Raw genomic sequence first — 72,089 nt, forward strand, 5'->3', positions numbered from 1 at the left:
ACTGCTTGTAAGATGCCAAGCAATTGAATATAAAACAATTCATTAATTACTCAAACTGGTCATGTTTCAGCTCGTAGTTTATGAAATCCCAGGTAGGACATTACTATCCTATCAAGAACCAAACTACAGGAATATCTCAAACACTATTATATGACACATGTGAGACACTCATATACAAGTGTGGGCAAAGTTAAAATGGCACCTATAGATTGACAAATGTTACAGTCATTAGAGCCTCGGTACTATACATAAGTATGTAAGAAATATATCCTGGCAGTTATCCAGGTCTAAATATATAAAACCACAAAGAAACAATGGTATTGAAGACTGGAGACATTTAGGGTAACCGTTTCCTGCCCTTATATGACCCATTATACCCATTATGTAATTCCCAGACACGAACTAAGGCCTTTTTTTTCTTTAACTGTCTTCAAGCAGTAACCTTTCACTTGTCTAAAAAAATACTGGCATTGCTTTCCTTAAAAACATAAAACTTTAATATTCAGTAGTTTTTACTGAATAATGCACGTTAAAATTCTTTATAAAAGTATCCTTCATCTTCCATTAAGAAGCCACTATGTACATGAGGGGAGTGCTCTTCTTTAAAGGGGTTGTCCGGTCTAAATTGAAAAGTCTGCAGTCACTCTGTGACTATAGACTTATGAATCCCCCCAGTGTACGCACTGTGTGCTGCGGGGATTCGCTGGTTTCTGAGCTGGGACCAGCGGGTAAATATGTGTTATGCATACTCCTGGCCAGGACCCGTCTAGTGGGTGCGGCCTCGTTCCATACACTTGTATAGAGCGAGGCCGTGCCCACTAGACGGGCCGTGGTCGGGAGTATTCATACATAACAGTCCAGAAACCGGCGAATCCCCGCAGTGCACAGTGCCTGCGCTGGGTGGATTTACAAGTCTGCAGTCACACAGATATTTAGACCGGACAACCTCTTTAATGGCTATCCTGTCTACTACTGTGCCACTGCTTTGTCTCCTTGTGGTTGACTGAAAAGCAGCTTCCGGAAGATGTTGGCATAGAAAGGTCCATATACTTGCTTGTTGAAATTGACAATGTTTGCATACTGAAATCCGATGAACTCCATTTCCTTATGGACTGGTGTAAGACCCCCAGGAAGTATAGGAACTTGTTTGTATGGTTGAGGAAGACAGAGGAATGTGGTCAAGTACTCTTGGATCCGTTTTTCTGAAAAATAACAAATTTTAAAAAGGTGATAAGAGTGAACTAATTGCACGAATCTTAAACCACTTCTAATTGCTCTTAGGGGTATTTGGCAATTAGTCATTATGAGGTATAGGATTAGTCAAAATATGACTGCACTCTTCCAAAAACAGTGCCACATCTGCTAGCAGGTTGTGTGTGGTATTGCAGTTCAGCTACATCCACTCCAGAGACAAGCAGCTATAGCACACAGCCTGTTGCACTACTTTTCGAATAAGCAGTTTCCTACAAAGTTTACTAAATGTAATTGTTAAAATCTGCTCTTCTAACGTCAGATGTGTCACATTATGTGATAAGAAAAGGTACAGAATGATAAAATATCAATAGTGATAATGATGTGCCAAGAGTTACACCAAGTCTATGAGGATTGAGGAAAACTAAAAAAAAAAAAAGATCACAGGCAGGAGACTTCATTCTATACACACACATAGTGCAGATGATTGGCGCTGCCTGCACTAAGCTCAGAATCTTCCTCTTGGGTGGGAGAATTAAAAAACAATAAAATATATATTAAAAAGGAGGTTTTCTGCTCTGATTATTCAGACCACTTTCTCTTCCACAAAACCACATTAATTTTAAACTTTAGCAATATTATCTTTGAGCCCTGTAATAGGAGCGCTAGATACACAATAAAATTCAGATGAAGATTGCCTACAGGCAAGCAGCATTGTGTGATACATACCAATGAGGTTGTAGATAGGGTGGTTTTTCTCCGTCAGGCTGCAGATCTGCCCTTCCAGGATACTTTTGGCCTCAATGCTGAGTGCAGGCAATCCTCTGTCTGTCAGTGATTTGTTCATCTCGTATGATATTTTGGTACTCAGCGCAGTAAGAACCTCCTTTAAGTTAGAGTTTCTAAATACATTGGGAAAGTGGAGGAGGTTGGAATTGTTATTTTTAATAGTAATACAAAATCTTTTTATCCATTTCATTAATTTAGTATGAGGGAAGGCAATAATATGGCACTTACTTGGTTAGACCTTGAAGGAGAATAGCTGCGATTTCTTTCACTTGTTGAATAAATCCAGTAGTGCTTACAGGACCCAGGGCATTCTGGCTAATAAGACACACACAAGCCACAAGCTTAACTTCATGCAGCTTGTTCTTTAGGTCCACAATACGCAGGTCATCGGTGATGACTGTCTGGAAAGGAGAAAGCCAATATAACGACACCAGTCTGTATGCTTGTAGAAATGGAAGGCCTTCACAGAGCACTCAGTAGTTACCACCTACCTCTGGCACAACACTGTCGTAGTCCACATGCAGAAGTTTCACAAAACCACTGTTTAGCACCAAGGTAGGGCTCAGGTTGTCCACAGATACTCCATTTGCACCAGATGCGTTCTCCTGAGCTTTTGCCTCTACTGCATCTTTAAGAGCCTGCTCTATCCATTTGGTGGTATGACTCAGTGCATCTACAATTAAGATATATTAGAATAAGGTTATACAAGAAGCTAAAGTCACTATTCCGTAGAACCCAACTATATAATTGTTCTCTACCAAGTAGTGGTACCTCCAGCAACAAACTAATCGAGGTTGCAATACAAATCTATTACTACACAATTTTTCAATTGAATGTAAAGGAAATGTTGATGTCATATTGTAACCTATACATAGTATAATACTCTGTATCAAATTGACTATTTAATAAACATGTCATTTCAATACTTAATTTGAGTTGAATTAAAAATGTAATATATATTTTTTTGCTTAAAAACCATTTTATATTTATTTTAGTCTTCATTCATTTTTAGGGACCTCCAATAGACAGATTGATCAAACCCACAAGTACAAAAAAGTGGCCTTTGAAACCAAAGGACTCTTAAAAAGGGGTTGGCCACTTGATCTTCATTTTTACAAATGTGCTGCGGACAGAATTTTGTGGCATTTTCTAATATATAAATATCACAGATTCTCCTCCTATACTTGCTAGTAGTGCAGCCTCTTACAGACTGCACAGTTCTCATTTTTCCAAAAATGGCTGCTGGTGGAGGAGCACCTTGCCAGCAGTCCCTCTAATGGAAAAATAGCTTTCCCATGCAAGGTGTTTTTAACTGGAGGAGACAGATGGACTGATCTGGTCCCATGCGCCTGTGAGGAAAGCTATACAACAAGTAAATGAGAAAAGCCAGTAATGCTTCTACATTAGCAAGTGGCACAAAATCATGTCCAATACATCTGTTCAAATATAGATAGAAAGTGGCCAACCCCTTTTAGGATAATTAATAAAAGCAAACCAACGTTATGCTATAAAAGTTCATACAAACCAGGTGATTTTTCAAGTATTTCCTGGAATTTTACGCGCTCATATTCTGCCAACTGCCGTTGAAGCTGTGGTCTAATGTTGTGGATAGTATAATTCACCATATCCATTTTCATGAGGTCTAGTACATGGAAGACATCCCTGATTATGGAAAAATGAAAGAAGGCAAGAAATAAAAATGGGTAAATGGAGCAGGACAAGTACAATCTTCTGACATCAAGAACGAGACCTGATCTTGATGATTTCTTGGAAAGACAGGTACACTGTTCTGGCAGCATCTTACCTCCCGTAGAATTAAAGGATCAGACATTAGAAGTCCCAGATCCTTCTCTCTCACTATATCATCTGTCGGGAGAGTTAGGAGGCACCCCCAATACATATTAGACTGTTGGCTGACCCCTGCAGATATCAACGGGTGCGGAAGACTTTAGTCTAATGTGTATGGGAGCCTTAATATTAATCACTTAGAGAGGCCTATGCCAATTAGTCCTTCTCCAAGAATAAGAGAGCTGGCTCTCTAAAGCATAGTTACATAGTTTATAAGGCCGAAAAAAGACAAGCATCCATCCAGTTCAGCCTATTTCTTGTGCACTGCAGCTATTCCGCAGCGTTGATCCAGGGGAAGGCAAAAAAAAAAAACATGCGGTATAGGCCAATTTACATCATTGAGGAAAAAATTCACTTCCCGACACCAATCTGGATTAATTAACTATCACTAAGCATAAGATGTAATTTTATTGTTCTCAAGAAAGGCGTCCAGGCCTCTCTTGAACTCATTAAGTGAGTTGGACATCACCACTTCCTCTCCCAGAGAGTTCCAGAGTCTCACGGCTCTGACCGTAAAGAATCCCCTTCTATGCTGGTGCAGGAACCTCCTTTCCTCCAGACGCATAGTGTGCCCCCTCGTCTTTGTCACCATCCTTGGTATAAACAGGTCATGGGAGAGATCTCTGTACTGCCCCCTGATGTATTTATACATGTTTATGAGGTCTCCCCTAAGCCTTCTCTTTTCCAACGTAAATAGGCCTAATTTTGACAACCTCTCTGGGTATTCTAGTCCCTCCATTCCCTTTATTACCTTAGTCGCCCTCCTTTGTACCCTCTCTAGCTCCAAGTAGAATTAATGTATTTGTAATTTACATAGTAAATGGTACAAGCTTAGATTTAAAAGTGCTTGTCCCCTTTCAAGAATATGTGGTCCATTGGCTCAGTTGTTGTCCCTTTAAATTGTGAAGGGTGTAAAGATAAATGTTACAAATCCTAGTCAAATATAGAGACAAAACAGCCAGTGAACTTGCTTCACACAGACAGAAATACCATACCAGCCCTTCTGGCACTCCTTTTATAAACTGATGAGTGCAGTACTATTAATAACTGCACTAAAGCTTCCAGATTTGACCTTCAGGCAGCTGGAAAGTTCAGCTTGTAGATGTATGGAGTCACTAACCCAGAAGCAAACTCACTTTCCCTGTATCAGCACTGCAACTGGAATCACTGGAGGGAATTGTACAAAATTATCAGTGCATTTACAAAACATCTACTAAGATCCTATAAAAGAACATTACACACAAAATACACTTAATCACTTAATTAAAAGCAGCAGGGGTGCTGTCAGTGTTTCCTTTTTTGTTCTATTTATTCATTTTGAACACCAGTCAAATTTGTATTTGCATGCTCAATGCAGTTTTTACTTTTACGTAATACTTTTGTTCTAATTTTCACTAATAAAAGGGACTCTCCAGTATCAGAAATACATAGCTTGTTTCTTCCAAAAACAGCACCACACACACACACAAGTATAGGAGGAGCGCCTTGTATTGTAGCTCAGCTTTTGTTAAAGCGAATGTCAGCAGAGAATGACTGTCCAAATCAAGTACAGTTGCTCAGTGCACCTTTGGTGTGGCCAAACATCGAAGTGCACCTTTCCATCTACTTGTTTTCCCATCTATCTCCACCCTTCTCTGGCTCTGTAAAGCCAGAGCTGTCAAAGAAGAGGGGGGTGGAGGTAGAGGGAAAGTGCACATAAATGTAAGGCCACACCAAAGGTGCACCGAGCACCTTTACTTGGTTTAAACAGTCACTCAGTGCTGACAGTCCCCTTTAGGTGAATTAAGCAGCACTACAATAGCATACATAGCTTACAGAAATTGTTTCTGAACAGGTGTGAAACACTTGGAAGAATGAAGTCATGTTTTTCTGATCCTGGACAATCTTTAGCATAAAGACTGCAACTACAGAGACCACAGAATTAGGGCTCATTCAGACGTCAGTGATTTTTCATCAGTATCTGAATGCCAAAACCAAGAAGTTCTCCAAAACAAAAAAAATAGGTGTCAATCTTTCAATTATAGTTTTTCTGCATGTTTGACTCCTGGTTTTGGCATGCAAACACTGATGAAAAATCACTGATGTCCAGTGGCGTACCGCCAATGGCAGCAGGCCACGTCACTGCTATGGGGCCCCGAAGCAGTGGGGGAACGAGGAGGATAGGTGAGTATTGTATTGTCGGGTGCAGGGGATGGGAGGTTGCGGAGGAGCGGGGAACACGCAGTAGCCGGCTGCTACAGCTACCATGTGTGCCCACTGCTAAAGGGACATGAATATTCCCTCTTCTCCACTCCCATGGGCGTCACAGTTGGGGCATCATACTCTGTTGGGGGTCACCATACTTTGCCTTGGGAGTCTTAAGTGGGGTACAATAGGGTCATTATACTGTGCATGTGGAGGAATGCACCATGGATGTATCATACTGTGTTTGGGGGGGGGACTTTTATTGGCATCATACTTTATGGGGGCAATGAAAGGAATCTAGAACTTCAGCAGGAGGAAAATTACTATGTAAAAGCTGGAAAGTTGTGATATCTGCTCTTCTGTGACACAGACAAGTATTTATTTTTTGTGGGGGGGCCCAATTAGAGCTTCTGCTATGGGGCCCCATGATTTCTATGTACGCCCCTGCTGACGTCTGAATGAGCCTTTACGAGTACATGGCACACTGCAGCCACAGATCGTTAGTGATTGAAATGGTATGATAAGTAATTGTCCCTTGGTGCAGTTCACGCTTATCGGATTGCTTTGGATTTGCATCTGAGCTGCCTAAAAGGGTCTGTCCTATCTAGACATCCCTTTTAGTTACTGAAGACCAGATTGCAGTGTCTTCGCTAATTAATGCTTCTAACAATCAGCCATCATTATCGAAGGAAACTGAAGGCCGATATGGAATAGTACATTAGTGTGAATTCATATGATGTTCATACATACAAGTCATGTTTATAGGAACACCAAGACTGACCACGTTCAACTAAATTCTAATCAGGGTACTTGGTCATATCTAGAGTCTCCTCAGAACACAACAGGTAAAATGGATGCAAACGAGTACACGAGACAAGTAAAGCTACTAGAAGGGAACCTTCTGCAGAATCTAACCAGTGGGGCGACTGTCTAAACGTCACAAATGGTGTTGACCAAAGTCAGTGGTGTTACTTGGGATGTAAAAACACAATATTTGTAGTGGTTGGAAATATAAAGGAACATGCACTAACCTAAGCATGTGTACAATGTCTCCACTGGCCTTGAGCTTCTTAACATCATCATCTCTAACAGGCGCACATAACTTGGACATTATATTGATGATATAACTGCCAAGCTTTGGAATATCAACAGCGTTGTGTTCTGCCTGTTGTCTTATCAGGTCCACGTCTAGAACCTCACAGATTTGGGTGCGAAGTCTGTTTGTACCGGGAGTTAAGAAGGAAAGTAGAATCTGCAATACAGACGTTATTACATTTGTGCACATAGATCTCCATACACAACTAGAACACCTAAAAATCAACAGCTTATTCCCTTAAAGGGGTTTTCCCACAAACAAAAGTTTATTTTAAAGATTGTCTGTGTCTGACCGTGTACGGAACATACCACATCTCCTGGGCAGGGGAGGAAGCAAAAGACAATACAGACATTACAGCAGGGGAGCGCAGAGGATTCATTTTGTGAGGTAAAATATTGTTTAAAAACAGGCAGTGAAATATTTTACCTCAGATCTTTAAGTATTTTTTTTTTTTAAAGATCTGACTTTAAATGAACACGGCAATATCGTATATGCTTACTTTTATCATTTTTTTTACTTTATTTTTAAAATGGGAAGCGAAAAGGGGTGTAATTTACTGTATATTTGGCTTTTTTTCCACGGTATTTCTCTGTCCTTATGGGAGACAAACTTGTGATGTTTGATTGCTTGTTCAGTAATGAAATATATAGTGAAAATGTCTTCTATGAAGACTAGCCTGTGGCTGGGTTTCTCAGGTGTACTAAGGTGGTAGCAATGGGAGCCTTCAGCAGACCCGCTCTTCCCCCAACTGCAATGCCAAACCGTCGGCATCTGATGACCACACAGTTGGAAGGCAGATGGGCACCTGATTGGACCTTTACCATGCATGCAGCACTTAAATGTTACTGTCATAGATGGATAGACACTTAAGGGGTTAAAACAGCAATCAGAGCCAGCTCCGCTTGCTGCAGTTAGGAGGTATGTGCTGGCTGTATAACATAACTTGCACCTGCTGTGTGTGCACTGGGATCAGTTTGAGCCTACTGCATACTCCCGCTCCACAATGTAATAGTAAGTCATGGCATGGGAAAAAGTTAAATATATTTACCTCTTTTATTTCATCAAACAGCTTGATGGCATGATCATACTTGGGAGGATCTTCCTTAAGTTCTGATTCTAGGCGATCCCAGAAAGCTTTGTGGACAATCTGCTTTACCCTTTCTTCCAAACTGAAATATAAGAATAGTAAAGATTCATATACGTATTGCGCAGAAAGGTTTTCAATTAAAAATATTTATTTGGTTTCTGCAGCTTGCATGTATCACAGGAGGAAAGCTGAAGTCAGATAACATACTGAACAGCATAGGGCAGCTTGCAATGTATTGTAATACAAGCAAGCTGCAAATACGACATTTCCCTAGAGCTTTAAAGTGGTTGTATACCCCCAAATTTTTAGATTTTCACATGGTCTTTTATTGACCTGGTATATACATATCTATCCACGCACATCATCTGTGATGGCATAAAAGCCATTAACATTAATGTGAAGAACAGCATTGGATCTTCTATCTAAAGAGAAGAAAAACATTCTCTTATGAGCAGAACTGGAAATTCTATTTAGGGCTTGTTCAGACTGTACATGTGAAAAGCGAATTCTAATAGATCAGATCCTACATGGAACTTCTGTATTGCATCTGATTTTTATACACATTGCAATTGTTAACATAGAAAACTATTTGATAATATACACTTTAGAATATTGATGTATTAAAACAGAAGTCACACGGGAGTAAAATACGGACACTTGGATAACAATCGTCTTGCATTTTCTGGATGAAAATTGGATGATTTTTCGTATGCTTGTCTGACCCAGACTTTACACTTACAAAACTTGTTTGACTTGTCAGGTATAGGAAATACTGATCCCACCACATACACACAAACAGATTTAATGGCTAGCTCAACAGCTGTCAGATTATGGTACATGTCACAAATCCAGAGTTCCTGGGACAGTATACTATGCCTCACATGCAGCTGAAAAGGACATTTGAGAAAGGTGCCGACTGAAAGTTGATTAGCATTACTGGGAGAGTTGTTAGCAGCTGAAAAACAGAGCTCTTCTTAGAAATTAATTACTTTATAAGCTGCATGCCAGGCACTGGGTATTACCATGCCAAACTCTGGAAGCTGTATAGACCCTAATATGTTAACCGTTTATGGAAATACAAACTGTTAACCACTTCGCACCAGAGCCTGTTTTTGCCTTCGTGACCAGGCCAATTTTTTCAATTCTGACCACTGTCACTTTATGAGGTAATTACTCTGGAACGCTTCAACGTATTCCCCTGATTCTGAGACTGTTTTTTCATGACATATTGTACTTCATGATAGTGGTAAAATTTCTTCCATATAACTTGCGTTTATTTGTGAAAAAATCGGAAATTTGGCGAACATTTAGAAAATTTTGCAATTTTCAAACTTTGAATTTTCATGCCCTTAAATCAGAGCGATATGTCACACAAAAGAGTTAATAAATAACATTTCCCACATGTCTACGTTACATCAGCACAATTTTGGAACCAAAATTTTTTTTTGTTAGGGAGCTATAAGGGTTAAAAGTTGACCAGCGATTTCTCATTTTTCCAACAAAATTTACAAAAACATTTTTTTAGGGACCACATCATATTTGAAGTCACTTTGAGGGGTCTTTATGACAGAAAATACCCAAAAGTGACACCATTCTAAAAACTGCACCCCTCAAGGTGCTCAAAACCACATTCAAGAACTTTATTAACCCTTCAGGTGCTTCACAGGAATTTTTGGAATGTGGAAAAAAAAAATTAACATTTAACTTTTTTCACAAAAATGTTACTTTAGACCCAATTTTTTTTATTTTCACAGGGGTAACAGGAAAAAATGGACCCCAAATTTTTTTGTGCAATTTCTCTTGAGCGTGCTGATACCCCATATGTGAGGGAAAACCACTGTTTGGGCGCACTGCAGGGTTCGGAAGGGAAGGAGCGCCATTAGACTTTTTGAATGTAAAATTTGTCTGAATAATTAGCGGACACCATGTTGCGTTTGGAGAGCTCCTGATGTGCCTAAACAGTGGAAACCCCCCACAAGTGCCACCATTTTGGAAACTAGACCCCTTAGGGAACTTATCTAGATGTGTGGTGAGCACCTTGAACCCCAAGGTGCTTCACAGAAGTTTATAATATTGAGCTGTAAAAATAAAATTTTCACATTTTTCCCACAAAACCGTTTTTCATCCCTTAATTTTGCATTATCATAAGGGTAATAGGATAAATTGCACCATGAAATTTGTTGTGCAATTTCGCCTGAACACGCTGATACCCCATATGTGGAGGCAAATTACTGTTTGGGCGCATGGCAGGGTTTGAAAGGGAAGGAGCGCCATTTGACTTTTTGAATGTAAAATTTGTTTGAATAATTAGCAGACGCCATGTCGCATTTGGGGAGCCCCTAATGTGACTAAACAGTGGAAACCCCCCACAAGTGCCACCATTTTGGAAACTAGACCCCTTAGGGAACTTATCTAGATGTGTGGTGAGCACCTCGCACCCCCAGCTGCTTCACAGAAGTTTATAATATTGAGCCGTGAAAATAAAATTTTCACATTTTTCCCATAAAAAATGTTTTTCATCCCCTAATTTTGCATTATCATAAGGATAACCGGAGAAATTGCACCATGAAATTTGTTGTACAATTTCTCCTGAGTACGCCGATACCCCATATGTGGGGGAAAACCACTGCTTTGGTGTACGGCAGGGTTCGGAAGAGAAAGGAGCGCTATGTTGGCTGTGATAGTCAGCAGACACCATGTCACATTTGAAGAGTCGCTGACATGCCAAAACAGCAGAAACCTCCACAAATGACCCCATTTTGTAAACTACACCTCTCAAGGAATTCATCTAGGGAAGTAGTGAGTATTTTTTAATTTTTAAATTTATACCATTGGGCAGTGAAAAAATCATAATTATATTTTTACCACAAAAAAATGTTTTACCCTCAGATTTTACATTTTCACACAGGGCAATGGGTAAAAATGGTGCCGAAATGTGTCACACAATTTCTTCTAAAAGTGTCAATACCCCATATGTGGCTGTATCGTACCGCTTAGCCATACGGTGAGATCTGGGGGGGACGGAGTGCTATTTGACAATTGGAGAACAAATTATTGTAGAATAGGCATTTGGATTTGGGAGCACAAAATTTTCTGAATTTCTTTTGGGGGGGCAAGGGTCATTTTGCTTTTCCAGAGCCTTTCTGCTACCAGTAACTTGGAAGTCCCTTATATTTTTAACAGATGACGGACCTGAGTGGGGACTAGCTTTTTTTGAGGACTGAGTTGAAGCTTTTATTGGGAACATTTTACGTAACATTTATCCGGCGCTCTAGGCTGAGCACTTACATCGGGGTTTCCATCTAAATTTCCAAGTGATGTAATTCAGATGAAACCCCTGCAGGATCCATTCACTGTAATGAGGCAGCAGAGTTACTCTGGACACCGTCTGGCCTCTGTGTAGCGGTGTCCTTTTTTTCAGAAGTGCACAAAACTGTGGCCAACCGCACTTTTATGCACGCCTAAAACAAATGACACCGTGGGATCCCAGGCTAGACGGCGTCCACAGTGGCCTATATCTGTCTCATTACAGGGAATCTTCCGTCATGGGTTCCGGCTGAATCATGTATTTCAGAGATTTACACGGAAACTCTGGTGTAAGTGCTCAGCGCAGAGCACAGGATAAATGTGGGCAGAGCCTTACTGGGATCTTTGGGGACATAATAAACAAATCAGTAGCAGGTGAAGAATTGGTTTTATTTATTTTTTACGCCGTTCCTAGTGTGATATAACTGATTAGATTACTTTATTCTTCGGGTCGGTGTGATTACAGAGATACCAGATTGATATCGGGTTTTTATGACTGACAGCTGTCACACACTAAAAGACGCTTTTTTTGCAAAATCTAGTTTTTGCATCACCATATTTTGAGAGCTATAATTTTTCCATATTTCGGCCGACAGAGTCATGTGACGGCTTGTTTTTTGCGGGACGAGTTGACATTTTTATTGGTACCATTTTTGGGGACGTGACATTTTTTGATCGCTTTCTATTCCGTTTTTTTGGGAGGTAAAATTAACAAAAACAAACAATTCAGGAATTGTTTTTTGAGGTTTTTTTTATGCCGTTCTGCGTGTGGTAAAAGTGATCAGGCAGCGTTATTCTTCGGGTCAGTACGTTTACAGCGATACTACACTTACTGTATTTTTTTTATGTTTTGGCGCTTTTACACAATAAAACTATTTTATAGAAAAAAATATTTTTTTTGCATTGCTTTATTCTGAGCGCTATAACTTTTTTATTTTTCGGCTGATGGAGCTGTATGGCGGCTTTTTTTTTGCGTAACAAGATGACGTTTTCAGTGGTACCATTTTTATTTCTATTTTGTTTTTTGATCGCATTTTTTTCCACTTTTTGTTTGGCAATATGATGAAAAAGCATATTTTTTTGCTCCGTTTTTTATTTATTTTTATTACGGTGTGCACAGAAGGAGTTAATTAGTGTGACAGTTTTATAGCTCGGGTTGTTTCGGACGCGGCGATACCAAATATGTGTACTTTTTTGGTTTTGTAAAAATATACGGATTTATTGGTTTAATATTTTATTTATTTATTTTTATTTATTTTGTGATTTTTTTATTAATAGTTTAAAAACTTTTTTTTTACTTTTTTTTCACATTTTTTCTTAGTCCCTGGATGGGACATTAATTTTTATTTTTCTGATCTCTGATATCATGTAATGTAATAGACATATATTACATTATATGAGATCTTCCCTGACTGTTTCAGTCAGAGTCTCCTGTCTGGCTACAGCTGCAGCTGAGCCAGACAGGACACCATATATGGCAGAGCTGGAGGCGGTCATGTGACCTCCAGCTGCCATAGCAACCCTAGGTCCTGGAAGGACTCGGAGGTCTTCAGAGAGGTAAGTTGACGACCCCCTCTCCTCCTGCTGTCTCCTATATGCCGCGATCAATATAGATCACAGCATATAGAAGACAGCTAAGGGTTAACATCACTGGGACCTGATCTAATCAGGTCCCGATGATGTTCCCTGTCAGAGCTAACGCTCTGCACCGGAATCGCAGCGCTTGCAGGACCCTGGGGGTCCTGAGCGCTGCGAGACCACCCACCGTTTTTAAACGTCGGTGCTGCACAGAGCCCAGCAAGCGCCGACGTTTATCTACAGTGGGCGGTCGGGAACCGGTTAAAGGGATTTTCTAAACTTCTTCTGCATGACAATTTGGGCTGGCAGCATGGTCGCGATGCTGACTTGAACTTCACACTTTTCCATGATGCTAACAGAAGTAACTTTGCCTCTGCAACATCGGAGGAGCACATTGAAGTTGGCTGGATCTAGCCATCTGATCATCTTAGAATAGTGCTTACATGCACTGTGCTTCTTGCCTAGGAAACGCACCACCTCAGACTACTGCTCATTGCCTAGCCTCCTTTGCAAACAATTAAAAATCCCTCCATTCTTGAGAACAAAGGATTTTTTTATTAACATGTAAAGCCGCTTGTCATAACAAGCAATTTTACCCACTTCTGATGATGAAAATAACCATTCAATACAGAGGAGGACAATTTTATATTACAGGAGGATCTATGTAAACTAGAAGCTTGGGCTGATAAATTGCAAATGAGCTTTAATGGATATAAATTAAGGTAATGCACTTGGGCAGAGGAAATAAAATGTATAATTATATGATTAATTGTAAAACACTGGGCAAAACTGTCACTGAAAAAGACCTGGGTGTATTGGTGGACGACAAGCTCACGTTTAGTGGCCAGTGTCAGGCAGCTGCTGCAAAGGCAAATAAAATAATGGGATGCATTAAAAGAGGCATAGATGCTCATGAGGAGAACATCATTTTACCTCTATACAAGTCTCTAGTGCGACCACACTTAGAATACTGAGTACAGTTCTGGTCTCTGGTGTATAAGAAAGACATAGCTGAACTAGAGAGGGTGCAGAGAAGAGCAACCAAGGTTATTAGAGGACTGGGGGGTCTGCAATACCAAGACAGGTTATTACACTTGGGGTTATTTAGTGTGGAAAAAAGAAGGCTTAGGGGTGATCTTATTACTATGTACAAGTATATGAGGGGACAGTACAAAGACCTGTCTACTGATCTTTTTACTTTGAGGCCAGAGACGGGGACAAGGGGGCATCTTCTACGTCTGGAGGAAAGAAGGTTTAATCATAATCACAGATGCGGATTCTTTACTGTAAGAGCAGTGAGACTATGGAACTCTCTGCCGCATGATGTTGTAATGAGTGATTCACTACTAAAATTTAAGAAGGGCATGGATGCCTTTCTTGAAAAGTATAATATTACAGGTTATAAATACTAGATTCCTTGATAGGGCGTTGATCCAGGGAACTAGTCTGATTGTCGTATGGAGTCGGGAAGGAATTTTTTTCCCCAATGTGGAGCTTAGTGTTTGCCACATGTTTTTTTTGACTTCCTCTGGATCAACATGTTAGGCTATGGGTTGAACCATAGCCTAACCCTTCCTTCAACCTTAAAAACCTATGTTACTATGTATTTATTTTGGATACTGCACACCACTAACTCAGGAGCTGTCTTGTGTCAGAGGCTTTATATTTATATATATATATTATACACACACACATACATACATACATACTGAATTTACACTGTCTGGTAACGAGAGCTGTGGAGTTGGAGTCGGAACCCATTTTGGTGGAGCCGGAGTCAGTATAAAATGGACCGGCTCAGACTCCTAAAATATCTAATAAATTGGGTACAATAGTACAATACAGGATGTGCTGAATATTTTTTCATAAGAATTTGGGAAAGTTATGAAATATCTAAGATCTAGGCTTTTACTTGAGATGAATCTGTTCTCTAGCCTTAAAATAATTAGGTCAGATTTGAGGTCATCTATGAAGGAGGATCTAATGGAGGCGATACTATTTCTCAGAACACATTCATAGACTGCACAAATGTTATTCGGTATGTTTTTGTTGAAAACAGTCCAGTCCCCGTCCCCCCCACGTACTGCATAGTGTATTGCATATTCACAATTTAAAGTTTTTTTGTTCTAAAGTTGTATTCCAATAAATATATATTATGTTCTATCTAAATAGCTTGAATATTGTATCATAATGGTGATGAAAAGCCTGATGTTACCATTTTACTACAGTAAATTTATCACTTAAACATGAGCCATGTATGAGGGAGTCGGAGTCAGGGATATTGAGGAGTTGGAGTCGGACATTTGGCTTACCGACTCCACAGCCCTGCTGGTAACTATCTGAAAAAGGGCATTGCGAGTGCTTGTCTTGTCACTTTTCTGGTCTCAGCCAATCACATACACCAATACAGTTCACAGCCACCTCTTCTCATGCCAAGGAAGAAATGAATATGTATATCCTTTTAATTTTTACTCCAGGGTATGAAAATGTGAAAGATTTTAGTAGCGTTGATTAGTCTTACTAAGCCACACCTATAGATGTCACAAGAAAAATGAACATACAGAAAGCCAAAACGAAATACCTGTTTTTCGGGAGCTCTATAGTATCAAGATGGAAGTTTTCATTTGCAACGATTTCATGGGCTAATAGTAAGTTGGATAAGTTCCTTGTGGTTGACATAATATCATCAAAGGTTGATGTTCTTGGTGGACTTGCTAATAAACAAAAAGAAAACAAATATTGATAAAAATAGGGAAATCTAAGAAAGTTATCAAAAGACAGAAAAAAGTGTCCAATTTTGATTATGTAAAAAAAAAAAAAAATTAATTTGTTAATTTGTTGCTGTTGGCAGCAGCATTACCATCGTCAAATGTCACTAAATTGTTTATAATACATACAAATTGGATTTAAAAGGTTTGTCCAGGTCTGTGATATTCATGACCTATCCATTGGATAGTGTGGATCTGTCCCCCCCCCCCCCCATCAATCAGCTGTAAAAATAATTACATCCTCTGCAGAACAGCTCCTGTTAGGGCTGTGGCTAAATGAACATACAGTTGGTACGGAAAGTATTCAGACCCCCTTAAAGGTTTCACTCTTTGTTTCATTGCAGCCATTTGGTAAATTCTAAAAAGTTATTTTTTTTTCTCATTAAAGTACACTCTGCACCCCATCTTGACTGAAAAACAGAAATGTAGACATTTTTGCCAATTTATTAAAAAAGAAAAACTGAAATATCACATGGTCATAATTATTCAGACCCTTTGCTCAGACACTCATATTTAAGTCACATGCTGTCCATTTCCTTGTGATCCTCCTTGAGATGGTTCTACTCCTTCATTGGAGTCCAGCTGTGTTTAATTAAACTGATAGGACTTGATTTGGAAAGGCACACACCTGCCTATATAAAACCTCATCTCACAGTGCATGTCAGACCAAATGAGAATCATGAGCTCAAAGGAACTGCCCAAGGAGCTCAGAGACAGGATTGTGGCAAGGCACAGATCTGGCCAAGGTTACAAAAGAATTTCTGTATTACTCAAGGTTCCTAAGAGCACAGTGGCCTCCATAATTCTTAAATGGAAGAAGTTTGGGATCACCAGAAGTCTTCCTAGACCTGGCCGTCCAGCCAAACTGAGCAATTGTGGGAGAAGAGCCTTGGTGAGAGCGGTAGAGAAGAACCCCAAGATCACTGTGGCTGAGCTCCAGAGATGCAGTAGGGAGATGGGAGAAAGTTCCACAAAGTCAACTATCACTGCAGCCCTCCACCAGTCGGGCCTTTATAGCAGAGTGGCCCGACGGAAGCCTCTCCTCAGTGCAAGACATATGAAAGCCCGCATAGAGTTTGCTCAAAAACACATGAAGGACTCCCAGACTATGAGAAATAAGATTCTCTGGTCTGATGAAACAAAGAGAACTTTTTGATGATAATTATAAGCGGTATGTGTGGAGAAAACCAGGCTCATCACCTGCCCAATACAATCCCAACAGTGAAACATGGTGGTGGCAGCATCATGCTATGGGGGAGTTTTTCAGCTGCAGGGACAGGATGACTGGTTGCAATTGAAGGAAACATGAATGCGGCCAAGTACAGAGATATCCTGGATGAAAACCTCTTCCAGAGTGCTCTGGCCCTCAGACTTGGCCGAAGGTTCACCTTCCAACAAGACAATGACCCCAAGCACACAGCTAAAATAACAAAGGAGTGGCTTCAGAACAACTCTGTGACCATTCTTGACTGGCCCAGTAAGAGCCCTGACCTAAACACAATTGAGCATCTCTGGAGAGACCTGAAAATGGCTGTCCACCAACGGTCACCATCCAACCTGACAGAACTGGAGAGGATCTGCAAGGAAGAATGGCAGAGGATCCCCAAATCCAGGTGTGAAAAACTTGTTGCATCATTCCCAAGAAGACTCATGGCTGTACTAGCTCAAAAGGGTGCATCAACTCAATACTGAGCAAAAGGGTCTGAATACTTATGACCATGTGATATTTCAGTTTTTCTTTAATAAATTTGCAAAGATTTCTACATTTCTGTTTTGTTTTTTTCAGTCAAGATGGGGCGCAGAGTGTACTTTAATGAGAACAAAAAATGAACTTTTTAGCATTTTACCAAATGGCTGCAACGAAACAAAGAGGGGTCTGAATACTTTCCATACCCACTGTATGTCTGGGTCTGGAATAACTTCTTAGGACTTCCTGTCTGCTTCCTAAGATCTACCAGCTATATTCTAGACTGGGAACATTAATTATCTACAGCCAGTAAGTAATGAAATACACTGTCCTAGACACATCCAGTCAGCCATGGAGAAGTATAGAATTGTGTGTCTCATGTTAAAACCCTACCAGAACACATGCACATTCCTTTCAGGTAGATACACAGGAAGCAGCTATGCTCATCAATGGCTGGATACAAAAACAAGATACACCACTAGTTTACAAATCTAATCCTGCGTCATGGTAAATATCATCCTCAGCCGACTTACACACGGGAGAAGCATGCTTGCTGGACGAGTCACTGGTAAAACTTTCCCGGGGAGAATCATTGTCACTGGATGAGCAAGCCATACTTTCCGACAGCCGTGATCCATCAGAATCGCTGTGCCGGTCCTCATTTCCAAAGGCTTTATCATCGCTGAGAGGCATTGTAGCAGCTACATAAAAAGAAATGAGTTATTTTACCAGTAACAATCACAAATTGACAGGTCTGTTCATTATCCAGATCAATAAATACCAGCAATATATTAATATGCAAATATTTTGACAGCGCCACGTATGCAAAAGATGTATACAGTCATATGAAAAAGTTTGGGCACCCCTATTAATCTTAAGCTTAATGTTTTATAAAAATTGGTGTTTTTGCAACAGCTATTTCAGTTTGATATATGTAATAACTGTTGGATACAGTAATGTTTCTGCCTTGAAATGAGGTTTATTGTACTAACAGAAAATGTGCAATCTGCATTCAAACAAAATTTGAGAGGTGCATAAGTATGGGCACCTCACCAGAAAAGTGACATTAATATTTAGTAGATCCTCCTTTTGCAAAAATAACAGCCTCTAGTCGCTTCCTGTAGCTTTTAATGAGTTCCTGGATCCTGGATGAAGGTATTTTTGACCATTCCTCTTTACAAAACAATTCCAGTTCAGTTAAGTTTGATGGTCGCCGAGCATGGACAGCCTCTTCAAATGATCCCACAGATGTTCAATGATATTCAGGTCTGGGGACTGGGATGGCCATTCCAGAACATTGTAATTGTTCCTCTGCATGAATGCCTGAGTAGATTTGGAGCGGTGTTTTGGATCATTGTCTTGCTGAAAGATCCATCCACTGCGTAACTTCAACTTTATCACTGATTCTTGAACACTATTGCCAAGAATCTGCTGATACTGAGTGGAATCCATGCGTCCCTCAACTTTAACAAGATTCCCAGTGCCGGCATTGACCACACAGCCCCAAAGCATGATGGAACCTCCACCAAATTTTACTGTGGGTAGCAAGTGTTTTTCTTGGAATGCTGTGTTTTTTTGCCACCATGCATAACGCCTTTTTGTATGACCAAACAACTCAATCTTGGTTTCATCAGTCCACAGGACCTTCTTCCAAAAAGAAATAGGCTTCTTCAAATGTGCTTTTGCATACCTCAGCCGACTCTGTTTGTGCGTACTTGCAGAAACGGCTTCTTTCGCATCACTCTCCCATACAGCTTCTCCTTGTGCAAAGTGCGTTGTATAGTTGACCGATGCACAGTGACACCATCTGCAGCAAGTTGATGCTGCAGCTCTCTGGAGGTGGTCTGAGGATTGTCCTTGACTGATCTCACCATTCTTCTTCTCTGCCTTTCTGATGTTTTTCTTGTCCTGACACTTCTGGCCTTAACAAGAACTGTCCCTATGTTCTTCCATTTCCTTACTATGTTCCTCACAGTGGAAACTGACAGGTTAAATCTCTGAGACAGCTTTTTGTATCCTTCCCCTGAACAACTATGTTGAATAATCTTTGTTTTCAGATCATTTGACAGTTGTTTTGAGGAGCCCATGATGCCACTCTTCAGAGGAGATTCAAACAGGAGAACAACTTGCAAGTGGCCACTTTAAGTAGCTTTTCTCATGATTGCATACACCTGGCTATAAAGTTCAAAGCTCAATGAGGTTACAAAACCAAAAAAAGTGCTTTAGTAAGTCAGTAAAAAGTAGGCAGGAGTATTTAAAACAAGAAAATGATAAGGGTGCCCATACTTATGCACCGGTCAAATTTTGTTTGAATGCAGATTGCACATTTTCTGTTAGCACAATAAACCTCATTTCAAGGCAGAAACATTACTGTGTCCAACAGTTATTACATATATCAAACTGAAATAGCTGTTGCAAAAACACCAATTTTTATAAAACATTAAGCTTAAGATTAATAGGGGTGCCCAAACTTTTTTCATATGACTGTATCTAGCTGTGACGATACAGCCTATAATCTTAATAAACCAGACGTTTAGATTTGTTAATCCAAGAGAAATGCACTATAATAGAAACAAGTGCACGAATTCTGCATTTATCACCCATTCCTGGTTTTAGCTCCCACTCCTGAGAAAAAATACTGACCGAATACTGACCAAATACTGATGGTGGGGCTGTGGCCTAAATGCCCAAAACAGAGCAAATCAAAAGGAATTCATGATATCAATTTAGGTCATTAAAACCTACAGTCATGTCAGGAGACGGACCCCTAACACAGGCACAAAAATACACCTGTATTCAATCAATTTTAAGCTGGCCTTAGAGAATAGATGAGCTTTTCTTCAGCTAAGTTTTAAATAATTTCTAATAATTTTTCCATGAAGCAACTTAACACTGTCTGATATATACACACAGTCCCAGATTCATCAAAGCTTCTATGCCAGAACGTAAAAGGTTTTGAAAAGTCTTAAAAGTTTGGTGCAATGCGAGGCTGCGCCAAAATGTTAAGACTTTGGGCGTTCTCACTATTTTCACCCAGCTCCAACAAGCAACCCTTGCTTGTCAAATAGACGACGAGCAGCAGCGTTCCTTATGCCACAAGTCTTACTCCAGTCCCCGACTGAAAAAAAAAAAGTTCTTTGGTGTGCACACAGCAGTAGTAGAAGTTCTGGTCGAACTGGGTGGTGCCAAAATATAGTAGAAGGGAAAGCAACTGCACTCTCACGAAATATGGAGTTTAAGCCATCAAATGAAATTTATTCATAGAACAGGCACAGAACACGTGACAAGACATGAGAACAATTGCTACAAAACAGGAATGTGTTGACCCTTCCGGGGTCTTTCATATAGTCGCTAGAAATAACTTTTCACTGTTACGCAAGATCAAGTGCACATGCAGCGAAAACACTAAGTTTTATCCGCGCAGAAATGCATCAAAAACGCTATGTAATCTATCTGCCATCTAATGCAATGACAATCCTTATGTGCTGTGCACATGATGCGGAATTTTCCGCTCAGGATTGTCACTGCGTTTAAATACGTTCTACATGTTTGTAGCGTTTCTGCAGCGTTTCCCGCCCATTGACTTTAATTGAACCGCAGCAAATCCGCAGGTATAAATATATCTGCGGATTTGCTGCGTATTTGACTAGTCAATGGGTCAAATACGCTGCAAAAAACTCACAAAGAGTGGTACCTGGGTCGGCTGGGGAAGACTACTACTCCCATCATCCAACCGCCGGTCCCGCTGATAACAGCTAGAGCGGCGCGGCTGAGGGGAGTAGTAGTGTCATCAGCCGAGCCGGGGCTGCGCGCTGTGTAAGAAAAAAACAAAACAAAAAACACACACCTATTCTCACCTGTCCGGCATTCCCCGATGTCTTCCCGGTCTTCGCGATGTGATCAGCCAGGCGGCCAGCAGTGCACTGACGAGATCGCGCTCGCTCCCAGCGGTGTACATCGCTGCGCTGCCAGGACCTGAGGTCACGTGAGCTCTCAGCTGAGGATCAGCTGAGAGCTCTGGGACCTCACCTTTACGGCACCGGTGCTGCGTTGGAACATTCTCAAGAATGTTCCCACGTACCACTGATGCTGAGGTCACCGGGGCTGATTAGCTGATCTCCAGCTGATGAACCCAAGTGACCTCACTCCTGCAGCAGAGCCATTTACACTGACAGGAGTGATTTTACACTCCTGTCAGTGTACAGTGCTGTCTTCTACAGCAGCAATTACTGATGTCACTGCTGTAGAAGTGACCCAGATCGCCGAGGGACAATCTGGATTACGTCGTGACGGCAGAGAGCTGAGGGATATGGTGTTTTGCTTTTTTAACAGAAGATCGAGGGATTCGGGGACTGGGCGTTCAATAAAAAAAAATTTAAGACCGTGTGTATATTTTTATTTCATTAAAATACTTTATTCTGGCTGTGTCTTTTGTTGAAAAACCGGCAAAAACTTTAATACGCGGATACTAATGGGGGCTTCTTATAGACGCCTCTCCATTACCAGCCTAAGATTCATGTCAGCCGCCAATACAAGGCTGACATGAACCCCAACCCCATTACCCCACTTGCCACCGCTGCAGGGCAGTGGAAGAGCAGAGGTTAAGCGCATCTTATGAATGCGCCATTTCTGGGACTGCTGAGGGGTGATATTAGCCGTGGAGGGGGTCAGGATCCATGGCCCCTTCCCTGGCTATTAATATCAGCCTGCGGCTGTCTGTTTAGCCTTTTCTGGTTAGTTTTTATAGGTGGACCCTACGTCAATTTTTTTCTGGGGTCCCCCTGTAATCTAGCCAGTAAAAGCTAAGCAAACAGCTGTGGGCTGTTACTAATAGTTAGGGAACATTGTTGGCTAATGGCCCCTTCCCCGGCTACTAATATCAGCTCCCAGCGGTCGGCTTCCCTCTGCTGGTTATAAAAATGACGCGGGAGCCCATGTGTTTTTTTTTTTTTTTTTTTTTTTTTTTTTTAAAAAAACAAACAAAAAAAACAAAAAAAAAAACAAACACACCACACCACATTTTTTAGGTTCTATGCCCACGATTCAGACTTAGCAGCACTTTGGACGCATATTTTTGAGGCGTCCAAAACGTTGCATTCTACTGAACGCAGGTAAATCCCCATTTGTTCACTGAACCATGCGGATTTATTGCATTCAATACTTTCCAGTGGTCAAATTTCTGTTGTGGAGACTAGCGACTCCGTAAGAGAATTTGACATGCTGCGGTCCTGAAAGATGCGCCGCATATCAGTGTCCACGGGTGATCCACAGCCTCAGATGCACGGATAGTGGACATGTGATTTCTAGAAATCTCACCCACTATGCTGTAACATCTGGATGCTGCGGGTTTGATGCTGTATAACACACAGCTTCAAACCCACAGCGACTCCTGATCGTCGCCACGTACCCAAACTCACCCGCAGCATGTCAATTTCTGTAGCGGACACGCTAGTCTCCGCTGCAGATTTTGACCGATTGAAGTGTCATTATATGTGGTGGATTCACATGTACCGACAACAAAAGTGCGGCATTAGAACACTGCAGAAATTCGCTGCGTCCAAAGCGATACTTGTTACTGTTCGTGGGGACGTAGTGGCTAACGAAACAGCTGTGAGCCGTTAATAATAGCCAGGGACCATGTTTGCCTAATGGCACCTTCCTAGGCTAAAAATAGCAGCTCGCAGCTGCCCCAGAAATTACATGAATGAAAATGCTAATGACATAGGTGTCAGCTAATCCCAGATACCCAATCTCTTTTGTTTGGTGATGACAAGGTGTCAGACTCTTTCATTACCAAACCTAATTAAACTAAAGTAAAGAGTAATAAACACACAGAGAGAGAAAACACTTTATTTGAAATACAACAGACACATTCTTAAATTAACCAATACTTACCCCAGTTCTGACTGTAATCCAAGGATTAAAGCAATGTCCCACATTTCTTTTTTCAAATAACTTTATGTAGCCCCCCAATAGCATGCATTTCAGTACAAAAATGCATAAAAAAAATAAAACGGGAAAAAGACATGCAGAAACGCTGCAGAAATTTCTGCTTCAAATTCTGAATGTGCGCGCATAGCTTAAAATTGTTGTACAATATCAGACTTTAGACTCATTACAGTCTCCTAGAAGAAACCTCCGCTAATTGGACCCTTCCCTCGGAGGATACATCTATACCTGAACTGTCTACATCCAGGCACATTTAAGCCCTCCACGTTCTCATCATACCACAGAAGCATAGACCATATTGATAGGATGTAAAGAGATACCAGAGTATCGTCTGGGTCATTTGCCAGAATCTCTCAGCTACCGAGACACTGGCTATTTGTTCCCTTAGGAACAATAACAAAATTACAATCAAGCCAGCTGCCAATGCCAGCGCCACTGTAACGGATTGTTCCCACTATCTTAATGAGATTTCTAGACAACGATCAGATACTTCAACATATAAATATTAAAAAAAAAGAAAAAAAAAAATTTCTCTGATCCCACTCCTATGATTAGGAACACTATTAGCATATTCATGAATAGACATCCAGAGCTGAACACAGCGATCAGGAAACGGTTACTTTTCTAACTAACCAACATCCGGTAATCCCACTTCTGTACACTTTACCTAAAATTCACAAGTCATTAGTAAATCCTCCTGGAGGCCCCGGCGTTGCGTCCACCGATTCCCTTGTGGCGCCGCTGTCTATTTTCCCTAGAAAAAAATTCTGACACCACTGATCCACAACACATGGTCGTTCATTCTTGACACGGGACATTTTGTACAATTATCACCCCCTCCCCCCTGACAGATGATTGCTACTTAGTTATTATTGTATGAATAAATTTCACTGGATGGTTTAAACTCAAAGTTTAGTGAGAGTGTGGATGTTTTCCCTTCTACTGGAGTAAGATTTGTGGCAAGGTGCACACCACTTTTCAGACACGCCGGATTCATTAAGAGCCATAAGTGTGTGAAAAATGCCGGTCTTCATGAATCAGGGCCACAAGGTTCAGAACCTGATCAATAAGCTATATACAATGGCAGAGTGGTAACTAGAAAACTCAAGTTTACAGGCAGTATAGAAATCTCTCTGCTGAGTGTAAGTGCACAACGCGTATTAAACTACAGCATACCCACTGAGATTTTCAAGTAGGACACACTTCATGAAGCTCTGTTTTTTCTTTTCCCCTGAAGGGTCTTGTGTGTCGTTTTAATATGGTTTTGGCCACCATCTGTTGATGTGACTTTTTTTAAGCAGAAACGATGGCATTCAGGCGTCTTTTAGCTTTTCCACTGGACTTGTATTGTAAAGTACAGAAAGTCTTCTGATGGACACACCTGAAGAATGGTCTGCTCACTTCTGTTAACTGCTTGGCATTTTTAGAAACTGGACGTCAATAAAAGACGTTCAAAAGTCTGAATATATAAACAGCGAGTCGTTTTCACTTAGAAATGCAGATGTCCATTCTTTTGAGCAGTTTCTGAAAAGGTTTTGCAGGCAGTTTGCGAGGCAGAATCCACCTGAAAAAGACGTTGTGTGCAGATGCACTAAATTTACAACTGACCATAAGGGTATGAAGTCACAGAAGGTCCCAGAGTATTCAACAGTGGTCAAAATAAACTGCAGGCATATTATAGCTGCAGATCATAGCACTCAGAAGGAAGAGGCCTCCCCTCTGTGGTATCTATAAGAGGATCTGTCTGTACTCAGGAAGGGTGGCGTCAGAAAAACTCATTATAACAATATCCTCACATAGAATCATTTCCATCAAATCAGTCTATCTGCACTCAGAAAACAGCCATTTCAGTGCATGTAATGATGGACCAAAGCTCATACTCAAGACCCCGAGATCTATACAGCTGTATGCAAGGTTTCTTAATTGAAGAATGGCCACCGACACCGATAAACAGGGTTTCCATTACTTTGATGACCATAGATATCAGACTGGTGGGGATTCAACACCACTACCCTCCCCAACAAATGTTTGCAGCGCTGGATGTACACAGTGTACAAAGTAGAAAACCACTGCACTGTCACATAGCTTAGTGGTCTGTGATGAGTATTGCAGATCAGCTCCCATCCCATTCCGCCCCCCCCCCCCCACCCCCAAGTAAAAGTAAAAGAAACCCTAACACACCACCCTCCCCCTCTGATGGGTGGTTAATAAGCTCTGACGACCACATCTACTAGAATAAATACCAAAGAAAAAAAAAAGGGGGGGGGGGGGTCTACTTTAGGGTGAGGCTGAACAGAGACTGCCGTTTCAAAGTTAGATATAGAATCACTCATTGTTTGCAGACCGTTTATATAATACTAGGGACAGATAGTGATATGCATCCCCGACATCCTATATTTTATATGCCAGACACAAGGATAGTTATGGAAACTAATAACTTAACTATAATGGGGGACAATTGGTTTCAATTAAGGTGTCCAATATTCACAGATATCCTAATGTAAACTAATCAGACCACATTATAGATAAGTATACCTTTATGATGGTTTATACATCTGTCATGTGACAAATACAGTTTACAACAAAACTGATGGTGGTTCTGGTGCCGTATTCCTGTACTAATGGTGGTTCTGGTGCTGTATTCATACAGTGATGGTTGTTCTGGTGCTGTATTCATATACTACTGATGGCTCTGGTGATGTATTCATGTACTGATTATGAATACGAAACCAAAATCACCACACCAGAGCCATCACTGCTATACAAACAGGCTCGGTCTGGCCTGGCGGGGCGCCGGGAAATTTCCTGGTGGGCCCCGGGCCCCTTGCAGAGAGAACAGGAGAATTTAAAAAAAAAAGTGGTCGTGGGCCCTTTAAGGGCGCGCGCACGCTCTTTCACCGACGCGATGCCCAGGACAGTAGTGGGAGGGGCCTGGGAGCAGGAGTGCAGGGGCTGCACTGCAGCGTCACACTCAGCAGACAGGGCCGCACGTCTGCTAAAAGTGACGTCACAGCGCGCCCTGCAGTCTCCCACATTAGGAGCGTGTCTGTACACTGTATGGGCTGGAGACAAGCCAAGGTACTGTAATATTTGTGTGTTTGTATGGATTTTTATGTATATGCTGCCTGCATGTGTGTGTGTACAGTGTGTGTATATGCCTGTGTGTGTGTGTACAGTGTGTGTGTGTACAGTGTGTGTGTGTACAGTGTGTGTGTGTACAGTGTGTGGATATGCCTGTGTGTACAGTGTGTGGATATGCCTGTGTGTACAGTGTGTGGATATGCCTGTGTGTACAGTGTGTGGATATGCCTGTGTGTACAGTGTGTGGATATGCCTGTGTGTACAGTATATGCCTGTGTGTACAGTATATGCCTGTGTGTACAGTATATGCCTGTGTGTGTACAGTGTGTGTATATGCCTGTGCGTACAGTGTGTGTATATGCCTGTGCGTACAGTGTGTGTACATGCCTGTGTGTACATGCCTGTGTGTATATGCCTGTGTGTATATGCCTGTGTGTACAGTGTGTGTATATGCCTGTGTGTGTATATGACTGTGTGTGTGTACAGTGTGTGTATATGCCTGTGTGTGTATATGACTGTGTGTGTGTACAGTGTGTGTATATGACTGTGCGTACAGTGTGTGTATATGACTGTGCGTACAGTGTGTGTATATGCCTGTGTGCGTACAGTGTGTGTATATGCCTGTGTGCGTACAGTGTGTGTATATGCCTGTGTGCGTACAGTGTGTGTATATGCCTGTGTGCGTACAGTGTGTGTATATGCCTGTGTGCGTACAGTGTGTGTATATGCCTGTGTGCGTACAGTGTGTCTGTGTGTGTATATGCCTGTGTGTGTGTGTATATGCCTGTGTGTGTGTATATGCCTGTGTGTTTAGGTGTCTTCACATATGTGTGTGCTTCCCTGCGTGTCTGCATTTTTGTGTGTGTGATTGTCTGAGTGTGTCTGTGCATTTCTGTGTGTGCTTGCCTGTGTGTGTACGTGTCCCCATTTCTGTGAGTATGTGTATCTGCGTGTGTATATTAGGGCTCTTTCACATGTCCTGATATTTACGGGACTGGAAATATCCGTGTCCACCTGTGTGTCATCCAAGTGACTCATACTGGCGCTTGGGAATCAGTATACAGTTAGCGCTGTTCCCAAGAGCCGGGTGCTGAGCGCTGCCCTCATCATAGATCCCTGCAGGCGCTGTGATCAGCAGCAGCGGGGTCAATGATGAGAGTAGTAGTCTACTCCCACCGTGTCCGTGTCCAACTGTAAAAATAATAATAAAATAAAAAAATCCTTATACTCACCTCTCCTAAGTGTCACCTGCTGTAATCCGTGCGAGTGCTCACGCCGAGGAGAATGACTCCTGCAGCGAGCTTGCTCCAGAGCTGCGCTTAGTGAATGACAGGGCACCGCTTGTTGAGCGCAGCTCCGGAGCCCACTCGCTGCAGGAGACATTCTCCTCGGCGTGAGAGCTTGCACGGATTACAGCGGGTGACACTTAGTAGAGGTTAGTATAAGGATTTTTTTATTTTATTCTTTTTACAGTTGGACACAGCGGCTATAGACTATTACTCTCATCATTGACCCTGCTGGTACTGATCGCAGCGCCTGCAGGGATCTATGATGAGGGCAGCGCTCAGCGCTCTTCCCAAGCACCGCGTGCTAACTGTCATCAGTGTGCGGGACATTTCGCGGTCTGGACAGCAGGTAAAAAACAGACATGTCAGCGTGTTTTGCCCACGGACACCACATGATCTGTGGAAAGTGGAAACACACTGACATGTGCACATACGCATTCATTTGAATGGGTCTACGTGTGTCAGTGTCTCTGGTACGTGTGGAAACGGTCACCACATGTACTGACGTGTGAAAGAGCCCTTAGTATGTGTCCGTGTGCGCTTGTTTTCGTGTGTGTAAGCGTGCTTCTGCATGTCTGTGTGCTCTTCCGAAGATTTATTATATTTGGAGAGAGATGGGAGAGAAATTTTAGGAGACAGAATGGGGAGATGTGTGAAGAAACAGTATGGTGAACTAGAGGAGGGGTAGGAATGAGTGCAGAAACAGAATGGGGAAGGGGGATGTATGAGGAAACAGTATGGAGAGTGGGGAAATAGTGTGAGGAGACAGTATGGAGGGAGAAAAGTGTGAGGTGACACAGCACAGAGACTAGGTAGTGTGGGAGAAGGTATGGAGATGCGGCAGTATGGGGGGGGAACAGTGTGAGGGCACAGCAAGGAGGGAACAGTATGCTGAGGAGGGGGAGTGTGATGAAGGGGCACGTTATAGAGACTGGGCAGTATAGGGGGGACACAGTGTGAGAGGACAAAGTGAAGAGGGGGCCCAGTATGGTAAGGAGAGGACAGTGTGGAGAGCAGGTACCATAAGAGGGGTAGAGTGTATGTCATGTTTTGTGCAGGGAGCATTGTAAGAGTTAGGTTTATTCAGGGGCTCAGTGTAGATATTTTTATTCAGGAGCATTATAATGACACTGCTATCTTTAAGGGCATCGTGTCGGGATGTGCTGCAGAAGACCGGAGAAGATGGAAGTCTGCAGAGACGAGCTGTGGATGAGAAAAGTCATCATGGAGACTGGACAAGAGGGAGACGAAAAGAAGGAGAACGACTCTAATCAGAGAAGACGTCTCCGGTAAGATACCTGGATGTAAATGTTCATTTGTGATCCTGCCTGCGTCTCATCAGTACTGTGGTTCCTGTATGGTCCGCAGTCTGATGATGACTGATAACAACTCCCAGTATCTCTATTGTTAATTACATACTGGGAGTAATAGGTTTATGCGATACAAAGATATATGGGGCTGACCTGACATTACAAATGATGGTGGTTCAGATGATGTATTCATGTACTGATGTGTTTGTGCGTGTCTGCGTGTTTGTATGTGTCTACGTATCTGGAATAATATGTATTTTTGTAAGATGCGTGTATGTAAGAGTCCATTGTGGTGTGTAATAACATTCATATGCTTGAGGCACCTTTACTAAATCTATTAGGACTCACTCACATGTGTTAGGGAATTCCATTTGTCTTTCCACATTTAGGAACAGACAAGTGAAATTTGCTAACCTTGTCATAACCATAGGGTTGTACTTGTATGGAGCGGTTTCAGGAGCTGGGCCTGCTCCATACCAGGCAGATGTCGGCTGTGTTAGATAGCCGGCGTCTGCCTGTAACAGCAGTGATCAGAGCTCGCCTTGATTGCTGCTGTTTTGAGTATTTAAGTGCCCTTGTCAATCACTGACAGCGGCATTTAGAAAGCACAATGGCCGGTGCATGCAGTCACCTGCTCCCTTCAGCCCCCTGTGACGCAGTTGCAGGTTGCTGGTGGGTTGCCAGTAGTGCTGAGTGAGCGTGGTCGGATAAGGTGTTATCCCAGCAGGCTCGGGTGTTATCCAGGTATCTTGTAGTGCTCTGCTAATATGCTCAAGTCCCTGCGGTAACATGTTTTGCGGCGGTAGACAGAAGCAACACATGCAGTGATTACCTAACAAACAGGCAATTCCTAAATGTGTTGCGTCTGCCTACCGCCGCAAAACATGCTACCCTGGGGACTCGAGCATATTAGCAGAGCACTACAAGATACCTGGATAACACCTGAGCATGCTGGGATCACAAGTGATGAAGTTGGGCTCCATGGAAGTGTCACAATCCAGGTGCCGGACGTTATTGCAGCACCCTCACTTTGTAGTTCGCGTTGACTGTAATGTCTCCCTCCTTGCACCGACCCAATAACAGGAAGCGAGTGTCGGCAGGGAGAATAAAACGTAATTTTCTCCGTGTAGCCTACGCTTTTCCATTAAGCCGTCTAACCAGGCTTTAAACCCTATTTACCTGCAGATTACCCCTACATCTGCAGATAAATAGCGTTTTTCAAGGTGACAAGTTACCATTAAAGGGACTCTGGCAGTACGGAATGACTGTTCGAACAAAGTCCTGCCGCTCAGTGCTTCACAGCTGGTGGGCTGTAGTGTGGGCCCCTAGAGTCAGTTCCCCTGGTGGGCCCTAGGCACCCCAGTCCGACCCTGTATACAAATACAGCACCAGAAATATAAATCAGTAAATTAATAGGTCATTATAACCTCCAGAACATTAATGAGTTACCAGAACATGAATACATCACGAGAACCAGCAACACTACATGAATACATCACCAAGCTTAGTACAGCAATAGTAATGTCAAGTCAGGCCCATATACATTTGTATCTCGTGAACCTATAACTCCCAGTATGTCCTTAAAGAAGATGTCCATTACTTTTTATTATCCCCCCAATGTATTCCCCCTGGGCTCATAAGGGTTTTTGTAATTACCTTGCGTTGCAGTTACTGCCTGTGAGCGGCGCTATCGCTGGCCTCTCACAGGCAGGCATCACGTGACGCGCCACTGATGACACGTCGAGTGAGGCATGACATCAGTGACGCGGTCCCCGCGGTGGATGCTGGGTTGTAGACGAGGTTACCCCGCTCGTCACACCCAGCATCCACAGCGCTTTCCCAATGAATGGGGAGAGGGAGAGCGCACGGTGGAACGCAGAAGTAAGTCACCCCTTGACGTGACATCAGCGGATGTCAGAGCCGGCTGCAGCCGGGGGTCACGTGATGCCTGTGAGCGGCCAGTGATAGCGCCACTCACAGGCTAGAACTGCAAACGCAAGGTATTTACAAAAATCCTTATGGGCCCCGGGGAAATACATTAGGGGGATAATAAAAAGTAGTGGGCAACCCCTTTAACAATGGTAAGGAGATGCTGGGAGTTGTTTTCAGTCTTTATCAGACTGCGGACTATACAGGAGACACAGTACTGATGAGCTGTAGTCAATATCAATAAGTAAACATTTACACCAGGTAGGTAGGTAACATCTTCTCTGAGCAGCTTATTTTCGCCTCCATCTTGTCCTGATGCCATGATGACTTTTCACATACACAGCTCTCCTCTTCAGATTTCCTCTTCTCCAGTCTTCTGCAGCACATCCTGACACAGTGCCCTTAAAAATAAAAGTGTCATTATAATGCCCTTTGCTTAAAAATATCTGTCTATACTATGCCCTAAATAAACCTCAAATGGTATATGGCCTCCATGATCTATAACCACTCACTGTCTGCCATTATCAGCTATAACTGCCACACAACCTGCTCTTATGAACCACGGCCTATACTATGGCTATACCCTCTCCAATGTTTTCTCTTACACACTCTAGATCTTCACAGTCTCCCTGACACGCTAACCTCTCTCCATATTGTGCCCCCATATCAAGGTGCCCCCTCACCAAATCCATTATGCGCTCCCTTTCATACTAAGCCTTCCATGCTGTAACCCCTCCTCACACTGTCCTCTTACACGTTATGATGTCACCACAGCATACCAAACAGTAAGCCATCTACGAAAGCCCCCCCAAGATACACTATGTACACAACAGTCCCCTATACAGTCTGGTGTCTCCATAGCCTTCAGTATAATATCCCCCACAATCCCCTGTACATTATGATGTCCCCTCCAGCCCCTCATGTAGTATGATGCAAATCACAGCCCCCAGTAAAATGTACCCCACAGCCCCCTATACAATACGCCATATGTGGGGGGCATCATAACGCCCCAAGTATAATGCCCCCCTACCATACATTGGCAAACTAATATAAGATATACTAATCCAAGTTCCTTGTTCAGAGCAGCTCCGTCTCCTCTTCTATTCTGTACAGCAGCGGGCGCTGGATGGCACGATGACATCACTGCATGTACAGTCTGCAGGCTGGACCTTGCCTGCATTCTGACAGTTCGGCAGAGCAGGGGGCTGATTACAGCTCCTCTGCTCTTGTCCCGTGCAACATTTACAGCAATTGTATTCGCATCTGACCGCAGGCATTCATCAATGTCATTCCCCCCCCACCCCCAAAGTGCACCCCCCAAGGGGAGGCAGGGGGTAGCACCCTAGGAGGCGACATGGCTCAGGGTGGCAGACAGATATCAAATTGGTGGAAAGCCTTTTTAGGGTAAGTGCACACATCTTTTTCAAGAGGGTCTGCTCAGGAACCAGCCTGAAAAAGCGGTTAAAGAAATGCTAAGAAAAATGAACCTATGCACTACAATGTCAAAACAACTTGCTGTGGATATGTTCAGTCTTTTTGAGCTTCGCTCAAAAGGGGTCAAAATTGATAAGTCTGCAGTCTCTCTGTGCGACTGCAGACTTATGAATCTCCCCAGCGCAGGCACTGTGCGCTGCGGGGATTCGCCAGTGTAAGACCCGGTAACGGAGGGTATGTATGTGTTACACATACCCCGGCAAGTGGGTGCAGCATCGCTCTACATACACCTGTATTGAGCGAGGCACGCCTTCTAGTCAGACATGCCCACTAGCCATCCATATCACTAGATGGGGCGTAGCCTCTCTCCATACAAGTACATAGAGCGAGGCAGCGCTGAATGGCCAGGGGTATGTATAACTTATACATACCTTCCGGTCACGGGTCTCATACCAGCGCTGGGGGGATTCATAAGTCTGCAGTCACACAGTGACTGCAGACTTATCACTTTTTACCGGACAACCCCTTTAAGTTTTGAAAGTCTTAAAGTGGCTAGTAGCAGTGTATTCTTCTGATACAAGTTAATAATCTTTATTTTTATATAGCGCCAACATATTCCACAGCACTTTACATACACAATCATGGTTGTCCCCAATGGGGCTCACAATCTAGATTCCCTATCAGTATGTCTGGAGTGTGGAGGAAACAGGAGAACCCGGAGGAAACCCATGCAAACACTGGGAGAACATACAAAGTCCTTGCAGATGTTGTCCTTGGTGGAATTTTAACCCAGGACCCCAGCGCTGCAAGGTTAACCACTGAGCCACCGTGCTGCCCTAGGTTATATCAAAATGTAAAAAAAATAAAAAGACGCTGGAGAAAGTTTGAGCAGGATTTGGGAGATTTTCCACTAAAAAAAACCCTGAAAAAAACAAAACCCTCACCCTTAAAGAATTTTTCACTATGATTTTGCCACCTAATCTAGGAGTAGGATAATGTAGACAGAGACATTGATTCCAGTGGTATCACATACGGTAGCCTTTTTTTCTTTTTTGATTTTAAGTGATTTTATAAAAATCAGTAAGAGTTTATCACTAGAGGTCTAGCAAACCTGCTGCCATATACTCTTCCATATTCATGAGTTCTGTATTACCCTGCCCCTGATTGACAGCTCTGTGTACACTGTGCATAGGCAGAAAGCTGTCAATCAGATGTGGCCAGGGTTATACAGAGCTCAGCATTCAGAGAACTGCTAGATCTGCAGCAGATAAAACAGGGATTACAAGTGTCGGATTTCTCTCATGGAATCCACAGAATTTAAAGTGATGGAAAATTTCCGCATCTTCTTGCCTGGAAAAACACGTGCGGAATTTGACAAGCGTTTTTGACATGCGGAATTTGACAAGCGTTTTTCGCGCGTTTTGCACATGCGGAATTACCATGCGTTTTTTAATGCATTGAGAAGGCAATTCCGCATGTGGAAACGCACAAATAATGGACATGCTGCGGATTTTTCCGCACATCAAAAACGCTGTGGATGGGCATTGAAATTGCGGATTGTCATTGGGGACCATGGGGCACGTATTACCAAGCGTTTTACAAGCGTTTACGCTGGGCAAATTCCGCAGCAAAAACGCATAGTGGGCACACAGCCTAACTGTCACTATATAAAGGCTTTAATATGTGACAGGCATGCATGTGTGAGTAGTTTGCATGAAACCTGTCAATCACTTCAAACTGAGCTGGGAAAAGCCGGCTAATGCGGTGCCGGACTGGTCTCGTCTCTGCTTATGGTCACACTAATTTGGCTATATAACATTAGGATCACACTGCTAAGCTGTAACTAACAATAATGAATGTGATCCCTGACATCCATCAGGTGTGGATCTTTGGTGGCTGTTGTGCCAACTTGTATATCATTGTGCCCATACTTACTAACTTTAGGAGCAATTTAGCAGTGGAACATTGCAATCTATATGGTCTTGTAGTGCTAGCCTTAGTCTGAGCCACTAGGACAATAAGAAAACCTTTCATGTGCATCTATAACTACTAGGCATATGGTATAAAGCATTTACACAGTAGTCAGTTAATTTCAAAGTGGAAAAGTTTCCCTTCAGACTTGGCAGCACTACCACTGATAATACTAGGGGTCCTGCTTGGCACTGCCCCATATGCACCATTACTACAATAAACATTTGTAATGTGCGTTTCTCACAAGGGACTCATTACTAATTACCAAGATGAATTTTGAGTCACGACTGATCATCAACAGTTATGTGTAAAAAACTAACTTGTCAGACTTACAGAGGGTCGGCCTGGGATGTCAGGGGTCCATCAGTAACATACTGGGGGCCCTCTCTTCAGCTACAGGCAATATTACCTGACCCTTGTTCACAAATGTACCTCTGCTTCTATACAATAATAAGCTGGGTAGTTTGTTAAATGAATGATGAGATGCTGCACTGTGCCAAACACTGCTCATGTAGGTGGGTCGGGGGCGCTCCTGCCCCAGGAGATTCTCTTTGAGACAGTCCAAGCCTGGACTTACCATAAAGCGGACCTTCGCCAAATCAAAAATAAGCAGTTTTTGCTCTTATTTTGTTCCCACTGATCCTCTGCATATTCCATAAGAAAAAACAAAACTGCCATACAGTCAGATATGAACCTTTTTATTTAGGATTTATCTTTATGGTCTTTTCCCAGGGGCGTGTCTTTAGTCTGCTCTGCATTATAACTGAGTCACACCCCATTGTGAAAACACTAATAAGACCGATATTATTGAAACCGTATGGCCGATTTAAATATGACCCGAAAACTAAATAAAATAAAGCAAAATGGTTGTTTTTGACCTGTTAATAAGGCCTCAGTATTCCTGTTGATCTGACCCCTGTAGATCTAATCCCCCCGCCATTGAACTTTCAACTGTATCAGCATCCTGGATTTAACGCCCATTGTGTTGAGCAGTGAAGAGCTGTAGAAGACACGCTGCAGAGACCGGAGCAGTGGGGGACCGGGTAGAGGGGATTTTTTTTTTTTTTTAAACACGGGGCCCATTACTCTGCACGGGAGGACCACGCGGGGCCCATTACTCTGCACGGGAGGACCACGCGGGGCCCATTACTCTGCACGGGAGGACCACGCGGGGCCCATTACTATGTAAAGAACGATAAGGAAAAACTTCAATTGCTGCCATTTTTTTAATAAACAACAAGGTTGGCCCACGACTTTGTCCAAATTGTTAATTTTGGCCCTGTGTGTATTTGACATCCCTGATAATCTAAAGCCTGATCTCAGGGGGCGGCAGAGATGATGTGAGGGTCTGATGGGCTAGGGTTATGATCCCCCTGTAGATGAGCAGCTTCAGCGGGGTCTTACCTCTTCGTACACCTCCCTAATGAAAGAACACTGAGGTTCTGCTAGTTAAGATCTCTCTAATCACAATCCAGTACAGAGTTTATAGAAAAGCCCACAGGCTGGATCCACTGCAGGGATTGTGGCCATTCACCATGGAAGGCGAGGGATAGGGGCAGCTGGCAGGCAGGACTCCTGCTCATCACTACAAGCTGGGATGTGCTGACATCTACAGACAGCAGCAGTAATGCAGTGCGGAAGGCGTTGTGCTGGGACCTGTAGTCCTACACCCCTGAGCAGTACCCACCTGTCTCTCCCAGCAGCACTGGCTGGTAGTAGATCGCGCTGTCAGTTGCTGGCTGTCATGGTGCAGTGATGGGACAGTGAGGTGAGTGTCTCTTCCCCCGGCTGCCGACACCCGCCGTGTACAGAAGCAGGACACCTTGGCTTGCTGCCTGTCTGATGTTTTTGTTCAGCTCCAGCTCACAGCTGATTGTTGGGGGAGGGGTGGAACGTACCAAACAGAGCACATGGGCCACTGCGAATATGTCACGGCTTCTTTTTTGCTCTCACTGACGAATGACTTACAGGAACGTGTCCTTTTCTATTACAGGCAGTCCTTGATGTAATTGTTAATGTTTCTACGCTTTAACCAGATGAAAATGAATATAAAATATAAGCAGCTAGAATGGTATGACCCTATTCGTGACGTCACGTATTTACGGAAGTAATCTGCCACTGTCGTTGCGCACCGCCCCCTCTGAGTTTGGTTGCTAGGGCAATGTTTTGCTGATCTTTAAACATAGACACGCCCCTTTGAGAGGTAACACTATCCGCGCGTGCGCAGTACGTCTTTCTTTGGGACAGTTGGACAGAGAACGGTTTGCGCTGGAGGGGGCGGGGAATAACTGCGCTGCAGCTATAGAGACAATACAGAGCAGGCTGTGCCCTCGGGCTGAGGTACAAGGAATGCGCGCCCTAAATCCCGCCAGTGCCCCCTGCTGTGCTAGTGGTGGAACAGGAGATCCCCACAGAAACTAGCCTCTGCATTGCATGGTCAAAGATGCGAGTCCTCACACTTTTCCGGGAGAAAGACGCTTCTAGCAACCCTGGTGTCTTGACCTGAAGCGGTTTTTCTTGGCGTATTTCCGGCAGTTTTTTTGCAATGTCTTAGGCTGTGTGCCCACGTAGCGTTTTTCAAGCGTTTATGCTGCGGAATTTCTACAGCATAAACGCTTGTTAAACGCTTGGTCATCCGCCCCCCATGGTCCCCAATGACAAGCCGCAATGTCAATGCCCATGCTGCGCTCAAAAATCCGCAGCATGTCCATTAATTTTGCGTTTCCACAAGCGGAATTGCCTTTTGCAATGCATTAAAAAACGCAAGGCAATTCCGCATGTGGAAATCGCACGATAAACGCGGACGGAATTCCACATGCGTTTTTACTTGCAGAAATTTTCTGCTTCATTTCTGCATCGTGGGCACATGGCTTTGACTTACATTTTTTTTCTCGAAAGACCGACCATCTGCAGCAAGTCACATTTTCCATAGACATCCATGCATATATTCAGGCTTTACATTGTTCTCTGTGTCTAACTGGAGTGGTAGGGGTGAAAGGCTGAAATCCACCGCATCTAGTACTGGTGGGGATGACATTTTCTGACATCTCATCTACAGAAAACAAACTGCCGCTCTGTTGATGTTACATCAGTACAGGCTGCTGAATCGCCGGCAGGAGCGCTCTGTGACTGCTTTGTGCCAGCAATGAATGGCGCCGGGCATAACAGACAGGCAAGTAGCAACTACCTGCCTGTTAGTGCTTAGATACATTTTTTGCTTTTCCACAAAGTCCAGGATATTCCCTTTAACATCCACAGCCTATCAATTTATGCTTTGGATTTTCAAAGCCGATTTCACTTTTTGCAGGGTATCTGTTGAAATCTGTGGTAAATTTACATTTACAAAGTGGAACCTGCAGCAAAATCTGCACCATTTGGTCAATTTTCCCACGTACAAAGAATGGAGAGGTCTGTAATGTGCTGTCAGTTTATTCCACGGACAGAAAATAAGGTCTGGTGAATGAGTCCTAACAGTTCAAGCAGTATGGATGTAAGTTCATGAAAACTGTGTTTTAAAAGGCTGTTAAACTGCTTTTTTTCAGGAGCACTCTATAACCTCCTGAACTTGTGCAAGTAAAAAATTAAATTGCGTTTTTAAGTTCAGACTGTTTTTCTGCACAACAAACACATAAAAAGAAAAAAATATGCAAAAATCAGAGCAGTTTTCTATTCTGTATTTTGGTGCTAGCCTTACTGTGGATTTTTTCACTGGGAATTTAATCCCTTCTCAACATATGACCCTGCTTTTTTGATGCGGGCTCGCGTGCAAGCCCGCATCTTTCCTGGCAAATAATAGCCAATTTAATCAGCCATCATGTGACTAATAGCTACGGGTGGAGCTGCGTCTGCGGCTGTTAAAGGGGTTGTCCACTACTAGAACAACCCCTTCTTGATCTAAAGGTTTGAAAAAAAACAAAAAAAGCGCCAGCCAACAAGAACAGTAGGTCCACATGGGGAGTTGAAGGATTGAAGCTCCACTTACTTCGTTGAGGCGGGTAGGGTGGAGTGGGGGATAGAGGAGAAAGATTCTTGTCGTCCCCCCCTCTTCCAGGTCAGCCTCTCCTCCTTGCACACTGAGTCACTGAGTAATGCAGTGGAACTTAAACCATATACTCGAGTGATTGCCAATGCTTTAGTGTGTTTTGGTGTTTTTTCTTCTCATCCTCCCGCAGAAGCGCTCCTTTTCAGCCTATTTTCCTTGATCTAAATGTTTGGCCATGATAAAATAAAAAAAAGGTTGTACTCTTCTCCCTTGCCGGCGCCGTTCCAGCGGTGTTGGTACTCGCGGTCCCGGGGCTCTCATGCGGTTATTACACGTGAGCCCGGCGCCCAAACACCGCTGGTGTCATTGTCCCCGCCTTCGTACGAATTAAACATGAAGAGGATATCCGGGCTGCGGCTGATCTCTGACTCTCTCCATGTTCAATTTGTACGAAGGCGGGGACAGTGACGCCAGTGCTGATTGGGCACCGGGCTCACGTGTCAAAGCAACCACACGCAAGTCCCGGGACCGCGAGTGCCAACACCACTGGAACGACGCCGGCACAAGAGGGAAGTATAAGCTTTATTTTATTGGTGCAAAACCTTTAGATCATACATGTCAAACTCTGGCCTGTGGGCCAAATTTGGTCCGCGACACCTGAATCACCACCCCTATGTGGGGCCCATTATTCTGTATTGAGTACTATGTTAGGTGCATCATACTGTATACTGCCCGCGACTTTGTCCAAGTTTTTCAATTTGGCCCTCTGTGTGTTTGAGTTTGACATCCCTGATTTAGATGAAGTAGAGGCTTGTCTTAATAGTTGAAACCCCCTTTAAATCTTGCTGTCAATCTCGGACAGCTGCATTTAACACCTGCATGGGCGCACATCATTCAACACTCCCATAGGTGTGCTCATGATGTGATCGCAGGGCGCTGATGGGTTGTCAAGACAGCTGGGGGTCTGCTGATGACCCCATGCCTGTCATTACGATTTACTGTTATGTATAGCACAAGCGATCGGATGATCACAGCTTAAAATCCCTTGAGGAGACTATAAACCCCTTTATCCCCAAAAGGCTGTTTGCATGTTAATGACCAGGCCAATTTTTTACAATTCTGACCACTGTCACTTTATGAGGTAATAACTCTGGAATGCTTCAACGGATCATACTGATTCTTGTTTTTTCGTGACATATTGTGCTTCATGATAGTGATAGAAATTTCTTCGATATGACTTGCGTTTGTGAAAAAAATGGAAATTTGGTGAAAATTTAGCAATTTTCAAACTTTTAATTCTTATGCCCTTAAATCAGAGAGATGTCACACAAAATAGTTAATAAATAACAGTTACCACATGTCTACTTTACATCAGCACAATTTTTGAAACATTTTTTTTTTAGTTAGGAAGTTATAAGGGTTAAAAGTTGACCAGCCATTTCTCACTTTCCCAACAAAGATTACAAAACCATATATATATATATTTTTTTTTGGGCACTATATCACATTTGAAGTCACCTTGAGGGGGTCTATATGACAGGAACTAACCAAAAGTGACACCATTCTAAAAACTGCACCCCTCAAGGTGCTCCAAACCACATTCAATAAGTTTATTAACCCTTCAGGTGCTTCACAGCAATTAATGGAGTGTGGAAGGAACAAATAAACATTTAACTTTTTTTCACTAAAATTTTACTTTAGACCCAATTTTTTTTTTATTTTCACAAGGGTAACAAAAAAAAAAAAAAAAAAAATGGACCCCAAAAGTTGTTGCGCCAAAACCAGAAGTGGATGATAAATGCAGAATTGGTGACTTGTTTCTATTATACTTTTTCTCTGATTGTTCCTCACGTGGTTTTGGCTTCCACTCCTGAGAAAAAAAAATACTGACCAAATACGGATAGTGGGGCTGTGGCCTTAATGAACTTAGCTAGCTGTGTGGTGAATACTTTGAACCCCCAGGTGCTTCACAAAAATGTATAACTTTTTTTTTTTTTTATAAAAAAACAAAACAAAAACACAACACATTTTTTCCACAAAAATGTTATTTGGGCAAAAAAATGTTTAATTTCACAAAGGTAACAGGAGAAAGTGGACCTCAAAAATCAGTTGTGCAATTTCTCCCGAGTACGCAGATACCCCATATGTGGGAGAAAACTACTGTTTGGGCGCACGGCAGGGCTCGGAAGGGAAGTGGTGATGTTTTGGATTGCAGACTTTGATGGAATGGTTTACCGAGCCCCTGATGTGCCTAAACAATAGAAATGCCCCACAAGTGACCCTATTTTGGAACTGATCTACTATTTCCTGGTATGTAAATTTTCTAATGTAGTGGCATACGCAAGTTGTGTAGAGTGCATCAGGTTGGTATACATGAGTTGTGTAGTGTACGTCAGGTTGTCATACTTGAGTTGTGTAAGTCAGAGATGAATGTAGTAGTCCATGGATGTGTGGTACAGCCTGAAGCATTCTTTCATTCACAGGTCAGTTTTGTCGGGGCAGGTGTCACATTGATAAGTAGTGTCCTTGCGTATCCCCCTTCTGTAACACACTCGGCACCTATTTTATGGCCTACCTTTTTTTTTTTTTTTTTTTTTTTTTTGGTGCTTTGAGGGACCTACCTGGGGAAATGTTGGCCTAATACGATATGAGCACCATCAGTTCCGCAAGTACTGGGGCCCGCTCCTTCATGACTGCCAAATATCAGGGCCTTGATCACTACCTCCTGGAACTGAAGGTACGCCGTAGCGGTCTGGCCTGAACATAGTGAAAGCACGAAAGCGTTGTGCATTGCCATCTGTATGATGTGCGCGGCCAGCTTCTTGTACCACACCTTGGCCTTTCTCAAGGCACTGTATGGCTGGAGGACTTGATCAGAGAGATCAAATCCCCCCCACGTACTTGTTGTACCCCAGTACACAGTTTGGTTTGTGGACCAGTGTAGAGGTGCTGCCATTGCCATGTATGGTGGTCAAGAAAAGGACATCTCTCTTGTCCTTGTACTTGACCATCAGCATTTTTCGCTACACTGGGCTCTGCTTTGACCCTTTCTGAGCAGCTGCCCAATTAGCGTCTTTAGGAGGCCTCTCTGATTTTTGCGGACAGTACCGCAGGCTGCAATAGCTCGTGCAGAGAGGGATGTGAACTGTGGGATGCTGGTATAAAAGTTATCCACATAGAGGTGATAACCTTGAATCAGCAGTGCGTTCACCAAATCCCACACAATTTTCCCACTCATTCCCAGGAGAGGAGGGCATTCACGGGGTTCAATCCAGGAGTCTTTCCCTTCATAAACCCTAAACTTTTGGGTGTACCCTGAGGTACTCTCACACAGTTTGTGCAGATTAATTCCGTACCTGGCCCACTTACTGGTAAGGTACTGCCGGAATTTGAGCCTCCCCTTAATATGGATTAGTGACACATCCACGCAGATGTCCCTTTGGGGCACGTACACTTCAGCAAACTGTTGCTGAAGTGCTCAATGACCGGCCAAACTTTGAAAAGAAGGACAAAGTTGGGGTCATCTCAGGGAGGACACCGTACATTATCACTGTAATGCAAGAATTTGCGTATGGCCTCAAAACGTTTACGGGTCATTGCCATTCGGAATAGTGGAGTGTTGTACACTGCTCAAAAAAATAAAGGGAACACTCAAATCCTATTAATTCATCCTAGATCTGAATGAATGAAATATTCTCATTGAATACTTTGTTCTATACAAAGTAGAATGTGCGGACAACAAAATCACGCAAAAATCATCAATGGAAATCAAATTTATTAACCAATGGAGGCCTGGATTTGGAGTCACCCCCAAAATTAAAGTGGAAAAACACACTACAGGCTGATCCAACTTTGATGTAATGTCCTTAAAACAAGTCAAAATGAGGCTCAGTATTGTGTGTGGCCTCCACGTGCCTGTCTGACCTCCCTACAACGCCTGGGCATGCTCCTGATGAGGTTGCGGATGGTCTCCTGTGGGATCTCCTCCCAGACCTGGACTAAAGAATCCGCCAACTCCTGGACAGTCTTTGGTGCAACGTGACATTGGTGGATGGAGCGAGACATGATGTCCCAGATGTGTTCAATCAGATTCAGGTCTGAGGAACGGGCGGGCCAGTCCATAGCTTCAATGCCTTCATCTTGCAGGAACTGCTGACACACTCCAGCCACATGAGGTCTGGCATTGTTCTGCATTAAGAGGAACCCAGGGCCAACCTCACCTCACAAGGGGTCTGAGGATCTCATCTCGGTACCAAATGGCAGTCATGCTACCTCTGGCGAGCACATGGAGGGCTGTGCGGCCCTCCAAAGAAGTGCCACCCCACACCATTACTGACCCACTGCCAAACCAGTCATGCTGAAGGATGTTGCAGGCAGCAGATCGCTCTCCACGGCGTCTCCAGACTCTGTCACATGTGCTCAGTGTGAACCTGCTTTCATCTGTGAAGAGCACAGGGCGCCAATGGCGACTTTGCCAATCCTGGTGTTCTGTGGAAAATGCAAAGCGTCCTGCACGGTGTTGGGCTGTGAACACAACCCCCATCTGTGGACGTTGGGCCCTCATACCACCCTCATGAAGTCGGTTTCTAACAGTTTGTGCAGACACATGCACATTTGTGGCCTGCTGGAGGACATTTTGCAGGGCTCTGGCAGTGCTTCTGTTCCTCCTTGCACAAAGGCGGAGGTAGCGGTCCTGCTGCTGGGTTGTTGCCCTCCTACAGCCCGCTCCACGTCTCCTGGTGTACTGTCCTGTCTCCTGGTAGCACCTCCAGCCTCTGGACACTACGCTGACAGACACAGCAAACCTTCTTGCCACAGCTCGCATTGATGTGCCATCCTGGATGAGCTGCACTACCTGAGCAACTTTTGTGGGTTGTAAAGTCCGTCTCATGCTACCACGAGTGTGAAAGCACAACCAACATTCAAAAGTGACCAAGACATCAGCCAGAAAGCATTGGTACTGAGATGTGGTCTGTGGTCCCCACCTGCAGAACCACTCCTTTATTGAAGGTGTCTTGATAATTGCTTATAATTTCCATCTATTGTCTATTCCATTTGCACAACAGCATGTGAAATTGATTGTCAATCAGTGTTGCTTCCTAAGTGGACAGTTTGATTTCACAGAAGTTTGATTTACTTGGAGTTATATTCTGTTGTTTAAGTGTTCCCTTTATTTATTTGAGCAGTGTATAAAACATCAACACTCCAATAATGCCAAAGTTCTGGCTTCTTCAGTATCCCCATGTGAAGGACCAGGCCCCAAAACTTCATAATTTCTACTGCATCTACAGGAGTCCAGTTAAAAAATGATGAGCGGTTTTGTGCCAAAAATTGCTGAGCGTACAGATTTGTTTGGCCACCATGATGTTTACAAAATCCTCAGAGAAAAAGACTTTGAAAAAGTACATTTCTGTGAGGCCGGTGGTGTCAAACTTGATTCTTGATTGAGCCACAAAATCAGGAAATCAGTGGCTCATAATCTTCGAAGTGAGGATGTGCGGTCCATACGTGGTCAGTAACTGTGGGCGCTGGTTCAGTTTCTGTCCTGGGATGTCTGCGTGGCGGTTCAGTATCACTTTAAGAAGAGGAGGAAAAACAAAGAAAGGTGGTATCCTCTCCCTCACTGTCGGAGGCAAGGAAAGCGTATGCCTCCTCCACTGAATACTGTTTTTTTTTTTAATGTGTGTGGTGTTTGTGTGAGTAAATTTTATTCTGGTGTGCGCGCGTGCGTGTAAACAACCGGAGGTTGATCACTGATGTGTGTCAGTGATCAGCGCTTGACAGCTGTAAGATGGCCGCACGGATGATTCTTTCGCTGACACAAAAAGAAATTTTTACTGAATTGAGTTTATCTTTTCACAAAAAAAGAAAAAGAAAAAAAGCACAACAACCGAAGGCTGGTCAGTCATGTTGGTCACCGACCAGCGCTCGACGGCTGTAGTACGCACTGTGAGGTAGCGCTAATGATCACGTTGAGGGGCACTCACTTCACCGTGTCAATTAAAGCACACATGCAACGTTTCCGGTCATCTGAAGTCCAGCAGTTTATTACACATCATAAACTGCTTATAACATCATCCATCTCAGTGGCTCGCAGGAATGTTACACATATTATATCCTAGAGCCTTTTCAGTGGCAGCTATGCCCACTTGGCTTCAGATACAGACTTTAGCAAGGTAACAACATCCATGTCCATATAAAGCACTGCTTTTACCTTTGCCGGGGCTAGCTGCTTCTTTCAGCTCCGTTCTTCCAAAGCTGTGGTTTAAGGCTCACCAGACGTGGTCTCCAGGCCACGTGCTTTCCAGGGCTAATGGTGTCCCAGACACAGGGATCAGGTCTCTTGTCTTCCTGTGTTTCACAACCACCCGGATATACTGTATATATCTTCTGTGTGCACAGGACCTGTGATGATGTCACAGTCATGTGATCAGTCACCTGAAGGGGAGGTACATGGTCAGCTAGAACACACCCACTCAGACATTTTGGCAATGCAGCAAGCCGCTGCATTACAGCACGCACAAATGTGGTGCAAAAAGGGGATATAAAAAAAAAGAAAAAAAGTCCTTGACAAAAACGAGCACGTGTGCTGATCAGTGTTTCAGGCAACACTGAGAAACTCTGCGATTGACTGTTCAATTCTGAACAGCCAATCACAGCAATCATAGTTGCCCCCCCTGGGACGATGACTCTTTCTACCCTGAGGTAAGATGGCGCCAGAATTTTAATGCGATCACCGCGACTGAGGAAAAAAAAAAAAACAAACACCACAAGTTCAAATCACCCCCCTTTTGCCTCATTAAAAATAAAACCATTAAAAAAAAAATTACACACATATTTGGTATTGTTGTGTTTGTAAAAGTCTGCTCTATCAAAATATAAAATAAATTAATCCGATCTGTAAACAGCATGATTTTTTTTAATCAAAATGCCAAAATTATGTTTTTTTGGTCACTGCAATTTTGCAATGAAAGGCGATCCAAACATCATATATACCCCAATATGGTATCAGTACAAGCGTCATCTCAGGGCGCAAAAAATAAGCCCCCAGCCAGCCCCATATTCCAAAAAATGAAAACGTTACGGGTCTCGGAATATGGAGACAAAAGCAAAAAAAAAAATTACAAATTTCCACTTTTTTCACCACTTAAATAAAAAAAAAAAAAAAAAAGCAAAAAACTATACATGTTTGGTATCTGAATACTAGTACTGACCTAGAGAATCATACTGCACTTTTTTTTTTAAAAAATTTCAATTCACTTGAATTTTTTTTTCCCATTTTCCAGTACACTATGTGGTAGAATGAATGGTGTCGTTCAAAAAGTCAATTCGTCCCGCAAAAAAAACAAACCCTCATACCGCTATATTGACGGAAAAAATAGAATTAGACTTACTGGTAATTCGGTTTCTAAGACCCTCCACGACAGCACCAACAGGTGGTTACCTCCCCATCCTAATTAAGGACAGGAAACACAAGAGGTTAAATAGCCCTCCCCTTCCCTCCATCCTCAGTGTTTTCCAAGGACCACACAATATGAATGCTTGAATTATTTATTAACACCAAGGAATTTTAAATGAACATAAAAGATTCATGGGGGGAAATTACCCGTGCTATCGTGGAGGGTCTTAGAAACCGAATTACCGGTAAGTCTAATTCTATTTTCTCTAATCCCCTCCACGACAGCACCAACAGCAGTAATGCCAAAGAATATCGTTAGGGAGGGACTATAGCTTGCAGAACTTTTCTGCCAAAGGCTAAATCTTTTACAGACATCAAATCTAATCTATAACTACAATGAGAAACCCGCGTGCTGTCGCACCAGTTTCAAGAGTAGGAAGATACACAATAATTAACATAATTTTAAAATGAATATTATTATTTGGAAATAATTTAAAATACATTAAAAATAAAATTCAGGTACTTTCAAATTACATACACCACCAGCCCCAGGCTGATCAATTATAATTTTTATATATATATTTATTTATATTCCATCAGTTGCTATTCTAATATTTTATTACACCTATCCCCATATCAAAAGGTGCAAGTAGGCTTCAAAGTGCAAAATTTTCTAGTGCAAATATGCTACAAAGTGCAAATGCAGTTTTTAAATACCTCTTTTATGCCCCTATATATAAATGACCATTAATTAATGATTCCATATGTGGATAAAAATGCTACTGCTGAACTCCTTTTCAACCATGAAGGATTAATCAATGATCCTATGGGTACGAATATAAAGGTGTACTTACAAGTGTATAATATCAGAGAGTGGGTGGTGGTGCTGGTCTTTACCCAGACGACGCCGGTTCGCCTTGCGCTTCTTCCAAAAGGGGGCGTACCTAGCTTCCGTTCATGTGACTTTAAATATACTGTTGCCAGCTGTCTCTAATTAGGTTACCCAGGCAATAATCATGGCGCATACGTCAATTACTTCATACCCCTTTTGTACCAATGGGACCTCCTATGACACCGCGCTTGACGCGCATGCGGTGGAACGCATGCTATGTCCACTGCGCAGGTCTGGAAGTCATAGGGGTTTTCGGATCGGTGTATGCGCACTCAGTGCCTAGGTTCCCCATGTGGCAGTAGCGTTGTTTGAAATAGGTGTGACTAGGATGTGGTAATTAAAACAGAGGGCTTATCAGAAGGGAATGAGAATTTTACCTATTTCTAAGGGACATTATGTAGGTGATTTCATATATATTCACTACTTAAAGGTCCCCGGATTGTAAGAACATATACCACTGGAATGCAGTATGGGGTAGTATAGAATGAACATATCAATACTAAATCACCCTATACCAATTCAATATTCTAGGTATAGAATCCCCTTCCTTTGTATATATAAACAAAGTCAGGGACATATATCAATGCTTTACAATAACATACCATTGGACTTCCCTTTTACATTTCTAACATCTTTTACCATCCACATATATAAAATAAATATATGTGTGAATATAAATAGCCACCAGAAAACGGAGTATACCGTGACCCAATGATATATAGAATGAAATTCATGCAAAAAATAAACCATATATGAATTAAATACATATATGATTAAAATGCGTGTAATATAATAAAGTGTATGATATTAAATCTGCACAAATTAATAATACATAATTTGCTAAATAAAATGTGTATCGGATCAGCGCATGCACACTCAGTGCCTAAGTTCCCCATACGGCAGTAGCATTGTTTGAAATGGGCGTGACTAGGATGTGCTAATTACAACAAAGGGCTCATCAAAAGGGGAATTCTGTGTGAATATAAGTAGCCACCAGAAAACAAAGTATACAGTGACCCAATGATATGTATAATAAAACTCATGTGAAAAATAAACCATATGTGAATAAATGCGTATATGATTAAAATGCGTGTGATACAATTAAGTGTATGATATTGAATGTGCACAAATTGATAATGCATAATTTGCTAAATAAAGTGTAAAGTGCATATGAAGATAATATACATGATACTAATGACTGAATAAAATAAATGATGAGTCTGTGAAGTGACATGTGAATGAAATTACTTACATATGTGAAGTGTAAAAATAAAGTGTGAAGTGCATAATATACTAATACTAATGACTGAATAAAATAAATGGTGAGTATAAGTGACATGACAAGTGAATAAAATTAAATACATATGTAAAGTGCATGTATGTGAGTGACAAAATATGTATACGTATTAATAAGCAAAATATTATGTGCAAAGAAATGAAATGGTATCCTTTAAACATCTCAACAAATAGTCCATTCCGAAGAGGTATATATGGAAAAGTTTTTTTTTAGAAAATTACATTAATTTTTCATCTTCCAATTCTCCATTTCATTTTTCCTTTCTCCTTATTCTATTTTTAACTTGATATCATTCAAACCCAATTCTTCTCTCCTAGTCACAACTTCAGAAGGGGGTGGAGAAGAGGTAGGTTGGACTCGAACTCCATCTCTTCATCCATACATCAACAACGTATGGACAGCAGCAACAGATATATTTTAATTGATTAATTATTTAGATTCTAATTAAAACTCACATAAAAAACGGTTTAAAAGAATGCAAAACAGGATACAGGGAGAAGGGAGGAAGAATTATTATATAAATATCCCCGCAATATAAGGAGTTCCCTAATGGCAATAATAAGGATATGACCCATTATACGGTATTCTATAGATATGCTCCAAAGCCAAAATGCTCATTAAGTCCCTGAGGGAATAAAGTGCCTAACCTAAAAATCCATTTACTCTCCAGTTGGGCGAGTGCTTTTCCTAGATCTCCCCCCCCTAATGCCCAAGTCTATTTGGTCAATTCCCCTTATTTGTAATCCTTTAGGGTCACTATGATGGATAATTTGAAGTGTCGAGGGAGAGTTCTCAGTGTCGAGGCATTATCATTTATTGTCCCCGACTTTTCAATGTCAAGGACATGCTCTCTGGTTCTTATTTTAAGCTCACGCGTTGTTAACCCCACATATACTTTATTGCATGGACAAATCTGAACTGTAATGCTTGGTAAAGGTATGGACCGAGGACCAGGTGGCAGCTTTGCATATTTGCTCTATGGAAGCGCTGGCCCTTTCGGCCCATGAAGCTAACATGGCTCTGGTGGAATGAGCTTTTAGCGACACAGGAGGAGGCCGGTCTTGACTTTTATATGCCTCTGTGATTGCTTTTTATGATCCAGTTAGCTAGAGAACTCTTGGAGGCTCTCTTTCCTTTGTTTGGTCCCCAGTACTGGACAAAAAGGTTCTGATCTTTTCTCCAAGGCTTTGTCTGTTGTAGGTAGTAAAGGATGATTCTTCGGACATCAAGAGAATGGAATTTAGATGCTCTGTTATCTTTTGGATTCTGACAAAACGATGGGAGAATTATCTCCTGGGATATGTGGAAATGAGTAGATACCTTTGGAAGAAAAGAAGAAGGGTCTAGGCGGAGGATTATTCTGTCATCCAGGACTCTTAGATAAGGATCGCTGATGGAAGGGGCCTGGATCTCGCCGTTGTGATGGCTACTAATAGAGCTGCCTTCCAAGATAATTTGTCCATCTGAGTTTGAGACATAGGTTCAAAGGGCGGGATAGTTAGACCCTTTAGGACTATATTCAGGTCCCAGGTTGGAACCATGATGGGCCTTCTAGGACATATTCTAGAGGCTGCTGTCCTGAACCTCTTTATTCACCGGTGGTCAGCAAGGTTTTGGTCAAAGAATGAGCTTAGAGCAGAGACCTGGACTTTCAGGGTACTGGGTTTTAGTCCTTTAGATAGACCGTCCTGTAAAAAGTCCAATATCAGGATGAAAGGGATCGATGGGAGAAGATCCATACCATGTGGCGAAGGTCTTCCATATTTTTAAATAAATGACATCAGTGACCTGCTTCCTGCTTTTTTGTAGGGTGTCTATTACAACATCCGAGAGACCTTTGGCCTTCAGGATTAAGCCCTCAGAAGCCAGGCTGCCAAACATAAGCTGTGGGGAGCTGGATGAAATATTCGACCTTGACAGAGTAGATCGCGGTCCAGAGGCAGAATAAGAGGGCCCTCTGGGTTTAGGAGGCTCAGAGCCCCAAACCAACTTCTCTTTGGCCATAGAGAGGCGACCAGAATGGTCCTGACTCTGTCCACTCTGATTTTTTGTAAGGTCCTCGGTAGCAATGGAATTGGAGGGAATGCGTAGGTCAACCCAAAGTTCCATGGGTGAGAGAACGCATCTATCCTTGAATGGGTCTCTCTGGGGTCCATGGAGAAATATTGATTCACCTTTGCATTCTGTCGACATCTGGGTGACCCCATTTCCTGGTTATTAGCTGAAACATCTTTGAACTGAGGCTCCATTCTCCCGGATTTATTTGCGTCCTGCTTAGGAAGTCTGCCTGAATATTGTCAGCTCCTCTCAGATGAAGGGCTGATAGAGACAGTAGATGATGTTCTGCCCAGAAGAAAATTCTTGCCGAGACATCTCGTAGGCTTCTGAACCTTGTACTGCCCTGATGACGAAGATGGGCCACCGTTGTCATGTCGGAATAAATCATGACGTGGGTTCCCTGGAGAATGGGACCTGCTGCCTTCAGGGCCTCCTCTACCGCTCTCAGTTCTATGAAATTTGAGGATTGGTCGTCCATCACTCTGGGCCAGATGCCCTGGAAGATCTTCCGGGATATGACTGCTCCCCAACCTCTTTTGCTGGCGTCTGTTGTTAGAGAAGAGATTGGGTGCTGAATCCACAAAATACCCTTGGTCAAATTTTCCGGGTTGAGCCACCAGTTGAGAGATACGTTCACATGCTGGGGAAGAGATATTTTTGAGTTGAGCATCTCTGGAGATTAGTCCCAGCGAGAGAGGACGAAGGATTCTTGTGTGAGCCTGGGCCCAGGGGGACCGCCTGGATACATGCAGTCATTGATCCTAGAACCGACATGGCGAACCTTATGGATACCGTCTTTTGGTTCTTTAGTATCTGGACCCTTGATCTCACATTTAATTGTTTGGATGTTGGTAGCAAGGACCTCAGATCCTGAGAATCTAAGAAGATTCCTTATAAGACCTTTTGTGTTGATGGGGTAAGGTCTGATTTTTCCCGATTTATGATCCAGCCCAAGGACCCCAGGGTCTGTAAGACTAATTGAAGTTGCTCTTTGAGGACAGGCGTAGAAGGAGCTGTGATGAGAAAGTCATCTAGGTAAGGTACGATGCAGATATTTTTTCCCCTGATGTATGCGACTACTTCCGCCATAATTTTTGTAAAGGTCCGGGGCGCTGAGGAGATGCCAAAGGGAAGGACTCTGAACTGGAAATGGCATTCCATGTGATTTAGTGAGACTGCAAACCTCAGATATCACTGGTAATCTGGGTGAATGGGCACATGGTAATATACGTCTTTTAGGTCTATGGTAGCCATAACAAAGTTTTTCCCGATCAGTGGGATCGTGGTTTTTACTGACTCCATTTTGAACCTTTGGTAAAGAATGTATTGATTTAGCCGCTTCAGGTTGATGATAACCGGACAGGATCCGTTTGTTTTGTTTTTTTTACCAGGAATAATCTTGAATAATGGCCCTTGCCCTGTTCTGTTTCTGGCACAGGGACAATTACTGCTGAAGATAGCATCTGCTATGATGTTAGAACCTTCTGGAATTTTGCAGATGGGAGAGATGTTACTTCCAGTCTCTGAGGGGGAAAGGAGGAAAATTCTATTTTTATTCCTGATCTAACCCAATCTAGGATCTTGCGGTTTGATGTTATTCTCTGCCATTGCCTGAAGAATCCTGTCTGGCGTCATTGCCTGTCAGAACGTTGGGATTGAAAAATGCTTCTACCTCTTCCTCCTTTGGGGTAGCTCCAGCAACTCGATTTACCCTTTCCTCTGTATGAGGGATTTTGTGTCGGAGAAGGATGAAATGGCCTCTTTTTGGGCATTTTTGGTTCTGGGAGAGACTTCTTTTGGTCTTAGATTTGATTTTAGATAGGATGTCACCGCTCCACATCTTTAACCACAGTGCCCTTCTTGCGGTATTGGAGAGAACTGAAGTTCTTGCTGCAATCCGGACGGATTCAGCGGAGGTGTCCGCCAGGAATCCTGCTGCCTTTTTTAATTGGGGCAGGGAGGCCAGAAGTTCTTCTTTCGAGTACCACCCTGAATATGATCCTCCAGCTGATGTAACCAGCAGAATAGGGTTCTTGTGACGCAGCTGGAAGCGACGTTCGTCTTCAGGGCGGCAGCTGACGTCTCCCATGACTTTCTAAGACTATCCATCTTGTGGTCAAGTGGATCCTTAAGCTGAGAAGAGTCTTCAAAGGGTAAGGTAGTTTTTTTCCCCACTCTGGCCACCTGGATGTCGACTTTAGGTATCTCTGTCCAGCATTTAGAGACGTCCTCATCTTAGGGAAAGCGATCCTTTAGGTCAGATGGAATGTTCAGCTTCCTTTCTGGAAATTCCTATTCATCCACAATTAAATTCTGGACGTTGTCATGAATAGGGAACACCATTTTCTTTCTTGATCTCAATCCCCCCAAACACCTCGTCTGTGCAAGATGTTTTCTCCTCTTCTACTCCTATTGTATTTCTGACAGCGAGTAGAAGTTCTTCAGGGTCATCCGAGGAGAAGAAAAACTTCCTATCATCCTGATCAGTATTATGGCCTGGAGTGACTTCACCTTTCTCTAACCATTCCTCAGGGGCTGAATTTTCTGCCTCTGAGTCTGAGGTATTTTCTGGGGCGTACTTCCTCTTCGTGGATACTGAGGGACCCCCAGAAAAGGATTGTGAAAAGGTGGCCAAGGATGATTGGATCTCCTGGCGTACCATTCCTCTGACTTCATCCACCAGGGAGGGTTTCTCCTCACGGATGATTTTTTTCCGTACACGACTGACAAAGCCTTTTTGTGGGCGGATGGGAGCTTCTTACTACAAATAGCACATTTGCGACTTGCAGGTTTTTCTTTTGGTTTTGGTGCAGGATCACCCTAAAAGACAAGGGGAAGACATAAGAATAGATCCTGCACCAAGATGGACCTACCATTTACCAGATATACTCACTGGGCCAGGGTTTGCGCTGGGCTCTGCAGAGGCTTTAGGGGCAAACACATCCATCATTAGAACCTGCAAAAAATTATGTCTTTGAGAATATAAAGGACCTGCATCTCTTTGCTCGCAAGTTTAGATGGCGCAAGTACTTTGTTGGGAAAGATAAACGGACTTGTGATGAACTGAGTATACCTTTAGATGTACTTCCTGGGCACCGGAAGTGACATGCATACGTGTCGCTGATGGTGCGCCCTACCTATTTGGCACGCAAGGTGCGTTCCAGCGCACCGGAAGTGACGTGCCGGCAAAGAATTTTGCGGCTCCCTCTGAAATATAGTAGGGAAACTGGAGCACATACAGCGTTCCACAACAGCATAGTTTGCGGCTCCCCCGGAAATACTGTTGGAGGGCATACTGCGTTCCATAATAACATAGTGGCACATACATCCCGGAACCAACCGGCGGTCCACAAACATGATATATATTAAATCTGGTTATAGGGGCGTGCCCTCTGTTTATTGCAGGGTCACAGATATGGGTGTTTTTGTTATCCCATTTGCCCAATGGAGGCGAGAATATCTAAGGGGTGGGGCACCACTCTACAGATGTCCACACTCCTTGATTTTAGACATGTTATAAATTGCTGGCAGCCCTTATGGAACCCGCCACTGCCTAAAATTACAACCCAGATAGAGGGTTCCCAGCCCTATATTCTACAGTTTTTTTGTGCCAATCCCCTGATGACTCAAGATTTTTGAAGAAACGCGTCGGGAGGCGCATAGGGTCAGTTCAGGGCTGTCTAGGGTTTCAGGGTCAGCTGTGGACTGCCCTTTTAAGGGCGGGAGTCTTGGGGTTTGAGGGTCAGTCAAGATTATAGGGACTGACAGGGATAATCAACCCCTTGGACTCTATGATTTGGGCCTTTATGGATGAGGACTTGTTGGAGGAATTTGGAAACCAGCGAATTTGGTGAGATCTTTCCTTATATCCATTGGACCTACTGTACACAATTGTTTCTGGACTTTGTCTGGTTTTGTTGTAACATTTATATAAGTATTCACTGATGCCTTTTTGCTACTTTTTTGACTATTGTCAGAGTATGATCCTATACAGGGACATGGGCATATTTTCTAGTTTTTAACATATTTGTTATGTGTATTGTCAATTTTGTATTGAGGATTGACAAATCTTTTATTCTTGATAGTAAAAGTTAAGTTTTAAATCCACTTTAGTTGCTATATATGATTTTTGAATTGTGGACTTGGCAGGAGGGGCAATCCACATATATTGCCTCCCCTTGAATATTGCTGTTAATGCAGACACATCCATCATTAGAACCTCAGTCCTACCTTATAGAGTCTTCCATCTGGGTCCTATTTGTACAGGAAACCGAGATCCAGCGCCTTTTCCCATCCAATTGGATGAGGCTCCCCCTCTCCAGACACTTTTTTTTTTTAAATTTTCAAATTTCCCGCCAAAATGGCGATGTGTTCCACCGTGGAACACAACTGGAAGTGATGTCGAGCACATTGCAATGCCGGCGCACGTCACTTCCTGTGTGCGCTCTATGCAACCGGCGAGACTCCGGAGGAGACTGGTAGCAGGGAGAGGTGTGTGTGTGTGTGTGTGGGGGGGTGGGGGGTGCGGGTTGAGACAGAGCTCTGTAACTGGCTGGGGAGCTACGGGAGGCCCCCAGCTGTCTCACCTCACCATCCAGCGTTGCCGAAGCGCCGCAGGATGGTGCGGTCCCGCCAGGATGCGGGAGCAGCAGCGTGGAGGAAGACCCGGGTTGATTGTTCAACAGCTGCCCGGCTAAGGTATGTGAGCTGGGGGGAGGGGGTGACAGCTCGCTGGCCACAGCCCCAAGGAGGAAACCTCTTCATCCCTTTAGGGCCAGGAAAACACTGAGGATGCAGGGAAGGGGAGGGCTATTTAACCTCTTGTTTCCTGTCCCTAATTAGGATGGGGAGGCAACCTAAGGCTGGGGTCAGATGGCTGTAGATTCTCTCATGCGAGAGAATTTAGACGATTATTCAAATGACACTCTGATCAGAATATGATCAGTGTCAGCATAGAGGGATCTGATTCTCTCAGATGAGAGAATCGGAGCACACTGTGAGAAGAAGATGGAGAACAAAATTTCTCCATTGTGTCAGTGTGTGGAAATCAGACGGCACTCGGATGTCATCCAAATGCAGTCTGATGATTTGAACACACTTGCGTGGCTGAGTGCGATTTGATAATTGAATCAACTCGGACATGCTGCAAATTTTTCCTCCGACCGGCTCGGTCCAAGGAAAGTCAGACATGGGCATGGCCCCATAGAATTGCATTAGTCCAAGCACGATCCGATGTTTTGTCAGAGGGCACTTGGACGGAAAATAGGGTGGTGTGCACCTGGCCTAATAGAGCATTGTTCTTCCTTTGGCTTTCAGATCCGCAATTTGTCATGACAGATTCCATTAGGTAAATTGTTCTGCAGGAATATTGACCCATGTGGATAACAGTCTCTCGCAATTGTCGCAGATTCGATGGAGGTACTGGCATGCTGTGAACAGCCCTTTCTGCTTTGTCCCAGAGATGCTCTATAAGGCTGTGTGCCCACGTAGCATTTTTCAAGCGTATATGCTGCGGAATTTCCGCAGCGTAAACGCTTGAAAAACGCATGTATATCCGCACCCCATGGTCCCCAATGGGATTCCGCAAGTTCTATGCACATGCTGCGGATTTTTCCGCAGCGTTTATGCCGCGTTCAAAAATCCGCAGCATGTCATTTAATTTTGCGTTTCCGCAAGCGGAATTGCCTTTGTCCAATGCATAAAAAACGCAAGGCAATTCCGCATGTGGAAAATGCGCGATAAACGCGTGCGGAATTCCGCATGCGTTTTTCCGGGAGAGAACTTGCATTTATGCAGCAGAAATTTTCTGCTTCATAAATGCAACGTGGGCACATAGCCTAAGATTTTGATTTTGGGACTGTGAAGGTCAGGTAAAAAAAATAAATAAATAAATTTAAAACTTATAATTTTTCTGGAACCAATCCATGACTGTAGCCAGTTGCATGGTCCTGCCATAGGGTAAACCATTGACCTAAAGCAATGAACTTGGTAGGCCAAGACTCTTAGATAACCCTACTTTCCAAATTTTCACCCACAAGTATCAGAGGACCCAGGTTGTGCTAAGGCAACATTCCCTACAATATTAGGAAGGGGGTTCAGATGGCAGCATATGTATACAAACAAAGCAATGCTCTCCTGACGATATAGGAGCATAGGCATATACATTGCTCAAAAAAATAAAAGGGAACACTTAAACAACATAATATAACTCCAAGTAAATCAAACTTCTGTGAAATCAAACTGTCCACTTAGGAAGCAACACTGATTGACAATCAATTTCACATGCTGTTGTGCAAATGGAATAGACAATAGATGGAAATTATTGGCAATTAACAAGACACCCTCAATAAAGGAGTGGTTCTGCAGGTGGGGACCACAGACCACATCTCAGTACCAATGCTTTCTGGCTGATGTTTTGGTCACTTTTGAATGTTGGTTGTGCTTTCACACTCGTGTTAGCATGAGATGGACTTTACAACCCACAGAAGTTGCTCAGGTAGTTCAGCTCATCCAGGATGGCACATCAATACGAGCTGTGGGAAGGTTTGCTGTGTCTGTCAGCGTAGTGTCCAGAGGCTGGAGACGCTACCAGGAGACAGGCCAGTACACCAGGAGACGTGGAGGGGGCCATAGGAGGGCAACAACCCAGCAGCAGGACCGCTACCTCCGCCTTTGTGCAAGGAGGAACAGGAGGAGCACTGCCAGAGCAAAATGACCTCCAGCAGGCCACAAATGTGCATGTTAGAAACCGACTCCATGAGGGTGGTTTGAGGGCCTGACCTCCACAGAGGGGGGTTGTGCTCACAGCTCAACAAAGTACAGGACGCTTGGCATTTGCCACAGAACACCAGGATTGGCAAAGTCGCCATTGGCACCCTGTGCTCTTCACAGATGAAAGCAGGTTCACACTGAGCACATGTGACAGAGTCTGGAGACGCCGTGGAGAGCGATCCGTTGCCTGCAACATCCTTCAGCATGACCAGTTTGGCAGTGGGTCAGTAATGGTGTGCGGTGGCACTTCTTTGGAGGGCCGCACAGCCCTCCATGTGCTCGCCAGAGGTAGCCTGACTGCCATTAGGTACCGAGATGAGATCCTCAGACCCCTTGTGAGACCATATGCTGGTGCGGTTGGCCCTGGGTTCCTCCTAATGCAGGACAATGCCAGACCTCATGTGGCTGGAGTGTGTCAGCAGTTCCTGCAAGATGAAGGTATTGAAGCTATGGACGGGCCCACCCGTTCCCCAGACCTGAATCCGATTGAGCACATCTGGGACATCATGTCTCGCTCCATCCACCGTCACGTTGCACCACAGACTGTCCAGGAGTTGGCGGATGCTTTAGTCCAGGTCTGTGAGGAGATCCCACAGGAGACCATCCGCAACCTCATCAGGAGCATGCCCAGGCGTTGTAGGGAGGTCATATGGGCAGATGGAAGCCACACACAATACTGAGCCTCATTTTGACTTGGTTTAAGGACATTACATCAAAGTTGGATCAGCCTGTAGTGTGTTTTTCCACTTTAATTTTGGGGGTGACTCCAAATCCAGGCCTCCATTGGTTAATAAATTTGATTTCCATTGATGATTTTTGTGTGATTTTGTTGCCAGCACATTCAACTTTGTACAGAACAAAGTATTCAATGAGAATATTTCATTCATTCAGATCTAGGATGTGTTATTTGAGTGTTCCCTTAATTTTTTTTGAGCAGTGTATAAGGCTGTAAGTGCAGGTAAAGTCTGAAGTACAGCTGTCTGACCCGGCCTAACTCCACCTCCATATGCTTAAACTGCTAAGGTATGAGGAGTTATCGTTCGGTCAACCACCACCGCTATTTATTATCCTCACTTTTCAATCCACTGCTGGCTTTTGCTGAGCTGTTTGTTTTCTGCTATACTCAAAAACACGAATTGTGAAATAATTTTCTTTTTTACTAGATTATCAGTACAATGCATTTTCTCTTTATCAGAATGAGATTAAACAATTGTTTTATATAACAATTCTATTTGGTAACAGCCTGCAAAGTTGATACTAGAATGGTTTGGTCTCATACTGCTCATGATTAAAGCTGTAGTACTTGCGTTTGTGACTGGCTCAGAGTGGTCTCCTGCATTCCGGATGGGTGTTAAGACCACCTGCTATTACATGCACCATTTTGGTTTGTGTTGTGTTTCTTTCAGGATACCCACGGCCAGTCCATGTCATCCAAGAAAACGTAAATGTGTGAATGTAACCTTGGGCTTAAATGTGATGGGAACAGAGAATAACAGGCAGAGTTTTTTCTAACTCTTAAGCTCCCTAAGTTAGAATATCATCAAAAAGTTACTTTCAGTTCTTCAATACAAAAAGTGAAACTCATATATTATATAGAGTCATTACAAACAGAGTGATCTATTTCAAGTGTTTATTTCTGTTAATGTTGATGATTATGGCTTACAGCCAATGAAAACACAAAAGTCATTATCTCAGTAAATTAGAATAATTAACAAAAAACACCTGCAAAGGCTTCCTAAGCGTTTAAAAAGGTCCCTTAGTCTGTTTCAGTAGGCTCCACAATCATGGGGAAGACTGCTGACTTGACAGATGTCCAGAAGGCAGTCATTGACACTAAGTAAATGCAAAGTAAATTTATAAACAAAACCTGCAGATATGACGCAGTTGATTCCCTGCCAGATATGAGTTTTGCTGCAGATTTCTGACGTAAAAAAACCACATGTGGGAACATAGCCTTAGGGTATGTGCACACGATCAGTGTTCACTGCGGATTGGAATCCGCAGTGACCAAACGTTACAGCATGGTGGATGGGATTTATACAAATCCCATGCCCACTATGTGTCTGTGGCACACCCGCAGAAACTGACATGCGGCATGTCTTTCCGGACCGCAGCATGTTAATTTCTCCTCCGGGTCCGCATGCGGGCTTTCCCCATAGACCTAACCTCTATGAGGAAAGTACGCAAGGGGAAAAAAAAAAAAGAAAAACACCGGCCGCTGATCATTTTGTATAATGAGCAGACGCCGGAGGCGGCTCGTCTGCAGTCGGCTCCGGATCATGTGGAGGTAGCCTTATACCTTAAAAAGGGAAAATCTGCAGCAAATACTGATGTGTTGTCAGGAAAAATGCAGCATACAATACATGTGTTTGTGGCTCGTTTTTCCATCTCATTATTATGGGTGAAATCGGCAGCAAAACCGCTAAAAGAACTGACATGCTGCAAAGTAAAAATAAGCAATGTGTGCATGAGAGTTGAGGAATCTTATTCAGTTCACTGGTACTGTGAAAACTCTATGCAGGAAAAAAAAAAGCAACAAAACCGCAATGTGTGCACAGCCCCTGAACTGCAGCGTGCTGGGGACTCACAACCCTCTGCACAGATATCACAGATGGGCCTCATCGCCTCCACTGCTCTGGTCGCTACAGCCAGCAGCTCTGCCGCACACTGCGAGGAGTCCTGGCTGAGACACCACAAGGCGTTTCCTTACACGGCGAGACGTCACTCCCATCTGCTGTCTTGCCGCGGCATGCTTTACGGCACACTCACACAGTGAAACAACCCGCAGCCAGACTATCTATGCCCAAGGAGGTGAACACGGTCCTCCCAGTTCCCACAATGCAGCGGGAAGAGCGGCGCAAGGCTCGTACGGCTCACGTCACACAATTCCCGGATGATCCCTATACTGTGTGCGGGGTTTCCAGACCCGGGATGACCACCTTGGTGTTAGACAACGGGGCCTACACCGCAAAGATCGGCTACAGCAACGGAGAAGTGAGGTGCGCTTAGAGCTGAGTGCAGGGCGCCCACGGGCTGCTTACCATAGAGTCCGCCCAGCGTGGCAGACTGGAGTACTCTCTATCCTGCGTTCTTCTTGTTGGAGGACCAGCTGTGCACTGTGTGTATATTCAGTGCACCGCTTATCTGTGTAGAGGGCATGGGGCTGGTAATGTGTGCACACTGCTGAGGCCAGCCCCCCATACATGCCATCTATCCCTCTTATTACAGGAACAGCTCTGTGCAATGGCGGATACAGGCAGCGCCTGCTTAACTATAGCGGGGTCGGACTACCTGCCTGGCAGTTCTTACCCCATGAGAAGAAAATAAACCAGCCATGGATAACCCCTTCAAGTCACCTTTCTTATTTATCTTGTATTCATTGCCATTTTGTTTGCGGCTAATTCCTCTGAATGGCTCCTTTGTTCATGAAGTTTGCACAAAGTAAAATAACTGGTCTTTACTTTTTTTTCCCCTTTACCTTTGTGACATTTTAGCCCAATAGTCTCATCTTTCACAAAATAGCACTCAAATAATGGCACACATTATATCGTTCCAAGGAGGGAACTGGAGTACGCCTGTGACAAATCTTGTGACTTTTTGAAAAGTCACAAATGACGAGTCAAGCAAAAAAATAAAGTAGATTTAAAGTATGGCCGTAATTGGAAACTGATAAAAAGAACAGAACTCAGATTGAAAGATAATAAGGCGCAAAATGCTAATAACTAGACAAACAGGCGAAAATGTAATAAAGAATCGGACGCATAGTGTTTTTCGGATTCAGATGGAGACTCCCAATGGAGTCTTAAGTGCGGGCCAGGATGGGCTGTGAGGCAAGCCTTGGGGTATGGGCATAACACAAAGTCTTATTCAGGTGGATTCCACCTGGGAAAAGCGCTGCAAAAAATGAACATAATGCACAGCAATGTAAAAGCGACACTGCTGTGCACGTGTACAGTCACTTGTCTTAACCCCTTCATATTGGATGGATCATAGCAGATATAATCAACTTTTGATGTGCTTGTAAGTTGTTGTTTTTTTCCCAGTTACTAATAGCACAGTAGATCATATGATAGTAATGTGAATACAGCCTTAATTTCTCAAATGTTTAGAACTGCTCTGCTGGTTTTCTTTTAGTGTGATCCCAAACTGTCAATTCAGATCAAAGACCGCTCGCTTAAAGACATTCACAGCAAATCAGATTGATGAAGTAAAAGATCCGTCTGGACTTTTTTATATTCTTCCATTTCAGAAGGTAATTATTTTTATAATAGTGTGTTGATAAATCCTCATGTTCTCTTCGGTCATTTCCTATCTATATTAGTTTCTAAGAAGTGTGATTGAGAACTACATTAACTTGGCTCCCATTAGATCTTGTCACCAAGCTTTCTTAGGCCACGTTCACACGTTCAGTATTTGGTCAGTATTTTACATCAGTATGTGTAAGCCAAAACCAGGAGTGGGTGATAAATACAGAAGTGGTGATGTGTTTCTATTATTGTTCCACTACTCGTTTTGGCTTACACATACTGAGCGTGTGAACATGGCTAATGAGTCCTGATTGATAACTCTGACTAGTTATCTAGTAATATATATTCAGTAATCAGAAATGATGGTGTGGAGTCTGGGGTACCTAGCAGGCAGTCTCTGTATGACTTAGGGCTTTTTCACACGTCAGTGTGTCCAGTACGTGTGGTGACAGTTTTCACATGTACTGAAGACACTGACACACGTAGACCCATTCGAATGAATGGGTCTGTGCACATGTCAGTGTGTTTCCACAGACCGTGTGTCCGTGTGCAAAAAACCTTGACATGTTGGTTTTTTAACAAACTCAAAACGTCCCACACTGATGACATTCATGTGTCATTCGTGTGACACGTACCAGTGCCTGGGAATCAGCGGTACAGTTAGTGCTGTTCCCAAGCACCGGGTGCTGAACACTGCCCATATCATTGGTGTTAATCGAAGCGCCAGCAGGGAACAATGTTGAGAGTAGTATTCTGTTCCCGCTTTGTCCTGGCATAAAAATAAAATAAAAAAAAATCCTTATACTCATCTGTCTTAAGTGTCCCCCGCTGTAATACACCTGACCGCTCACGCCGAGGAGCCAGGCAGAATGACACGCTCCAGTGAACGGGCCCCGGAGCTGTGCTCAGTGAGCAGTGTCCTGTCACTCACTGAGTTCCGGAGCTCACTTGCTGCAGCGCTTCATTCTCCCCGGCCTCGGCTTGAGCGGTCAGATGGAGCCTCTGGTGTCAGTATCTTGTTACTGTTTTGAATTTTGTACAGGCGCGGTCTTAACTGTAAAATAGAGCCAGCGTCGGCGCATGCGCACATTGATATCCCCACAGTCTTCAGTAAAATGGCGCCAGAGGCTGCACATGCGCAGATTGAGATCTCGCACATGAACAGACACTAGTGTCATTTTTCTGAAGCCTACCGTGAGGTCAATGTGCATAGCAGCGACTCCGCTCCTGCCTCCCTTCCTTCCCACCGCCAGAACAACCCCTCCTCCCAGAGTAGGGCCTGCAGCATTGCCCTACTTCTTCTGCCGCCAGCTTCCTGCAGCTGCGACCCTGCCACTGCCTCCTGTGACACCCTAACCGCCGCCCCTCACACCCCCATTTCCCCAAGCGAAGCAGGTAAAGTTCCATAAGCTACATTCGGACTATAAGACGCACGCCCATTTTCCTCCAAAACTTAGAGGAAAAAGTGTGTGTTATACTCAGAAAAATATGGTAATAAACATATTTTTTTAATAAAGGGTTTTGCTTTTTGGTGGCCAATGAATTGTGATAAAATGGCAGATTGTTTCTTTGACTCTATTCCTGGACTGATTATTCATTCTCCAAATTCTCAATTCTATGGTAAAATCTGTATTCAGTGAAAACAAATTATTACATTACTGAGAGAGGAGATGGGAGTTGCTATTGGTAAAATTCTATACAGATGGGAATGGAGGGGAAGATTAGGTAGGAGCTCTGCTTCAGGCTTCTTTGCCCTCCTCACCTTTTCCCCCTATAAATTAGATTCTTAGCAGCAGCTGTCATTTCCTATCTCAATAGAAAGGGGGGGGGGGGGGGGGAGTATCAAATTTATTAATAAAAGTAATCACAGCAGACTGAGGAATGTAATACATGTGCGAGGTGTGCATGGAACGGAGCAGTGTCATAACGAACTGGCTGACACATCTAATAATTAACACAGAATCAGTGACAGTAATAAGCCATAACAGATTAGCTGACACATATAACGATTAATATAGTGTGACCACCATACATATCAATGTCAGTAGGCAAAGTTGTGCCTCATCAGAGTAGTAAATGCATTACCATGTACAGTATGGGTGCTCCTAAGACCTACGTGTCCGCCCCATTCATTCCTTGTTATGATCTGTCCATAATAGTCCTACACATAGCAGTTATACTAATTTGTAGTCTACTATTGCATTATATTCATTATGCTGCTGTTTTCTATGAACTTTTCTCATCTCCTATCTCAATGTAATAATCTGTCTTCAATAGATACAGATTTTACCAGAGAATTGAGAATTTTGAGAATGAATAATCAGCCCTCGCAGACAAAGAAGCAGATTTCTCTGATGAAATATTTTACAAAGTTTCTTATTTTCATGTGTACTATTTTATTTATGCTATAAAACAAGAGTTACTCTTTAACTTTCTTGTGAAACAAGCCCAATAACTACACTGCGTGCAGAATTATTAGGCAAGTTGTATTTTAGAGGATTATTTTTATTATTGATCAACAACTATGTTCTCAATCAACCCAAAAGACTTATAACTATCCAAGCTTAATATTTTTGGAAGTTGGAGTGGTTTTTTTTCGATTTGGCTATCTTAGGAGGATATATGTTTGTGCAGGTAACTATTACTGTGCAGAATTATTAGGCAACTTAATAAAAACCAAATATAATCCCATCTCACTTGTTTATTTTCACCAGGTAAACCAATATCACTGCACAAAATTTAGAAACAAACATTTCTGACATGCAAAAGCAAAAAACAAAAAAAATAGGGATCAGTATAGCCACCTTTCTTTATGATGACACTCAACAGCCTTCCATCCATAGATTCTGTCAGTTGCTTGATCTGTTTTCGATCAACATTGCGTGCAGCAGCCACCACAGCCTCCCAGACACTGTTCCGAGAGGTGTACTGTTTTCCCTCCCTGTAGATCTCACATTTTATGATGGACCACAGGTTCTCTATGGGGTTCAGATCAGGAGAACAAGGGGGCCTTGTCATTATTTTTTCTTCTTTTAGACCTTTACTGGCCAGCCACGCTGTGGAGTAGTTGGATGCATGTGATGGAGCATTGTCCTGCATGAAAATCATGTTTTTATTGAACGATACTGACTTCTTCCTGTACTACTGCTTGAAGAAGTTGTCTTCCAGAAACTGGCAGTAGGTCTGGGAGTTGAGCTTCACTCCATCCTCAACCCGAAAAGGTCCCACAAGTTCATCTTTGATGATACCAGCCCATACCAGTACCCCACCTCCACCTTGCTGGCGTCTGAGTCGGAGTGGAGCTCTCTGTCCTTTACTGATCCAGCCTCTGGCCCATCCATCTGGCCCATCAAGAGTCTCTTCATTTCATCAGTCCATAAAACCTTTGAAAAATCTGTCTTAAGATATTTCTTGACCCATTCTTGACGTTTTGTCTTATGTTTCTTGTTCAAAGGTGGTCGTTTTTCAGCCTTCCTTACCTTGGCCATGTCCCTGAGTATCGCACACCTTGTGCTTTTTGATACTCCAGTAACGTTGCAGCTCTGAAATATGGTAAAACTGGTGGAGAATGGCATCTTGGCAACTTCATTCTTGATTTTCCTCAATTCATGGGCAGTTATTTTGCGCCTTTTTTGGCCAACACGCTTCTTGCAACCCTGTTGGCTATTTGCCATGAAACGCTTGATTGTTCGGTGATCACGCTTCAAAAGTTTGGAAATTTCAAGACTGCTGCATCCCTCTGCAAGACATCTCACAATTTTGGACTTTTCAGAGCCCGTCAAATCTCTCTTCTGACCCATTTTGCCAAAGGAAAGGAAGTTGCCTAATAATTAAGCACACCTTACATAGGTTGTTGATGTCATTAGACAACACCCCTCCTCATTACAGAGATGCACATCACCAGATTTACTTAACAGGTAGTTGGCTCTCAAGCCTATGCAGCTTGGAGTAGGACAACATGTATAAAAAGTATCGAAGTGATCAAAATACGCATTTGCCTAATAATTCTGCACACGGTGTATTTTAGTTATGTCTATACAGACCTCAAACCTCAAATGGTGTGCTGACAAAGTAAAGACTCTCTTATATCATTTCCATGTATGCAGGTATATGTGTGTGTACTAAATCTGTATTGAATGTACTAAGAATAGTGGTAATTCAATGTATTTATGCATTTGAATGGTGATCGTTCATTTCTTTTAATTGTTTTGTCATTTTGCTGATATGTTCTTTTATTGCCAGGGCTATTTGGTGAACTGGGATGTCCAAAGACAAGTATGGGATTATCTTTTTGGCAAGGAAATGTTTCAGGTAATGTACTGCATGTGACAGGCCAGTAACATTGAATATTGAGCTTATGAGTATTGGTAGTTGAGACCTTTCCATAGATGGATTCTTTATTTTTGTTTTTATGACATCCAGTCCCATAAATTATTTATTTATACTGGGAACCAAAACCATCTGGAATTTTTTAGATATTCCATTTCACTAGTAATTTGATAGGCTAATTATAAGGTATTTATAACAGGCTTGTTTCTTCTAAGCAATCAATACTTTACAAGATAAAGCCAAGCTTGATTCTACTATACATAATAAATTAGACAGAACTGGACTGCAAATATAAAGCAATAATCAACTGTACATGCTGGAGAAAATACATGAAACAATATGGTATTCGCTATATTTAAAGGGAATCTGGCAGCAGGTTTTCGCTACCTCTGAGAGCAGCATAATGTAGGAAAAGACCCTGATTCTAATGATGTATAACTTAGTTTACTGGGTGCAGCAGTTGTGACACAAATAGAGTTTTTAGGTGTAGAGCTCAGAACGCTGCCCCCGCTCACACCACAGCTGTCTATGTGCAATAACAGTAAGCTGCTTATCAGAGGAGGGGGCGTGGTCCAGGCAATGATAATCTCCTTATGATAAAACCTTCATTGTATGTAAACAGCTTAATCAATGACATATTGCTGAAACCAGTATCTCTCATGCTGTCCTCAAATTACATAGCAAAAATCTGCTGACAGATTCCCTTTAAGAAACCACTGCCTCTCTGTATTGTCGAAAGTGAACAGGACTCCAGTGTTGTCCAGAATATGGCTCATTTATTAACTTTTCCTGTCCCTTGAATACTTCTTGTATGATGGGGGTAGAGGAAACTTGTTAACTTTTAGGACATGCCATGGAGTTTTCAGTATGATGTCAAAAGGAAAAGCCATGATCCATATGTATTTATCCTGTTCATACATGTCATAGGATATAGCTTGGGCTCTGGCCTAATCTCCTCTGAGCCCTCTATCTTCTATAATATAATTAACTTGTAATGTCTTCACATCCCGTTCCGTCCAGATGTGTCCGGATCCCAGAATTCCAAGCGGCGGAAGTTCGTCGATGGGTGTCTCAATATGGAAACCGCTGGTGGTACCAGCCTCTTGCGTGGTACCACCAGCGGATCACCGTCGTGAACAAGCCGTACAATCTGCCGCCGGGATCAGCCGAATGATTCACTGACCGCCTCCTTCTTTGTACAGGTGGAGCGCATGCACAGTTTTAATGCGACGCCGCTATCTGCCTGAACAAAGATGACGGCGATCAGATTTACTGCGCCTGCGTGAATTCCGCGCAGGCGCAATGAATCATTCGGCTGATCCTGGCGGTGTTCTCAAATGAGAGAACACAGGGAGGAAGACAGCACAGGGGTGGAGAGAGCAGACAAGGGGGAGAGCACATGGTGTACACAGGTCAAAGAAGAGATCACATGAGAGGAGAAGACAGCAGATGGGGGGAGAGAAAGTGCACAGGGGGTAGACAGCACATGAGGGGGAGAACACAGCACAGGAAGGAGAGAGACAGCAGACAAGGGGGATAGCACATGGGGTAGACAGGTCAAAGAAGAGAGCACAGACGGGAGAAGTCAGCACATGGGGGTAAGAGAGAGTGGATAGGTGGGTGAGCACATGGGGGGGAGAGATTCTCAACACTGCAAAGTCTGCCCCCAACATGACATGACCACCCTCCCAATGCCATAGCATCGGGCCTCCATCTAGTTAAACATAAATCCCTAATGTATACTCCTTTGAAAGGCTCTGATGTTGGCCATTCAAACTGTACATTGGTATACTTGACCCATTGGTAGCGTATTTTTGCAGTGCCCAGCAGCAGTATACAGGTTCTACAGCTTATATTCCGCGAATGAAGCACTCTGAAAAGCTATGAAAATAATCTCAATCTGCATTATTTCTTTTTCCTGACCACTTACTATAAAATGTGCTCCTTTAAATTGTAAATTTAAACTGTATTTAAAGGTTGTATTTCTTTCAAAGGTGGACTTTGTGGAATCAAACATAATAATCACAGAGCCATATTTTAACTTCAGTTCAATTCAAGAGTCTATGAATGAGATCCTTTTTGAAGAATATCAGTTCCAGGCAGCGCTAAGAGTGAACCGTATGTATTATCTGAAATTAGACTATTTAATTATTGGAGTAATGTGGGGTAAGTCACATCCAGATGTTAATATTCTGCTCTGTTCCATTTTTGAAGCCGGGGCTTTGAGCGCCCACAGATACTTTCATGACAACCCTTCAGAGCTGTGCTGCATCATCGTAGACACTGGCTATTCCTTCACTCACATTGTACCCTACTGTCGCAGTAAGAAGAAGCAAGAAGGAATAATAAGGTAGGAAACTGACCTGTCTGATAAAGACGAGAGGTTGGCAGCTTGCTGCTTTCTGGTTTGTTTGAATGAGAAGTGCTAGTATCTTAGTCATTCTGGATATGTCTGTTTACCGCTTTGTATTATTTATTCTTTCAGGATTAATGTTGGGGGAAAGTTGTTAACAAATCATCTCAAAGAGATCATATCCTACAGGTAAGCTTACTATCGTTGGCCTAGTTTACTCTGACATATTGAAACAAGTCAAATAGTTTTGTACCTTTAAATACATCGATCACCTATCCACAGACTAGGTGTAGAAATGTGGTTGTACGCATGTGTGACTATCGCTCCATGACTTACTTTTTGGAACTAGTGAAGATAGCAGATCTGTCAGTCATACATCAGTTTGCAGGTAGTAGATGTGTTTGCAAGCTACCACTACAAAGGACTCTGGGACCCTTGTTCTTGGGGTTGCTGGAGATCCCAAGCAGTTGAAACCTCTTGCAATCATGCATATATTACCTTTTCTGCCAATGGGTAATAAATGTGTTTAGTGGAAAACCCTTTAAGGACACTGTTTTCTAAAATAATTTCAGTTGTATCAATTTAAGCTTTAAAGGGAATATGTCAGCAGGTTTTTGTTATGTAATCCAAGGGCAGAATAATTTAAAGGCTGAGACACTGATTTCAGCGATGTATCACTTATTAGGTTGTGTGCTGTTGTTTTATCAGCAGGAGATTTAAGACCAGGGCTGTGGAGTCGGTGTCCATTTTGGTGGAGTCAGAATCAGTATAAAATGGACTGACTCCAACTCCTAAAATATATAATAAATTGGGTACAGTAGTTCAATGCAGTTTGTGGGAAATATTTTTTCATAAGAATTTGGGAAAGTTCTGAGATGTCCTATGTCTGTCCTATTCCTGATCTAAGGGTCTAGACTTTTAGCTGAGATGAATTTGTGCTACAGTAAATTTATCACTTAAACATGAGCCATGTATGAGAGAGTCGGAGTCGTGGAGTCTGAGTCATGGAAATTGAGGAGTTGGAGGTTTGGCTTAGTGACTCCACAGCCCTGATTAAGACCATAGGCGGATTATAATGAGGGCAGTCTGGGCTACCGCCCGAGGCTCTGGGCCCATGGCCAGATTGCCCTCATTATAATTTGTACGGCGCCAATGCGTCACACACCGGCAGGCAGAAGCGGGGGGCCCCCGGACTGCTCCCTCAGCAGCTGCGCAGGTCCCCTGCTTCTTATTTGGCCGGGCTAGCACACAGGGAAGTTAACAGGTGCAGTGCTGGCCTGGCCGCGTCACAGCTAGGAGAAACGGCCATGTGCGCGGCCGTGTCTGCTAGCATGACGTCACGCAGTGTGAGCCCTGCACTGCTGGACCGGAGAGGAGCTGGACAACTAGAGTCGAGACGGGGGATGGTGAGTGAGTGTGTGTGTCACAGTGTGTCTGTGTGCCCTGATATCATTGTGTGATGTCTGTTTATATGTATTTTTGTGTTTCAAATGTGTGTATGTATATGTCTGTATATGTGTGTGTGTGCGTGACTGCGTGTGGCCCCCCGTGTATAGATGGCGCCGCGCGGCCCCCTGTCGTGTATAGGAGGATTATGTGGCAGCTCATATTGTATGTAGGGTCTCATACTGTATATAGGGAGATGTCAGCATACTTAATTGTGCTCAATATTAAGTCATACAATTGATGTAAAAAAAAATATTATAATTAATATATTGTGTCAAATTAATTTCACGTGAACTATCACATGATCTGTCAAAGGGGATCATGTGACATGTCACGTGATACATCAGGGGTGTGCGTGTGTGTGTGTGGGGGCTCGCCTTCTAAGCTGCCCTGGGCCCTTGCTACTCTCAATCCACCCCTGATTAAGACTACAGCTCATGTGCATCCTGATCCAACCACGCCGCTAGCAGTGATTAACAGCTTACTGTTAATATACAATGTACACAGGAAGCTGTGGTGTGGGTTTGGTTAGTTTTCTGAACTCTGCAATATCTAAAAACTCTGATTGTATCACCACTGTTTCACCCAGTAAACTAAGTGATACATCGTTGGAATCAGGGTCTTTTTTCCTGCATTAGGCTATGTGCCCATGATGCAGAAATGCTCAGGATTTTTTCCTGAGCGTTTCTGCATCTCCCTGGCAGAAAAAACGCATGTGGATTGCACATGCGGATTGCACATGCGGATTGCACATGCGTTTTCCTGCCAGGGACATGCGGATGTGAAGCGTTCTTCACTTGCATTTCCGCATACGGGTTGACAAGGGCTTTCCAAGCGATTTTAGCATCACTTGGAAAGTGCTTGACAACTTGGTCACACTATATAAATCCATGCAAACAGCATGGATTTATATACTGTGACCGAAAGAATGGTAAAAAATAAAAAAATAAATCTATACTTACCTTCCGGTGGCCCCCTCAGTCTTGCTTCCCTCCCTCCTGGCTGCCGGCAGCGGTACAATGAAGGACGTGCCGACGTCAGCGTCGCATGACCCGTCACATGACTATGACGTCAGCGTAGGTCCTTCAGTCCATCGCTAGCTGCCGGCATGAAAGGACGAGCGCATCGGGGGCCGCCAGAAGGTAAATATAATCTTTATTTTTTATTTTATTCTTTTTTTCACAGTTTCTATGGTACCCGGGTCCGGAGGAGAGTCTCCTGTCCTCCACACCCGGGTACCATCCGCGCATTGGAACCTGTGCATTCCGCATGTGCTTATCTAGTGAAGCGGAATGCATACTTTCTAATGCAAGTCAATGGCGGCGAAAACGCAGCACTTCCGCAAAATAATTGGTAATGCTGCGTTTTTTTCCACAATGATAATCTGCAGCGGAAATTTCCGCAGCATGTGCACAGCACATGCGGATTATCATTGGGGGACATGGCAGGCCTTCTACCATGCATTTTTTAAGCGTTTCTGCAGCGTTTTTGCCGCTGCGGAAACTCTTAAAAAACGCATCGTGGGCACACAGCCTTATTCTGCTCCTAGATGAGGTAGAAAAAACATGGTGACAGATTCCCTTTTAAGCTGTGTGTGTGCAAAATGTGAAACATTAACATGATGTAAATAGATTTTTGCTGAGATTATTTTTGTTTAAAAAATCCAATAATCCTTAAAGGGGTTGTTGGGTTAGAAACAAGGCTCTTTCAAGATGTGGTCTCCTGAGAAGTTTCAGTTTTCTATTTTTCCACGGCCTGATAAGATTTGCTTGTGAGCAACCAAGGTGGCAACTGATTGATCCTGCGAGACCATGTAAGAGCCTTTTAGTGCCCGGTACAAGCAGTGATGACTTTAATAAACCTGATTTTGCTGCTTTCTCTGCCATGATATGATTTTATAAAACAATTAGATTCAGTTCAGTTGGCTTTTTTTGTATCCATGTTTTTTTTCTATGTATGAAATATGCACATATTTGTCATTTTTTTTCCCTAGACAATTGCATGTTATGGATGAGACTCATGTAATCAATCAAGTGAAAGAAGATGTTTGCTATGTAGCTGCCGATTTTTATAAAGACATGGAAGTGGCAAAGTAGGTATTCTGAGATGTTGATTACATTTATGATGACACTGCAGAGTTTGGAAGCCACCTTGAAAGCTGTCCCAGTCAGCAGTTAGCAGGATATGGCTCGAGCAATATTTCATAAAGGATAAATCACTCCAAGTGTCCCAAAATGGAGAGTATGCTTTTACAAAATGTGAGTTAGCAAGCAGACATGTTCTAAAATACAAGAATTGTGGGAGAATGTTTGAAAATGTGTCCAATTTTCTTATGCCTTTACCTTTACCTTGACCGCACCAGAGTGGGAGATTTTTTATATATATTCACAATTCCGACTTTGTTAGTTTGTTTTTTTTACAGATTTTGTTTTTCTGGTGTTCATTGTATGATGACAATGACCTGGTGTCATGACTCTCCACATCAATACAATTAAAGTGAGATAAAACTTGTCCAGTTTTGTTATTTTGGTGGTGGAAAAAAATTCATAAATTTGGGAAACAAAAAAAATAATGCATTTTTTTGGGGGGTTGTTGCCATTTTCCAGGATCTGTAATTTTTTATTTTTCCATTAATACCGCTGTGTGAGGGCTTGTGCTTTATTGGGAAGATGATGTTTTCATTTATTCTATTTTGGGATAGATACAATGTTTTGATCGCTTATTACATTTTTTGCAACGTGGCCAGTGACCAAAACAATACAAACAGAAAAACTATTTTTAATGTCTTTACTTTTAACGGGGAAAAAAGGGGGTGATTTTG

At 43.0% G+C, this 72,089-nt stretch overlaps 2 protein-coding genes across 4 annotated transcripts in view; one reads left to right on the forward strand and one right to left on the reverse strand.

Moving 5' to 3' along the window:
- Nucleotides 1–842: 842 nt before the first annotated feature.
- TCP11L2 (t-complex 11 like 2) lies at nucleotides 843–36,400 on the reverse strand. Of its 2 annotated transcripts, XM_073651449.1 has the most exons (11): nucleotides 36,182–36,400; nucleotides 31,346–31,490; nucleotides 18,068–18,235; nucleotides 15,661–15,793; nucleotides 8,157–8,277; nucleotides 7,044–7,264; nucleotides 3,506–3,642; nucleotides 2,472–2,653; nucleotides 2,209–2,381; nucleotides 1,921–2,093; nucleotides 843–1,202 (listed from the first exon to the last, which is right to left on the reverse strand). In XM_073651449.1, the coding sequence occupies exons 3-11, from the start codon at nucleotides 18,225–18,227 to the stop codon at nucleotides 970–972; spliced, it is 1,533 nt and encodes a 510-aa protein (XP_073507550.1). In that variant the 5' UTR covers nucleotides 18,228–18,235; nucleotides 31,346–31,490; nucleotides 36,182–36,400; the 3' UTR covers nucleotides 843–969. The 2 variants fall into 2 exon arrangements, with proteins under 2 accessions (XP_073507550.1, XP_073507549.1); XM_073651448.1 differs by lacking the exon at nucleotides 31,346–31,490 and having other exon boundaries at nucleotides 844–1,202.
- A 23,243-nt stretch (nucleotides 36,401–59,643) lies between these two features.
- The window catches only part of ACTR6 (actin related protein 6), an 18,856-nt gene continuing 6,410 nt past the window's right edge, over nucleotides 59,644–72,089 (forward strand). The window contains exons 1-7 of one of the 2 annotated variants that reach the window (XM_073651450.1): nucleotides 59,644–59,892; nucleotides 61,028–61,145; nucleotides 65,383–65,451; nucleotides 67,464–67,587; nucleotides 67,684–67,819; nucleotides 67,955–68,011; nucleotides 71,262–71,360. In XM_073651450.1, the coding sequence (XP_073507551.1) occupies nucleotides 59,693–59,892; nucleotides 61,028–61,145; nucleotides 65,383–65,451; nucleotides 67,464–67,587; nucleotides 67,684–67,819; nucleotides 67,955–68,011; nucleotides 71,262–71,360 (803 nt within the window). In that variant the 5' untranslated portion in view covers nucleotides 59,644–59,692. Of the gene's footprint in view, nucleotides 59,893–60,775; nucleotides 60,914–61,027; nucleotides 61,146–65,382; nucleotides 65,452–67,463; nucleotides 67,588–67,683; nucleotides 67,820–67,954; nucleotides 68,012–71,261; nucleotides 71,361–72,089 lie in introns of those variants that run through there. The other variant, XM_073651451.1, reaches the window with a different exon arrangement.

This window comes from Phyllobates terribilis, unplaced genomic scaffold, assembly GCF_046119375.1.
Source record: "Phyllobates terribilis strain yellow unplaced genomic scaffold, ASM4611937v1 Scaffold_11__3_contigs__length_659146591, whole genome shotgun sequence".
In the NCBI taxonomy this organism is placed as follows: domain Eukaryota; kingdom Metazoa; phylum Chordata; class Amphibia; order Anura; family Dendrobatidae; genus Phyllobates; species Phyllobates terribilis.

Coding starts and splice junctions, on each gene's coding strand:
- TCP11L2 (XM_073651449.1), bottom strand. CDS start 18,227: ATGCCTCTCAGCGATGATAAAGCCTTTGGAAATGAGGACCGGCACAGC. Junction 3,643..7,043: donor GACATTGTACACATGCTTAG/GTTAGTGCATGT, acceptor TTCCATAATCAG/GGATGTCTTCCATGTACTAG. Junction 2,654..3,505: donor AATACTTGAAAAATCACCTG/GTTTGTATGAAC, acceptor TCTTAATTGTAG/ATGCACTGAGTCATACCACC.